This window comes from Trematomus bernacchii, unplaced genomic scaffold (assembly GCF_902827165.1).
Source record: "Trematomus bernacchii unplaced genomic scaffold, fTreBer1.1, whole genome shotgun sequence".
Classification (NCBI taxonomy): domain Eukaryota; kingdom Metazoa; phylum Chordata; class Actinopteri; order Perciformes; family Nototheniidae; genus Trematomus; species Trematomus bernacchii.
The window spans coordinates 5832907-5904995 of record NW_022987689.1 but is presented as its reverse complement, the minus strand read 5'-3'; the positions used below and the strand labels follow the sequence as shown (position 1 = coordinate 5904995).

General features: G+C 41.3%; 4 protein-coding genes across 18 annotated transcripts; 2 read left to right on the top strand and 2 right to left on the bottom strand.

Annotated features, from left to right (window-relative positions):
- Positions 1–15917: 15917 nt before the first annotated feature.
- On the top strand, positions 15918–17210 carry LOC117488915 (complement C1q-like protein 4). The gene is made up of 3 exons (XM_034138074.1): positions 15918–16194; positions 16310–16432; positions 16564–17210. Exons 1-3 carry the CDS (start codon positions 15942–15944, stop codon positions 16842–16844), a joined length of 657 nt encoding a protein of 218 aa, XP_033993965.1. The 5' UTR covers positions 15918–15941; the 3' UTR covers positions 16845–17210.
- A 1486-nt stretch (positions 17211–18696) lies between these two features.
- On the top strand, positions 18697–22012 carry LOC117488913 (complement C1q tumor necrosis factor-related protein 3-like). Its single transcript, XM_034138073.1, has 4 exons — positions 18697–18900; positions 20391–20483; positions 20594–20728; positions 21454–22012. The coding sequence occupies exons 1-4, from the start codon at positions 18750–18752 to the stop codon at positions 21732–21734; spliced, it is 660 nt and encodes a 219-aa protein (XP_033993964.1). The 5' UTR covers positions 18697–18749; the 3' UTR covers positions 21735–22012.
- A 4585-nt stretch (positions 22013–26597) lies between these two features.
- LOC117488842 (ras-related protein Rap-2b-like) lies at positions 26598–29314 on the bottom strand. Its single transcript, XM_034137982.1, has one exon. The coding sequence runs from the start codon at positions 28421–28423 to the stop codon at positions 27875–27877; it is 549 nt and encodes a 182-aa protein (XP_033993873.1). The 5' UTR covers positions 28424–29314; the 3' UTR covers positions 26598–27874.
- Positions 29315–30312: 998 nt separating this feature from the next.
- LOC117488482 (muscleblind-like protein 1) lies at positions 30313–68163 on the bottom strand. 15 transcript variants are annotated; one of them, XM_034137413.1, is made up of 12 exons: positions 67938–68163; positions 55359–56306; positions 41625–41840; positions 41213–41434; positions 39624–39863; positions 38620–38673; positions 37297–37450; positions 35909–35944; positions 35038–35117; positions 34580–34624; positions 33829–33900; positions 30313–33710 (listed from the first exon to the last, which is right to left on the bottom strand). In XM_034137413.1, the coding sequence occupies exons 2-11, from the start codon at positions 55530–55532 to the stop codon at positions 33844–33846; spliced, it is 1278 nt and encodes a 425-aa protein (XP_033993304.1). In that variant the 5' UTR covers positions 55533–56306; positions 67938–68163; the 3' UTR covers positions 30313–33710; positions 33829–33843. The 15 variants fall into 15 exon arrangements, with proteins under 15 accessions (XP_033993304.1, XP_033993305.1, XP_033993309.1 ...); XM_034137414.1 differs by lacking the exon at positions 67938–68163 and adding an exon at positions 63759–64024; XM_034137418.1 differs by lacking the exon at positions 67938–68163 and adding an exon at positions 62580–62796 and having other exon boundaries at positions 41670–41840.
- Positions 68164–72089: the final 3926 nt, after the last annotated feature.

The following is a 72089-nucleotide window of genomic DNA, read 5'->3' as shown; positions in this document are numbered from 1 at the left end:
CCCTGATGACAAGACTTCTAGACAAACAGGAACTGCCGCCAAAACTGAAAACTTGACGTGGATCTTAAATATATAAGCAATTAAACAACATCTTACATTTCTTTTCACACAATACGTCTCCTTGCAGTATCAACACTAATTCGGCTGACTTTTATATTTGATCCAATTGGTAGATAGGCTGTATTTACGCCATAATGGTGCACAGCTGATAGAAAGGGACACCTGCTGGTTAAAGCACGTTATTGCATTCTATAATTTTAGGATTGTGGGTAATGTAATGTCTTCGGCCATCCAAAACTCATAGAAAACTACTTGTTTCTCAGAATTGAAGGAGAAAACGTGACAAAAGCATTGTACACACACTAAAACCTATCAATGTTGTTTAATTAACAAGGATAATCTGGTGTTTTTGAGTTGATGAGTAGTGGAGATATCACTGTCAAATTAATCGACAGTAAGGGGAATACTTACTTCCGGGTGTACAATTCTCCGTTATCCAATGGGAATGGACGCTCACATTGCCTTTAACAGCCTCCGACACAAACGAAAGCCGTGCTTCCATGAGCGCCAAATCCCGCTGCAGATGGGAATACATTGCAATCAGTTGAAAGCTATTTGCGTCTGTTTATGAAGCTGAAGGAGCCTAGGAGCGTCCCAACTGCACGCCTCGGGACCCTGACCAAGCGTCGCTCCTGGACGTTTATGGAGTGAGAGTGTGTTGACTAGAACTGTTACATTGTGGCTGGAATCCCCAAAGGGCGATAACACTGTTACCCTGAGGCAAATCACTCTGATTAAATGTCTCTCTCCAGTAAGAACCTATAATAGAGTTCTGAAACTGTAATGCTTAGACACAACCCTCCATACGGCTCGTACGCATGTGTTGAAATTGCCACCATGATGCTGCACTGAATGCTTTTTCCAACCTAATCCTCGATTTCCCACAGTGTGGAGCCTCTGTCTGCTTGATAGCAATGTCTGTGTTGCTCCAACATGCTGCACATATCTATTTATATGCAGAGAACAGTGATGGCCACTATCAGCATTAGAATACATGTCACACTGTTACAGCTCTGTTAAACGATGTTTGTGTTGCACGTTTAACCCTTGTGTTTAAAAGGCTAGTTATCAGCACTAACCTCCCGTTGAGTGAATGAGAGATGATAAGGGGGGAAACCTTTCCAAGCTGTCTGTGACATCACTGCTGCAGCAGCACCTCTCGCTGCTAGATCACTTCTATGTATTTTCCTCTGCTATGCTTTTTCCTTCACATCTTTTGTCTGTCTGTTTACTTTGTTTTCTCTCATCCCTCTCTCCTATCTCTTCTCCCTAAATCACAATTTAACACACCACGCTCCCTCACTCCAAGTCCACAGTCTTTTCCCTATGCTGCAGATTAGACCGGCAGCCATGTGATTGTGATGCACAGCGCGTACAACACCACAGAGACAGAAATGGTGGTATAATCTGCCTTAATTGGGTTGTACTGAGTCTGTAGACACAACAGTCACAGCAACTATGCGCCACAAATGTTCACTCCGGGACCAGACAACATGCATGAAAGGCTGAAGGAGGATTTGATTCTAAAAAATGTTACTGAAGATGAAAGGTCATCATCATCATTACTATCATCATTCTTTAGCAACAACACCAAAAGCAGTGCCCCCGTAACACTGACTTTGGACCCCCCTGAAAATGAAAAGTTTATGATTAATCTGATTTCTTGGCTGACGGAATAGGTGGAACTAACGTTATTTGTCATTCTAGTCGGACCCATTAGAGCGTAAAAACTGTAACTATAAGTATCTGAAATAAATATGTGTACCAATAACTGTATTGCATTGTTTTCTTATGCGCAATTACTTGTCTTTGTCTTTTTCGTCCTGCATTTATTGTGCCGCTCTCAGAAAATAACTGGCCCCAGCCTGGCCCCCCCCCCCAGTCAAATTTGGTCTAGAACCGCCACTGTCAAGCACCAAGTGGCTTATACATTCAGTATTGATGAAATGTTAATACCTGCAGAATTCCAACCTTAGGATAAACGACTTACCAGCTCAATTTGAGTTTTAGCTTTTATGTTTCAGGTGTGTTGAAACTAAATATGCTTCGGGTATCAGCTCAATCGTAAATGCACTGGGGAGATGGTTGATTTTACAATGAAAGACAAAATACATGTGAAATCACAATTTAACATTGTCATGTGACATACATGCAAAGATATGTACAAATAAGTAATGTTATTGTGTTGTCATCAGTTAAGCATTAAGTATAGTGCCAACTAGATTTAGGGACTTTTCAAGAATTTGATCAACATTTTGGGAAATAGGCGTATTTATTCTCCTGCCTAGAGTAGAGTTGATGCCACTTCCGCATGTCGGTAGGCTAAATTTGAAGGTAGATTTAGCAGGTTTTAGCTAAGTAAAGTGAGAGGACTGGAATCAGGGAAACAGTTAGCTTGGCTCTAACAGCAGAATGGACAGGTACCATTATGCTGTACATGTAATTGTAAACTTTGGATAAATTGAAAACATCCTTTTTAGAAGGTGGTTTGAAAATGAGTCTTACATTGTGCATCATTGAGTTTTTCACTGTAGGCTATATGTTTTAAATAAAGTTACTAAAGCTCAGTGTTGTATTAAGGTACAGTCAGTGTTTTGCTAGCTGTTTTTAGCTAGCTAGTCAAAACAGCAAGTAAAGTCAAGCTAGTCCATGAACAGTTAGTGGTAGATTAGGGATCTGCCCATATGAAGAGGTTGGGAACCACTAATAGTGTGCAGTGGTTCTCTATCACATATTGATGATTTGCTTCATTAGCAAATACTTTTACACTTTCCCAATCACCCCAAATCATGCAGGCCAAAAATACAACTTTACAAAATTCCAAAAAGATTTTGTTGCAGTAGTACATCAAATTCCTGTTTCTATCAAAGTCTTGTGAAAATGTATACATTTATAATTATTCGTTTTTTGTAGTCAAAGCTATAGCTAAAGCTTTTGACCCCCCCGGGGTCTAGACACTGGTGGTGGTGAATGGATAGTTGGTTTCGGTCTGAAGGGGAGTGGCTTAGCTTGACCCTGGATTCAGAGGGACAGGAGGTGAAAAGGGGTGGAGGAGGGTTGCGTCGAGTCACCTGAAATGACAGCTGTCAGAGGGGGGAGAGCAGATTTAACAGCGTTAGCGGAGCGCTATGATAGGCTTGTGAGAATAGAGCGAAGTTTAATTATGTTATTTAGCTCTGTTTGCCTGCCTTATTTAAGTGTGAGGGAGAAGTAGAGGTCATTTGTAATGATCCCAAAATGTGGACTTCTCTTCTCGTCACTTGTATCTGTCTGCCCTCTTGTGAACAGAGAGGATACAGCAGCCTCTTAAAAAGTTGTACATTCTCACACAGTAAAAACCAGAATAATCCTAGTGGGTCACATTTGTACATTTTGTACTTTTCTTATTCAGAAAGAAACAAAAATCCTTGCAGAAGCAATTACGAATATGGAAGTGGATGCATGCCCAGACTCACACAACAAACACATCACAAGAGGAACACACTTCATTCATTCACAGGCCTGAATGTGCATGTATGCTACAAATGGAGATAAGATGGTGGTTGAGTGTGGAGGAGCTGAGAGCACCTCTGTGTGACTGCAGTGTCCTCCCACTGAGAGGAGCATAGTCTATCTCAGTCCCTACATATGTTCCCTGAGAGAAGGCAACAAGGCTAAAATGGTATTGTCATCACATACAAATGGCTTCTCTTTCCCTTAAATATTGACATTGTTACTGTTTGACCCTTGTTCTAGAGTAAAATCTGTTTTATTGTGCAGTCTTTTCTCCCTTGTGTTCTCCTATGTTGCTTGTTATTCTGCTTCTCTCAACCTTTCTTGAAACTATCTTTGGATTAGTAGAAAAACAGAAAATAAAGATCTTCAAAAGATTTCCTATCCATGTTGATTTGTTAGGGATGAGCAAGGAAAAATAATTTGTTGGCACAGACAAAAATGTAAGTTTAGGCCTTAAAGGCTTTTAAAGAATCCTACAATTATTTATTAAATGCTTCTCGAAATGGAAGCATATTGACAGGACTGTAAACACTTTATTTTCCTCAGTTGTACTTGCCTGCCCTCTTAAGGACAGAGAGGATACAGCATCCGTATCCAAGGAAACATCAGCATGAAAGGCCTGAGCAGCGCAAAGTCTTATTATTAACCCTTCTCTTGCGTTAGGTCATACCCCCCTTCCCATACTATTTTTGGTCAAAATTGACCGGTGTGTTTTGCACAGTGATATCTCTGGAACCCCTTATCCAATTTTGATGGTTGACATCTCATTTGAACAGTCAAAGCAAGTATAGTCAAGGGGTGACAGACATAATGACACCAGGGATACATTTCATGTTATAATTTTGCAGTAAGTTCAAAGATAGTGCTTACTGTACATTACTGTATATTATAAAAATGCTTGCCATGTAGGCTGTGTTTACTGGAGATGGAAATGCTGTAGTTGGTGTTGTAGCTGAGATTATTCCCGTTCCAATGATGTATGGGATGTATTGATTTGATACAAGCAAGTCAGTGTTTCATTGTGTACTTTCAACTACAGTATATGGTCCGGACCCACCGGTGGGCCCATCAGCATTCACTGCATTCACTGTGATGAATATAAAATAAGACACTGATACTGTTTTCCTCAATGAACATTTAGAGAAAAATAAATATTCAGGGCTCTTCTCCCTCAGGGCTCCTCTCCCTCAGGGGCCTCTCCCTCAGGGGCCTCTCCCTCAGGGGCCTTTTCCTGGTCTGTTGACTGTTGGTCAGGCTCATAGTCTGGATCGCTGTTGTCTTCCATTTCTGAGACATCGTCCTCTATGTCTGGTTCAATCTCCTCTTCATCTGGTTCAAAACATTTGTCCAGAGCCTCTCTGACAGAAAATCGCCTAATCGGTCGCCTACTCATTGTGTCAATGAGTCAAATGTGAGCAAGGCACAAACATAACTGCATGAGAGACAGTAATGGAGGGGCATTTAGCGTGAGAAAGTGAGAGGTTTTTCTTTCTCGAGGGGCACAGAGCTCGCACCTGTGAGAAGGTATGATACATTGTACCATACAGCTCGAGAAAGTGAGAGGGGGGACATAAGCACAAGAAGTGTGTGTGTGTGTGTGTGTGTGTGTGTGTGTGTGTGTGTGTGTGTGTGTGTGTGTGTGTGTGTGTGTGTGTGTGTGTGTGTGTGTGTGTGTGTGTGTGTGTGTGTGTGTGTGTGTGTGTGTGTGTGTGTGTGTGTGTGTGTGGAGATGTTTTCCATCTGCAGGATGAACATAATACACCCATTCATTTCCTATGGCGGTCAATTCTGACCGAAAACATCATGGGTGTTTCATTGTTGAATAAATCACTAAAGAAATCAATGCAAGTGGTGATCATCAATTGTATATGCTCAGAGGCCTAGTGTGGAGGATAACATAAGGTCTTGAGGCAATATTTATGATCAAAAACAAAGTCACTCGGTCACTTTTGACCCGAAACGCAAGAGAAAGGTTAAGCTAGATTTATACATTATCATTTACATTTTTCACACAGAAAATGTAGCCTATTGAAAAAGATGGAGGTGGATGCACACATTATGAATTCATCAGTGTATGCTGGACATGGAGATAATACAGTGAATAAATGTGGGGGGGCTGAGAGCACCTCTGTGTGTCTGCTGTGTCCTCCCACACAGAGTACAGTGTGAGAGGCAGAGCATTTAGTCTATTTCAGTCTCTGGATATGTGAGGACTTTTCTTCACTGTTTCCTCCAACACCATAGTGACTCATCTCCAGTCCTGCAGGCACTGAAGCAACGAAGATAGGAAAAGCCACCCCTCAAAGTGGAAGGCACTGTGCTCAATCACATGCAAAGGCTTTCACTTTCCCTCAAAGATAAGCATCTGTCACTATTATTATTAACTACTGTAGTTGTTATCTTTGATTTTTATTGATTTATTTCTTGTTTTTCTGTTCCGTCTTGTCAACTAAAGCGCCACCATTAAAGCTATAAAGATATGTGTTATAAGTGCCTAAGTTGAGAGAGCTATATTTCAGAAACATGCGGCATAATTAGAATGCATTTCTTCTGTTCCATTACAGCACAAGAAGACAGGCTTTAGCTTTCTGCAAAATGCAAGGGTACTGATAAAGATCGCTAGAAGTAATTTAAAAATAACTCAAGATAACCCTCAAGATAAACGGGTGGCATTTGGAGCAATGTTGTAAAAATCTTAAGACCGAGAACTTCTTAAATAAGGCACTTCCAAACCTGCAACATGTACTATATTCTGTATAATATGTATTCTTTGATGAAGGGGTTTGTAAAGTTTAGAGGACATTGAAAACGACGAATGGGGCTGTGACTGAGGAAGAATGAAAATACGAGGCATCCTCCACTCTGTGGATTTCTCTGTGACCTGATTGGTCAGATAGTTTAGGATGAATCACTGTCATGTTTACAATGAATGTGCATTTGTTTGCCTTTATAACATTTTATTAAAGCTCCAATCTAAGAAATCTTGTATTTATTTCCTTTCAGGTTGTTGATTGTGGCCTGTGGAATGTGTCATGACCTGGCTCTAGGCCATAACAAAAGCGTGGAAAGGACAAGATATATGAAAATATATTTATTAACCACAATCCAACGTTAAACAAAACTAACATAAAGGCAAGGCAAAATAAACAAAAAGGCTGCTCTCCCAAAACAGGTCCTCCGCGGAGAGAGTCATCGAGAGTCTGGCTCAGGCCTTTTAACCCTCCGGTACCAGCAGTCAGGTGTCCTCAATCAATGCTGACAGACAAAGAGAGAACATTAAAGGGCCACACACACACAACAGGAGATAGCAAAGCAGGGGTCGTCACAAATGTTGGTCCACTCCTCTTCAATGGCCGTGCGAAGTTGCTGGATATTGGCGGGACTGGAACACACTGTCATATATGCCGATCCAGAGCATCCCAAACATGCTCAATGGTTGACATGTCCGGTGAGTAAAGTATGCAGGCCATGCAAAAACTGGGATGTTTTCAGCTTCCAGGAATCGTGTACAGATTCTTGCAACATGGGGCCGTGCATTATCATGCTGCAACATAAGGGGATGGCGGTGGATGAATGGCACAACAATGGGCCACAGGATCTCGTCATGGTATTACATTACATGTTACTTGTTAGACGCTTTTATCCAAAGCGACTTACATACTCAATACTGTGGACAATCACCACAGGAGCAATTTGGGGTGAAGTGTCTTGCCCAGGGACACAATGACATGCTGACTGCAGTGGGGTTTGAACATGTGACCCCCTGATCCGAACACCAGCGCACAACCCACTGCGCCACACACCTCCTTTGGTATCTCAAATTCAAAATGCCATCAATAAAATGCACCTATGTTTGCTGTCAATAACATTCTCCTGCCCATTCCATTACCCCACCGCCACCATGGGCCACTTGATTCACAACGTTGACATCAGCGAGCTTCTCACCCACATGACGCAATACACGCTGCATGCCATCTTCCCTGTACAGTGAAAACCTGGATACAAACGCCATCGAAGGTGAGCATTTGCCCACTCAAGTCAGTTACCAAGACTAACTGCAGTAAGGTCAAGACCCCGGTGAAGATAACGAGCATGCCGATGAGCTCCCCTGAGACGGTTTCTGACAGTTTGGAAAGAAATTCTTTGGTTATGCAAACTGATTGTTGCATCAGCTGTCCGGATGGCTGGTCAAGGATCTTGCAGGCAAAGATGTGGAGGTCTTGGTCTTGGGTTGTGAGGCCTGTTGGATGTACTGCCAGATTCTCGGAAATGCCTTTGGAGACAGCTCATGGTTGAGAAATGAACATTGGTTTCACAGGTAACAGCTCTGGTGAACATTCTTGCAGTCAGCATGCCAATTGCACACTGCGACATTTATGGCATTGTGCTGTGTGATAAAAGTGCACATTTTAGAGTGGCCTTAGGCACACCTCTGCCATAATCATGCTGTCTAAACAGCATCTTGATATGCCACACCTGTGACCTGTGAGGTGGATGGATTATCTTGGCAAAGGAGAAATGCTCAGTAACACAGATTTAGACACATTTGTGGACATAATTTGAAAGAAATAGGCCTTTTGTGTAGATAGCTCATGACAAATAGGAGCATAAACAAAAGTGTTGCCTTTATATTTGTGTTCATTGAATTTGAATGAGGCAAGTTGCAAAGGCAATTAGTTGAGTATACAGTTTTAATGATTAATGCTGACAATAAAAAAATATAGAAATGTCTAGCCAGCCTTTCTTTTTCTCTAACGCAAAAAGAAGATGCTAAATACAAAACAATTATTCTTTTGACAAAGGTAAATAAGGTAATAACCAAAGACACCTTTGGCCAGGTACTCTCTATCATATTCTTGTTATCAGTTTATTTGTTATGATTCATCAGATGATAGGAAAAACGCTTTTTATTTTCTGGTAAATTAAAGTGGCATTTCCGTCTTTGTGTGTGTTACGACCGGCTCGCAGGCCACAACAGAAGAGAGGGAGACGCATGGCACGCGGATTTCCGTTAAGCAACGGCACATTTATTTATGCAACTCAAAAGGCGACACCGCCGTGGGGTTCTGCCAACAATGTTTATAGTGCGGAAGGACCCAGGCTGGGCGAGGGGAAGGGGACCTTGGCGAGAGGCTCCAACGTCCGTCCTGGAGAGTCATCAGGCGCTGTGACTCCGGGGCAGCTGGGCTTACGTAGCCTCCTGGGGCGCTGGCCAGGTGACCCCGGTTAGGCTGATTGGCCTCCTCAGCTCCACCCCCATCACACACCGACCAACCGGCAACAGGTAACATGCTCTCGGGCCGTCACAGTGTGGTATATAAATACCAGTGGGGAGAGCTAGCCAAGACAAGCAGAAGACAAGCAGAAGACAAGCAGAAGACAGTGAAAGATGGAGACCTTCGTGGCTGTGTTTATTTTATCCCTGTTCTACCTTAGTGCAGCTGAGGTGCAGCAACTGGATGACCGAGAAGGAGGGAGCAATGCTTCAGGGACCCCCAACATTGAGTCAGCTGGTCACTGTGCAGGTGAAATGATAGGGAGTCAGAACAATTACTGCACATTTTTGGGCATCTTAAGACAACTGGAGGCCAAACTGAACAACACTGAGAAGCAATTGGAGGATCTGAGGGGAGAAGTCCGAGGTAAGAATACTAAGTAACAAAGCTACATGTATCTTCCTTCTTTAAATAGCTTTCATTGTTTTCGGGGGGCGCGGGGGCTCCTGCCACGTCTTGCAAGAAACAGTGTCTGAGGGTTTCTTAACATTTAACAAACTATGAATGTGTCATACCCACTTAACGGGAAGAAATTCAGCTACCTGACGATATGAACCATTTTTACCGAAACAAAACGCAAGTCTAACGCCAAGCCTCTGAAATAGCACTAAGCGAAAGAGTGCTAACGCACTTAGCACATAACTCACGGTAGAAATATGTTATACTTCATCGGATCTGCACAAAACTTGCGGCAGCGAAAGCCAGCAAAGACAACACACAACTTCACTTCACGGGGCCAAAACGGCAAATACTTATCTTTTGCTGTTTTCTGATCAAAAGTTGTGTTCAATGGCATTAAAACGCATATAACGCTGCTGAAGGTTAATCCAATGTCTCTGTGTCACTTTGAAATGATTACTGATAATCCATCATAACATTTATGTCAAGAGTAGTTTTCATAGCTGCATGCTGGCTGCGCATTACATTCATTCACCAATGGTAATGTTTAGATGGATTTAGGAACTCCCTCTCGATTATATTGGCTCTAACGGTCCAAAAGTGGTGTCAATCATCAAAATCGACTTATGGGTTCCAGAGATATGGCAAATACACCCAAATGACCCCAGAGGTGGGTTTTTATTTTTCTAAACCTCTCTATAAAAGTAAAATTTCACTTGTTTTGCATCAATCTTGATACAGGGTACTTATATGTTATAGTTTGGATTCCTAAAGCTTTTAGTCTACTATCCCATCAATCAAGCGTGGTTTTCACTATAAGTAATGGTTTTGTTTGGACAGACACTACAATTTCATTTTTTTTACTATGTTCAATCTGAATTTACTTAAAAAAGAAAAAAATCTATATTTATTCTGACTTTTCTACATCCAACTCACAGGTGTATCATTGCTTTGAGAAAAACGATTATTAATTTAGAAGTGAAGATCTAGTCATTTGTTCTGGGCATGTCATTTTCGAGCCTGAAACCTGAAAAACAGGCTCAGGGCTTAACTGGTTAAAGGCTGCTTGAATGGAAGCATATTGATAGGACTCTTTTATTTTCCTCAGTTGTACTTGCCTGCCTTCTGGAGGACAGAGAGGATACAGCATCAGTATCCAAGGAAACATTTCAGTTTGATATCAGCATTAAGGCCTGATCAGCGTAAAGTCTTATTAAGTTAGATCTGTAGATTATCATTTTTTTCACCTAGAATATAAATACCCAGCCTTATAGAAATAATCACAAAGTGGATGCACACATATTGAATTCATTGGCCTAAGCGTATCTAGTGAAATGGAGATAATACAGTGGATGCATGTGGGGGGACTGAGAGCACCTCTGTGTGTCTGCTGTGTCATCCCACACAGTGTACAGTGTGAGAGGCAGAGCATTTAGTCTATTTCAGTGCCTGAATATGTGAGCTCTTTTCTTCACTCTTCCCTAGAGAGCCAGAAAAACTGCCAGAAGGATGACATCGTAAGAGACCTGGAGGCCAAACTGAAATACACTGAGAAACAAGAGGATCTGAGGGCAGATCAAGGTAAGAATATAAAGTAAATGGACACTATGTTTTCATTTCTTTTAGGTATGGCTTGCATTGTTTTCAACTTGATGACACTTTTTAAACAAAAATGTTTTTATGTAGCCTTTCATGGTCAGCATGTGGCATTTGGAGCATCTTTAGGCCCCGTTTGGAGATGTTGGACCTTTCAACGCTGCCATCACACTGACCTACAAGAAGGTCTTCACAAACACTGGCGCATACAACCCTGGAACAGGTAAACTGAGCAACATGATGTGTGTTAAAGGTCCCCTATTATACTCTTTTCCAATAACATATTATAGGTCTCAGATATATATACAAAACATGTCTCTGAAGTGTTTGGCTCCAAATACCAAACAGATCATTGTAGCATCCCATAATCCCCTCTGTTTCAGCCCTGTTTAAGAAGTGATGATTCTGGGTCTGTTACTTTAGATGAAAATATGGAGCCACTCCCCACGCCCCTCTGAGAGATATTTGGTTTAATAAAACACAATGGTGCTCTAGGAGGACATTCAGCTATGGCGCAGTGGGCTAGTGCGTTGATTCTCAGATCAGGGGAGTTGGGAACACCATTTTGAATCCAAACTTGACTGCGTCTGCAGTCAACAATAAGCCTTTGTGTCCTTGGTATTCATTGTTACATGTAAATTATTATTAATTATAATTTAAGCGGGTGTTACCTTGGTTGGTTATTGGCTAATGGTTGCACAACCCAAAAAACATTGTGACATCACCAGGTGGCCGACATCTGATCAGCTCATTTCCAGACAGGTTTTTATATAAATGGATCAGGACAATAAGAGTGTTTTTACCTGAAACTTTCCCAATCTCTTTACACAGAGGGGACACATGTTTATGTATAAAAGACATGAAACAGTGGATTTTGCATAATAGGTGACCTTTAAAGGCCCTGACACACCAGGCCGAAATCGGCCGTTTTCGTTAGTCGGACGACGAAGCGTGCCCTGTCGCCCAAACTCAATTTGGTGTGTCCCGCACCGTCGGCCGTGACACGCCTTTCATGGCCGACGCACGGCCGATTCAACATGTTGAATTGGCCGTGCGTCGACCACAGGCAGTCGGACAAAGCAATATCTCTGATTGGCTGTTCAGCTAGCGAAACAGTGCATGAGAAGCGAAACGGTTGCTTGAGAATGTTTTCACAAGCAACACTCCAATGGCTGATAGCTCCAGTACCGCACAAAACATGTTTTCGATGGACGAGAGTGAAAATGGAACGCACACGCTATTTGTTGTTTGTTTAGATCACGCAGTCTGTTCTTCTTCTCTGTCTTCCGGTTGTTGCCTCTTTTGAATGACGAATATACACTACCGCCGCCTGCTGGTAAGGAGAGTTATTGCCACTCACGCATGCGCAGTTCGTACGTGCTCGGCGGAAGTCTTTGCGGTGTGTGTGTGTGTGTGTTCCAGTGCGACACATGGCCAAGACGCAGGAGAACACGGCGATGCAACAGTCGGCGTCGGCGAGTTCTCTGGTGACTGCTTGGTGTGTCAGGGCCTTAAGGCTCAATGCACAACAGATTAACAGTAACTTTCTCTCTTTTTCATCCCCAGGTATTTTCACTGCTCCTGTCAAAGGAGTCTATTACTTCAGCTTCTCTGGTCATAATTTTTCATCTAAACCAATGGGGCTGCGCCTGATGAAGAATGGAGAGCAGATGGTTATTGTGTACAACCATGCAGCTGGAAACCGCCATGAGACGGCAACCAACGGCATGATTCTGCAGCTTGAAGTGGGAGACCAGGTGTACATGAAACTCTGGAAGAACACCTGGGTTTATGATAATGGGAATACCCACTGCACCTTCATTGGTTTTCTGTTATTCTCTCTCTCTATTCATTGAGTAAATGTTTGCTATATAAACTGTTTCTATTAATAAAGCTACACATTTAAAGCATTAAACCGCCATTTTGTTTAATTTGTAATGAGACATGGAGATAATACAGTGGATAAATGTGGGGGTGCTGTGAGCACCTCTGTGTCTGCTGTGTCCTCCCACACAGAGTACAGTGTAAGAGGCAGAGCATTTAGTCTATTTCAGTCTCTGGATATGTGAGGACTTTTCTTCACTGTTTCCGCCAACACCATAGTGACTCATCTTCAGTCCTGCAGGCAGTGAAGCAACGAAGATAGGAAAAGCCACCCCTCAAAGTGTAAGGCACTGTGCTCAACCACAAGCAAAGGCCTTCACTTTCCCTCAAAGATAAGCATCTGTCACTATTATTAACTAGTATTGTTATCTTTGATTTATTTCTTGTTTTTCTGTTCCGTCTTGTCTACTAAAGCGCCACCATTAAAGCTATAAAGATATGCGTTTATAAGTGCCTAAGTTCAGAGAGCTATATTTCAGAAACATGCGGCATAATTAGAATGCGTTTCTTCTGTTCCATTACAGCACAAGAAGACAGGCTTTAGCTTTCTGCAAAATGCAAGGGTGCTGATAAAGATCGCTCGAAGTAATTTAAAAATAACTCAAGATAACCCTCAAGATAAACGGGTGGCATTTGGAGCAATGTTGTAAAAATCTTAAGACCGAGAACTTCTTAAATAAGGCACTTCCAAACCTGCAACATGTACTATATTCTGTATAATATGTATTCTTTGATGAAGGGGTTTGTAAAGTTTAGAGGACATTGAAAACGACGAATGGGGCTGTGACTGAGGAAGAATGAAAATACGAGGCATCCTCCACTCTGTGGGTTTCTCTGTGACCTGATTGGTCAGATAGTTTAGGATGAATCACTGTCATGTTTACAATGAATATGCATTTGTTTGCCTTTATAACATTTTATTAATAAAGCTCCAATCTGAGAAATCTTATATTTATTTCCCTTCAGGTTGTTGATTGTGGCCTGTGGAATGTTGGTCCACTCCTCTTCAATGGCCGTGCGAAGTTGCTGGATATTGGCGGGACTGGAACACGCTGTCATATATGCCGATCCAGAGCATCCCAAACATGCTCAAGGGTGACATGTCCAGGGAGTAAATTATGCAGGCCGTGCAAAAACTGGGATATTTTCAGCTTCCAGGAATCGTGTACAGATTCTTGCAACATGGGGCCGTGCATTATCATGCTGCAACATAAGGGGATGGCGGTGGATGAATGGCACAACAATGGGCCACAGGATCTCGTCATGGTATTACATTACATGTTACTTGTTAGACGCTTTTATCCAAAGCGACTTACATACTCAATACTGTGGACAATCACCACAGGAGCAATTTGGGGTGAAGTGTCTTGCCCAGGGACACAACGACATGCTGACTGCAGTGGGGTTTGAACATGTGACACCCTGATCCGAACACCAGCGCACAACCCACTGCGCCACACACCTCCGTTGGTATCTCAAATTCAAAATGCCATCAATAAAATGCACCTATGTTTGCTGTCAATAACATTCTCCTGCCCATACCATTACCCCACCGCCACCATGGGCCACTTGATTCACAACGTTGACATCAGCGAGCTTCTCACCCACATGACGCAATACACGCTGCATGCCATCTTCCCTGTACAGTGAAAACCTGGATACAGACGCCATCAAAGGTGAGCATTTGCCCACTCAAGTCAGTTACCAAGACTAACTGCAGTAAGGTCAAGACCCCGGTGAAGACAACGAGCATGCCGATGAGCTCCCCTGAGACGGTTTCTGACAGTTTGGAAAGAAATTCTTTGGTTATGCAAACTGATTGTTGCATCAGCTGTCCAGATGGCTGGTCAAGGATCTTGCAGGCAAAGATGTGGAGGTCCTGGTCTTGGGTTGTGAGGCCTGTTGGATGTACTGCCAGATTCTCGGAAATGCCTTTGGAGACAGCTCATGGTTGAGAAATGAACATTGGTTTCACAGGTAACAGCTCTGGTGAACATTCCTGCAGTCAGCATGCCAATTGCACACTGTGACAGTTATGGCATTGTGCTGTGTGATAAAAGTGCACATTTTAGAGTGGCCTTAGGCACACCTCTGCCATAATCATGCTGTCTAATCAGCATCTTGATATGCCACACCTGTGACCTGTGAGGTGGATGGATTATCTTGGCAAAGGAGAAATGCTCAGTAACACAGATTTAGACACATTTGTGGACATCATTTGAAAGAAATAGGCCTTTTGTGTTGATAGCTCATGACAAATAGGAGCATAAACAAAAGTGTTGCCTTTATATTTGTGTTCAGTGAATTTGAATGAGGCAAGTTGCAAAGGCAATTAGTTGAGGATACAGTTTTAATGATTAATGCTGACAATACAAAAATATAGAAATGTCTAGCCAGCCTTTCCTTATCTCTAATGCAAAAAGAAGATGCTAAATACAAAACAATGATTATTTTGACAAAGGTAAATAAGGTAATAAACAAAGACAACTTTGGCCAGGTACTCTCTATCATATTCTTGATATCAGTTTATTTGTTATGATTCATCAGATGATGGGAAAAAGGTATTTTATTTTCTGGTAAATTCAAGGGGCATTTCCTTCTTTGTCTGGTATATAAATAGAGCTAGCCAAGCAGAAGACAAGCAGAAGACAAGCAGAAGACAAGCAGAAGACAAGCAGAAGACAAGCAGAAGACAGTATCAGTATCAGTTTATTTGTTATGATTCATCAGATGATAGGAAAAACGCTTTTTATTTTCTGGTAAATTAAAGTGGCATTTCCGTCTTTGTGTGTGTTACGACCGGCTCGCAGGCCACAACAGAAGAGAGGGAGACGCATGGCACGCGGATTTCCGTTAAGCAACGGCACATTTATTTATGCAACTCAAAAGGCGACACCGCCGTGGGATTCTGCCAACAATGTTTATAGTGCGGAAGGACCCAGGCTGGGCGAGGGGAAGGGGACCTTGGCGAGAGGCTCCAACGTCCGTCCTGGAGAGTCATCAGGCGCTGTGACTCCGGGGCAGCTGGGCTTACGTAGCCTCCTGGGGCGCTGGCCAGGTGACCCCGGTTAGGCTGATTGGCCTCCTGAGCTCCACCCCCATCACACACCGACCAACCGGCAACAGGTAACATGCTCTCGGGCCGTCACAGTGTGGTATATAAATACCAGTGGGGAGAGCTAGCCAAGACAAGCAGAAGACAAGCAGAAGACAAGCAGAAGACAGTGAAAGATGGAGACCTTCGTGGCTGTGTTTATTTTATCCCTGTTCTACCTTAGTGCAGCTGAGGTGCAGCAGCTGGATGACCGAGAAGGAGGGAGCAATGCTTCAGGGACCCCCAACATTGAGTCAGCTCGTCACTGTGCAGGTGACATTATATGGAGTCAGAACAATTGCTGCCAATTTTTTGTCATCTTAAGACAACTGGAGGCCAAACTGAAAAACACTGAGAAGCAATTGGAGGATCTGAGGGGAGAAGTCCGAGGTAAGAATATAAAGTAACAAAGCTATACATTTGTGTTTCGTCTTTGAATAGCTTACAAATTGTCTTCAGGTTTTGTAAGTTAAGTTAAACCAAATGTTTCATGACACCTTTCAAGGTCAGCGTGTGGCATTTGGAGCATCTTTAGACCACATTGGAAATGTTGGACCTTTCAACGCTGACATCACACTGACCTACAAGAAGGTCTACACAAACACCGGCGCATACAACCCTGGAACAGGTACACTTAGCAAGCAGATGTGTGTTAATTCAAACATAGTTTCATTTAGTAAATAGTGTAAATTCCTCTCTTTTGCTATGGATTAAATCCAAAGCACAACAGATGTAACTTTCTCTCTTTTTCATCCCCAGGTATTTTCACTGCTCCAGTCAAAGGAATCTATTACTTCAGCTTCTCTGGTCATAATATATCATCTAAACCAATGGGGCTGCGCCTGATGAAGAATGGAGAGCAGATGGTTACTGTGTACAACCATGCAGCTGGAAGCCGCTATGAGACGGCAACCAACGGCATGACTCTACAGCTTGAAGTGGGAGACCAGGTGTACATGAGACTCCGAGCGAACACCTGGATTTTTGATAATAGTAATAGCCACAGCACCTTCATTGGCCATTTGCTATTCCCTCTGTAGTGGTCGTTATATAATCTGATGAAGATAAGTCCAAGTTTTATTTTAACTCTGGTCTAGTCTTCAACAATTACAGAGAAAACATCTGGGTCTGTAGCAGCTAGATGCTATTGTTTGTGTTCCCTTGCTGTTGGTTTCTCTGTCAGCTGATTGGTCAGAGAGCGTAGAGCGGGTTTATCTTTATTGTTGTAAATGCTGATGATAGCAGCTCAGGAAATTTGACTCAATGTAAACATTTCATCCATGATTCAGGTTGGGGGAATCCAATGTCATGTGTACATAGAAAAATGTATATTAATTAAAAATGTATATTTGCCTTTAAAAAGTGTTTTGTTAATAAAGATGCTCTGATTCCAGCCAGAAAAGTTGCAAAACTGTTTCTCATTTTCTGTTTTTTTAATATGAGGTTCAATCTTGATATAATTGTTATATGACATGCCAAATCCAAAATTGTATTTCACTTAATAACTCTTGAATATTTAGGTTGACATTTTGAGAAACACACTAATTGTTATCAGTCGTGTGACAAGATTGGGTAAGAATGGATCTGTCCAATGTCAAAAAAGCTGAAATGCAAGTACAAGATGTAGTTTTGTCACTTTCTCTTTGACACAAGTCATTATAAAACACTTAAGTTAAGTCGTGCAGAATAAGGCATTAATAAGTGTTTTATAATGACTAATAAAGAGCCAATATACTGCTAATATGCATGTTAATTAACAACTATTGATGATGAATTTGTGTACCTTAATATAAAGTGTTACCCAAAAAGCTGAGATAGTGCAAGTACAAGATGTAGTTTTGTCACTTTCTCAAAGACACAAGTCATTTTATAACTTAAACTTAAAATGTGTACATTTAAGTACAACTTAAGCAAAGATACAATTTGTTAATCATTGAGCTTTATAGATGTAAAAAGGCTTGTCATTGGGATAGACTCAAAATGAACAGTTATTCATCATTGTTAGAAAAAGACCTGGTGCAACATGTGGCTCACTGGTGGAGATGTATTTTGTCGAGGAATGTATTAAATCAGGCCATGGCTGCAGAGGCAAAGTATTAAGTAGGAACAATTCAGTGAAGTGTCTTCATGGGAACAGCTGACAATTGCATTTTTAGCTATTCTTTTATTTTTGATGCAATACAAGATTGTGAATACAAATGTATTGTTCCTTTGAGCAAGGGTAAGATAACCAAAGACACCTTTGGCCGAAGACAGGACTTGGAATAAGTTATTAACTTTAATTTAATCAAAGTTATCACTCCAGCCACACATCAATCCCACTTCCAGAAATCATAAAAATAATGTTATGATTTATCTGAAAACCACAGCTGAACATTTCCATTATTTCCTGTTTGCTGCAACAATCAACTCAAACATTCATAAAGGCCTCATTACATGTTCAAACCTTCAGTTTTTCGACAGTACTGAAACTTTCAGCCACTGAATACATGGCAGCATGTCTGATGGGGGCCTCATGTGCGTTCATCAAGTCTAATTGACAAATGATTGCCGGGTCTCACGGTGTTAGTCCATATCAGGAGGTGATGAAAGCATTAGGAATTAAACAGGACAGAGAACCAGCTGAAACATAAAACATAAAAACAGCTTTTGTTTCTGTTCCTGGTGGCTCCAGCCAGAGAAACCTGCTTGTTTGTGAGGCAAGCCAAACAAAGCAAGAGGGGTATTTATGTCAGCATGTGATTGTCCGAAGCATTTTTACTTTTTTGTTTCCTTATTGAAAAATGTAAATGATGACTAAAAAAGGGAATGCAGCCAGGTTATGTGAACACGATAGACTTACTGGAACATCGGAGAAGTAAACTTGTGCAAGAGCAAGAACATTTCCTCTTCGGGATGGTATATAAAGCATTGTTGATTAAGTACAGGTCCACCAAGACTCAAATATGAAGACAATGGTTGCTGCATTGGCTCTTTGCCTCCTCTACCTGCCTGTCTACCAGGCATCCAGCATTGACATTGACAACAAAATTGAAGAGATGGAGGCCAGACTGACAAAGACTGAAAAAGAGTTGATGGATCACACACAGATGAACGGTAAGAAAAGACAAACCTATTTTTTAGACGATTCATGATCACGTTTATCTTTCAACACAGTAGTTGGTATTTCGTATAATACATTACCCTAATGCTGCAGAACATCTTGTAATGTTGAAGTATACGCAAGCAGGTGGTTTTGTTGACAATGATGTCTCTTTTTCAAGAAACACATGAGAACAAAAAACTATCTTCTCACTTCTGCACTAAAATGTTACAAGACAAAATCTAAAACTACAGTGTAGAAGTGCGTTGTTACAAGTAAAAGTCCTGCATTCAAATTCAAATAAGTAAAAGTGTAAATTAATTAGCATCAAAATATACTTATAGAATTCATTTTGGAGGATAACCTATTTCATAATATTGTATCTATATATTTATATAAAACTTTATATATGGCTTGTTAACTTGTGAATTTACCCCTCGGAAAATGTGTTGTGACTGAAGTAAAATTATAAAATCAGCTTTATAAAAAATTAAATAACAAAAAGTAATAGGAATACATTTGGCAGAATAGCCAGTTTCAGAGAAATCTATATTATGTTGTTGGATTATAATTATTGAGGCATTCAAGTGTTCATCACTTTAATGTTGTAGCTGTTTAAGGTAGAGTAATTTTGATTAGTCCAAATACTGCTGGGAAGCTTAATGTATTATAAAACATCATCATTGATTAGTTGATTGATATTTTGTATCAATCATCTTAATCTGCAAAGTAACTAAAAGTGTCAAATAACCAGGTAAAGGAAAAAAGTAAAATATTTAACTCAGAAATTAAGCATAAAGTTGCATAAAATAGGAAGTACCTCAACATTGTACTAAGTAAATGTGATCTTCTACCAGTGTAAATAACATCAGGGACAATCAATATATAATCGACGCACCAATGTTTACAATCCGAAATCCAAAACATATATTGATTTCACACTAGGAACTATTCATGTTTTATTGTTTTATGTCTCAATTATAAAAACACTTGTTCACAGGATTTAACAGGAGGTTGGTTTATTGTAGATGTAAGCACAGATCTGCAGTTTAAAGAATCCTGAAATGCTTTATTAAAGGCTCCATGAATGGAAGCATATTGATAGGACTGTACAGCTTTTATTTTCCTCAGTTGTACTTGCCTGCCTTCTGGAGGACAGAGAGGAGACAGCATCAGTATCCAAGGAAACATTTCAGTTTGACATCAGCATTAAGGCCTGATCAACGTAAAGTCTTATTAAGTTAGTCATTTCTTTCACCTAGAATATAAATACCCAGCCTTATAGAAATAATCACAAAGTGGATGCACACATATTGAATTCATTGGCCTAAGCGCATCTAGCTAAATGGAGATAATACAGTGGATGAATGTGGGGGGACTGAGAGCACCTCTGGGTGTCTGCTGTGTCCTCCCACACAGTGTACAGTGTGAGAGGCAGAGCATTTAGTCTATTTCAGTGCCTGAATATGTGAGATCTTTTCTTCACTCTTCCCTCACACCATAGAGAGCCAGAAGAATGATGACATCTTAAGAGACCTGGAGGCCAAACTGAAAGACACTGAGAAACAAGTAGAGGATCTGAGGGCAGACGTCCAAGGTAAGAATATAAAGTAAATAGACACTATGTTTTCATTTATTTTAGGTAGGCCTATGGCTTGCATTGTTTCAACTTGATGACACTTTTTAAACAAAAATGTTTTTATGTAGCCTTTCATGGTCAGGATGTGGCATTTGGAGCATCTTCAGGCCTAGCTACACATTTTGGACCTTTCCCCGCTGCAATCACACTGACCTACAAGAACGTCTTCACAAACATCGGCGGCGCATACCAGCCTGGAACAGGTAAACTGAGCAACATGATGTGTGTTAACGGTCCCCTATTATACTCTTTTCCAATAATATATTATAGGTCTCAGATATATACAAAACATGTCTCTGAAGTGTTTGGCTTGAAATACCGAACAGATCATGCATTGCATCCCATAATCCCCTCTGTTTCAGCCCTGTTTCAAAAGTGCTGATTCTGTGTCTTTTACTTTAGATGAAAATAAGGTGCCACTCCCCACGCCCCTCTGAGAGATATTTGGTTTAATAAAACACAATAGTGCTCTAGGAGGAGATTCAACTATGGCGCAGTGTGCTAGTGCGTTGATCCTCAGATCAGGGGAGTTGGGGAACACCATTTTGAAAACTTGACCGCGTCTGCAGTCAACAATAAGCCTTTGTGTCCTTGGTATTCATTGTTACATGTCAATTATTATTAATTATAATGTGGGCGGGCTTTTACCTTGGTTGGTTATTGGCTAATGGTTGCACAACCCAAAAGAAACATTGTGACATCACCAGGTGGCCGACATCTGATCAGCTCATTTCCAGACAGGTTTTTATATAAATGGATCAGGACAACAAGAGAATGTTTTTACCTGAAACTTTCCCAATCTCTTTACACAGAGGGGACACATGTTTATGTATAAAAGACATGAAAAAGTGGATTTTGCATAATAGGTGACCTTTAAGGCTCAATGCACAACAGATTAACAGTAACTTTCTCTCTTTTTCATCCCCAGGTATTTTCACTGCTCCAGTCAAAGGAGTCTATTACTTCAGCTTCTCTGCTAATCATGTATCATCTAAACCAAGTGGGCTGCGCCTGATGAAGAATGGAGAGAAGATGGTTAGTGTGTACAACTCAGCAGCTGGAAACCTCCATCAGACAGCAGCCAACGGCATGACTCTGCAGCTTGAAGTGGGAGACCAGGTGTACATGAGACTCCAGACGAACACCTGGATTTTTGATAATGTTAATACCTACAGCACCTTCAATGGTTTTCTGTTATTCTCTCTGTAGTGGTCTGCTTTATAACCTGAAGGTAGCAAGGCTGGAATGATCTTCAAAAATTCTCGATAACATATTTGGATCTTTAGCAGCCACTCTGTTAGTTTTCTCTCTTAGCTGATTTGGTGGTGGGACAACTTTAATCAAACACTAAATATAGGTTAAAAGAAATCCCTATTATAAGTGTGCACATTGAAACATTAAAAACGTAGAAAAATGTATATTCATTGAGTAAATGTTTGCTATATAAACTGTTTCTATTAATAAAGCTACACATTTAAAGCATTAAACCGCAATTTTGTTTAATTTGTATTTGACTTAATTGTAATTAAAATGCTAAACTTAACTTACTTCAAATGTAACTTGTTCCTCTGTCAAGTTCATATTATCTACCAATTTGACACTGTAGTGTAATTTGGAATAAACTGAAAGATGTTTATTAATTGAGGTTATCATAACATTTTTGACAATTTCATTTTTCATTTCCATCTTTATTTTGAACAGATTAAAAAAAGTGAAAAACAGAATACCGTATTGTTAGAATACAGTATTTATCAATATTCATAATAATATTTATATATTCAACATAAAATAGTCATAAATCATAATTATGTGTCTGAAAGGGAGCAGGAGGAAGCAAATGCTTATTAATTCCCACCCCTTACTTACTGCTGATCAATGATTATCCTTTAAATCATTTCTGCAAGTTATTCCTACGTACTTGCATATTTACATTTATACATACATTTACAATAATTTCTCATCTTCAATCACCTTTCTTCATTCTCATAGTTTTCCAAGAAAGTGTTTTCTGTAGGCTACATCCTTTTAAACTGAATTATATTTGAGCTAGGTTTACTGCTGCCTTTGGTAGGATCAAAGACCAAATCAAAGATACATATTTTCCTTCTATCTGTAGTGCCATTATTTTGGAGTGAGTTGACAAATGTTAGAGACAGAAGAAAAATATGAACATTTGATTTTGAACTGTGCCTGTAAAAACCCGAAAAAGGGGTACAACAGTTAGCCTAAATCTTTGTCCCAAACTTTGAAAACCTGAAATAAATACAATAAATTACTACAGCTCCTAACTTCCAAGGTACAAATTAACCTAAGGAGTTAAATCCGACTAATAGTTGAGCTTTAGGAAAGCAGTTTTTATTTATCTTTTCACAGATCTAGGCGATAGCTTTTTCCCTCTGTCACATTCTTTATGCTAAGCTAGCCTGCTGCTCACTAATGCTTTATATGTGTCGAAACATGCATAGGTGGTATCGATCTTGTTATCTATCACTCTCAGCAAGTAAGAGAATAAGTACACTTTTGAGCTTTAAAGTACACACTTTGGCAGAGGTGGAAGAAGTACTTAGATCTTGTACTTGAGTAAAAGTACCAGAGTGTAGGAATAATACACAAGTAAAAGTCCTGCATTCAAAATGTTACTCAAGTTAAAGTACAAAAGTATTAGCATAACAAATATTAAAGTACTTATTATGCAGATTGGTCCATTTCAGAATGATATATATTATATGTTTTGATTATACTTATTGATGCATTAATGTGTTTATCAAAGCTGGCAAAGCAGGGTAGCTTGTGAATTTACTCCAGGTGAAACTAAAGTCTTTTTAAGTGTGTTTATATTTCACATTATTAATCCAAATCTTTAAAGCAATTAAAGGACATAATACAAGTAGTGGAGGAAAAGTACACTATTTACCTCTGAATTGCAGTGGAGTAGAAGTACAAAGTAGCATAACATTGAAATAGTCAAGTAAAGTACAAGTACCTCAAAATTGTACTTACGTACAGTACTTAAGTTAATCTACTTAGTTACATTACCCCACTGGCGATTGGTATATTTTTTAATATAAATTCTAAAAGAAAGTGAGCAAGTCCATTTCATTGAAGTTGACAGACAGGTGGGGTAAAATGTGTTAACCAGCGAAAGCATATTGAGTGAAAACTATAAGAAGTGGTAATGGTGTCATTGTAAGCTTATCATGATAGCAGCATGCCATCTAAAGAGTTATTTCTTGTGAAGAAGCAAGCTTTTTTCCTTTACGGCTTCGTCAGCAGTTACAGACTATTTAACTAAAACCTCAGTCAAGCTCTATGTACAGCACACAATGAAAGACTTACTTCCACATTTCTTCACATTCTTGCTGCTGGGGTCAGACTGAGTGTGTGCATTGTCAGCTGTCACATATAGGTCTGAGTTCATGTGGTTAACAAGTAAGACACAAAAGCTCTTCAATAGTCTACATGAGAGAAGGTGTTTATGAGGGAGAAGTTCCAGCAGTGACATACTGTATGGCATTATTTTGAGGGGAATTTGTCTGAATGTGACAATTTCTGTCTCTGGATTTGCGTCCAAACAGCTCATAGAAGAACAGCCAGTGTCATATGATCCTGCTGGCTTCTTTGCTCAAATCAAATCACATGGAGCCATTGGATGCACCCCAGCCTCACATGTGAAATCGATTCTTCCGTTCCCCAACGTGTCCCTCCTTCATTTTTTTATCAAAGAGTTTAGATCCAAGGACATACTTCTCAGGGCATTTCTGGTCTGGGGTCACGTCTTGTGTTATGGGCACCGGCAGAAGGACTGTGACAATGCAGAACATTTATTTCTACATTTTAAAGAGGAACTGCGTATCTGTTGCAACATTTCATAGATCTGAGGTGAAGTTACCACAACACAGGAAGCACTATATCGTCCACCCTTCCTTTCCTCCACACACTAAAGATGCCCAATGTGTCAGTAAGCTGTGTTGCATGCATGCATCAACATGCTAATGTCAATAGAGGCCTACTGTAAGTAAACAGGTTGTATGTTACATAAAATAAGCTGACGTAAAAATGTATTATATTTGACATCTATTGCACATGTTTTACTATGCCAGGATGATTGTGAAATTCAGGATGAACAGTAGCGTTTGTGTAATTTTGCAGTAAGATGGTGTCAGATTTTAGGCAGCTCTGAAGGCGTAGAAGCAGTTTGAAAATGGGTAACACTATGCATAATTATTTATATCATTTTTATACAGTTACAGAAGAAAGGCCCGGTCATATTTACTATACAGGTTTCAACAACTTTGAGTTAAACAGCACTTTACTATCGCATAGTTTGCACGAGTATAACATTTAAGGTAAATTGACTACAACCCTGTTTTCTTTTCAAATGTTGTCCTGCTAAAAGACAACAACACTCCACCAGAATATCTTTTTTGTATCTGACTTTGAACATGTGACATCAATACTGATCAATGTTGCATTTACTGTTTAACAGATTCCAGTGAACTTATAACCATACATTAAAACCACTAAAGTGCTTTGTAAATAAATGTGACTTTCATTTGCAGCTGTCCAATGAATGTAGTAAAAAATAAAGTATTTTGAATGTAGTGGAGTAGAAATATAGAGTAGCATAAAAATAAATACTTATTAGAAATACATCTACCTCAATGTGTACATAATGTACTTTTTCTACTGATAGGCAGTGACAATATTTTCTATTCATTGAGGAGTATTTTACACCTGTGCATCAAAGTGGACACATTTAGCTGCTTGCAAGAATACAGAATCTGTAGCTTAGCAACCAGCTTAATTAGTTTGACACCTCTATCATACACCTTATTTTGTGCTTTTCTTAAGAAATGATTCCCTTAAATATTACAGGATCGCTTCTGTTTTTCTGCTTTTCTTTTTAAATGAAAGGCGAATGTCTCATAATAATAATAAACATTATGAGCTTTTTGTGACTCATGTTGCCGTGCAGTCAGCGTTGCTGTACTGTATGTTCATCTCCTGCTGTTTTGTGCATGAAAAACTCCATTAATGTTCTAAGAAATACATTTTTCAAGATAAAGAAATGAAGGCCACCTGTTCCTTCACCAATGATCATTAAGATGGAATATATTGTATATAAATGTGCAGTCCATGACAGTAGATTCCAGCTGAGCTCTGATTTAGTGCAACGTGATTTTGCTTTAGAGTTGTAGCTTGGATAACCAGGCAGTGACAGTTGCAGTGACTGGAGACGATCATTGTGAAAACAAAGTAAGCATTGCTAGAGTCATTGAAGGGACCCTTTCTTCAGGTCGGACCTGAATAGTGTGAGCATGTGCTTTGGTAATCTGACCTTGAATCTCCGCGGTTAGAGGGACACATGAGGCAGCAGCCCATTGGCCGGTGTGAGGAACGGCTTAACAAATAGTGGTCTACAGTATGCATGGCTGATTAAACTTAGACACAGAAAGTCCTCTCTGTCCACAGCTCCAGAGCCAAGAAAACAGGCGGCAGGGAAGGGGGGAGACAGCTCTCCATAGCAAAACACACTTACTAGAAACCCTACCCACTACCCAAACAACTTGACTGAGAAGTTTCTTATTCGCGCCACGATAACGTATAACACTAACAAGGTTTTGTAGGCAATTCATCCTCATAGTAGTAAACATTTGAAGCCAGGACTTTTGTAAACAAGCGTCAAATATGGCATTCAGAGCTCCATTTAGTATCTAAAAGCCAATGGAAAAGGCTGCCTGCAACTAATAATGTTCATTGTCAATGCATCCGTTTATGATAATTAACTAATTTATTTCCTTCCAAGATGCCCAAAAGTTTAGGAATTGTAGTATTACGAGTCCCAAGAGCCCAAGCTGTCTATATATGACATATTTGATGTAAAACCAAATTTGTAGCATAGAAAAACTGCAGCGACTCCTCACATTGCTGAAGCTTGAATTACATTGTGATTCAAGCTTTCTCTTCATATATTACTTGAACTACTAATACATTGTCAATTAATTGTCTTTCTGTCAACATATTATTTCTTTCGGCACTAATATCGTTTACAGGGACAATCACATTCAAAGGTAGCCCAAAATGTAGAAACTTTATGTTATCAGCAGAGACAAACACAGCACACAGCGTTACGTAAAATGCTTTTGTATTAAGTCTTTCAAACTGACAGGTGGATGGCAGAAGATTTTGTCCAAAAAGAGAATTACAATTACGGTACATTTAAAAATGTCATATTGTTTTTAGAAAAGAAAAAGAAATCTAGATAATACAGACATGGCTTGCCATTCACTGAACCATAATCCTAGTAGGTTAAAGTTACTTTGTTGTTCTTGTTGGACTAGTACCTCGAGAAACGGCCTGAATCTGACCCTGAAACAGCAGGTCTGATACAAGCTTAGCTTCCTGATAGTAAAATAGGAGTAGGCTATTCTCACTTTGACACCAAATGAAACTAGATTGTTCACTGAAAACTGTTAAAAGTTCTGATTGCCATCAAGACGCACTGCAGAGGAAGTAGGGCTCATCAGTTGGCACAGTCACAGGAGTTTTCTTAGGAAGGCACTTGACATGGGGTTCCCCATGCAGCGACAGCAATGCACTAAGGTCCTTCTTTGTGCACACTGAGGTGGGACAACGTCAGCAAAGTGCAGGTTCCATGATAAATCCACTTTCGCCAGCCCGGAGAGGGGGGATAAAAACAAAAGCTCCTAACACAACTCCATCACAGTCCACAGCTTCAGATAACATATGTTAGTGGGAGGAATCTGCGTCTCTTGGATCCCACTTGACCTTTAGGGGAAATAAATTGTAGAGATCTGATTTGAGTAACCTGGGAAAGGCTTGAATGGTGATTGTTACGTTTATTGGCGATTTTAAGTGCTTTCAGGCCTCCTGCTGTGTCATTTCCCACAAAAAGACATTAAAAGTAGCCAATCCCAGCTCTGTCTGGATTTAGCATGACCCCACCACCACCCAAGAAATATGGACCCAGCCCAGAAGATGTAATGTAACAGTACAACTCAACAAATAAAACCACCAAAAAATAACCAGAAAAGAGCTGTCTCTTAGGTTTCACAATAAGACATTCCCATTGAGGCACATTTCCAGAGGAGTGTCATATACAAAGCTATTTAAAAAATCCAAAAACATTCAAGTACTTTGTCATGTAAACACTTTTTCTAGACTATAATACATAATCGATTGTTGTCTTCGTTGATTTGTGTTTGTGTGCAACAATAAGACAACAGTGTGAAGAGAGAATGAATAGGCTTGGGGGGGGGGAAAGCCCGCAGGACAAGTAAGAAGCTAAATTTCAGCCCGGATGTTTTTCTGGATGTTTTTCATGTTTTTTAGAGCAGGACACATGAACAACACTGGTTGCCACCACTGGGAACAGTTGAATAGTTCATCTGTCTGACTATTTCTGCAAATAGTTCGTCGACCGAGCCTTTATTTTTGGCTGAAGTTTCAATAAAAGGGCAGCTCCATTCCTGGGCCAGCGCCTTTCCTTCCCCGGAAGACACCTCTCTTTCCCCTTCCAGGTCCACCTTGTTTCCCACCAGGATCATAGGCACCCTCTCGTATCTCTTCACCCGGATGATCTGGTCTCTCATCGGCTTGATGTCCTGGAAGCTCTGCTGGTTCACCAGGCTGTAAACCAAAATAAAGCCCTGGCCGTTCTTGATGTACAGGTCTCGCATGGAGGCGAACTGCTCGGTCCCCGCCGTGTCCAGGATCTCCAGCACGGACGGGGACGAGTCCACCTCGATCTCCTTCCGGTAGAAATCCTCTATCGTCGGGTCGTACTTCTCGATGAAGGAGCCCGTCACGAACTGGACAGTCAGCGCGGATTTCCCGACTCCACCCGAGCCCAAAACAACCACTTTGTACTCCCTCATGGCTGGGGGGTGAAAAAAAATAGGCAGACACCTCCTTTTTTCCGCGACGAAGCCTGCTCTGTCTCTCCCACCCGCTGACCAGCCCCGATGTTTTCAAAGCGAGCAGGCTGGGAAGGCTGCCCTCTCGCTCGGATAGGAGTCAAATCCCACGCCGGCAAATCCTCCGAGCCTGCTGGGTGACGGACTGCAGATCCGAGGAGAATCACCGCTCCTGGACATTAGCGTGGAAAATTAAAGCACATTATTTTTGATCGCCCTGTATTGTGCAACGGCGTTGGGAAGCGTGATCGCTTCTCTCCTCTTGCATGGCGTTTCCTGCCCACATCCTCAGCGCGTCAAAAGCCTAGGCACAGTTCCGTTTTCTTAAAGGAGCCGTCACCCGAAATCTCAGTCAGAGATTGGTCAGATGACCAGACAGATCCTGCAGGCGCGTGCATGTCTGTGGCCTCTCTGCATGACCTCTGCCCTCATACATGTCGACCAGAGGCTCTTCAGATGCCCACTGTCACTTTAATCATGTTAAGCATGCATGCTAATGAGGTCATTTATTTACATATGTCAGCTTACTTATCAACATTGTATTTATAATGCAGAAAAAAGAGGACCCTGCATGTTGCTGTCGACATTGATGTTCAGATTAAGCACATTTTTATTTATTTTATTATTATTATTATTATTATACGTTTACCTATGACAATGCATCAATTTCAGGCCTTACAATTAAATTCACATTATATATTGTTACCACATTTTCTTTGTATTGAGGAGATTGTATGATGTTGTTTAGTGATGCTATGTCACTGTTGTGTATATGTAACATATCCTGCTTTATATTGTTGTTGGTATTTCAACTATATATTTGTTATACTTTTTTTTAATGCTGTTTTATTTCTATTTTGAAATGTTTACATTTTAGAATTGTTTATTTCTACTCTTTTAATTTATCTTATGTGCAAAGCCTTGTCTTTTATGCTGCTGCAACGCAAACATTTCCCAAATTGGGATCAATAAAGTACATCTTATCCTATCTTTGTGTCCCCATCAAATGATATAAGGAAGTTTACATGATCACAGAATATTATTATTTTGTTTTCTGAATAGCATCTAAATGAAGTTTTACACAACAGGAACCATGAGGTTTCTATTATTTATTGATCTTGATCTGTTTTTATAATCCCATCAGATCATCTATAGACATCCAAAAAGTCACCATGGTGTCGCAGCATAATGATAACAAATACAGCCTGGAAGTACCCTGTTTCTGAAGAGAACATATGATGTCTTTGTGTTTTAACTTTATCTCAAACAATTTGCGAATGGAAGCAGGTTGTGTTTTGCGGGAAGAGAATATCTTCGTTCATATCTGGATTCCAGACTGGCTAACATAACACCCATGCCTTCTAAATGGAAAACACTCTCCAAACGATGGTAGGATGAATTCAGGATCCAGATGTTATGTGAAATATTCATACACAGTGCAATGGAAGGCATGTTGCGAGTTCATCTGTGCTTGATCTATCTTTTTTTTATTATCACTTTTGACCCAGATGAAGCACATAATGCCCTTAGCCGATCAATTAAATTAATAATTATATCATTCTCTGTGGAGCTGCTCCAGTCTTGCTGACTTTGAATCCTCAAGGTTTAAGTTCAGAAAGAATATAGAACAACCTATCCTAGATTGTGCCCTTCATATATGAATTAAGCAAAATTCAATGGGAAATCAATACTTGAAGGTTGACCTGCAAGACAGATAATCTGTACATTATAGCAACATGGTATTCTTTAACATGTTTATTAATAAAAGGTTGACTGAGAATATCTGCATTTACTAAAATACCCACTACCCCACACATCCAGCACACACAGAGGCAGTGACCACACACCTGTTGCATGAGCAAATCAAATATTGTTTTATTCAGATTTCAAATTCAGAGTCAATTATGGCAACAATAAAATGTGCATAAACAAATCTGAAGGCAGAATAGTACATTATTGTGAGGAAACTGTTAGCAAATACATAATCGGTGGTTGCATTTACAAGTAAAAAGCAGTCAAAGCGTACATGTGCCCCCAGCAGGGAAGATAAACCATGGCTCCAGCCAGGAGACTGAACATCTGGTTTGGAGAAAATGGTGCTTTGGTTCTGTAGCAACTAAACACAGCAGCCTCGGGTCAGAAACATGTTGACCAGGTGACTGTTACATTCATTTCAAAGACTAATTTGCCAAATACGCGTTTGGTATAGTGAGCCTTCGCCTGCTGAGTGCACAGCTATGATGGCACGAACAACTTCCTGTGAGTCAGTGTGGACTGTAATTATATGGCTATAAGAAAGTACCCGGGTGGATGAGTGCTAATATTTGATAATTCTTTAAATAACGTGTTTGCTCGGAAAATATTTTTAACACACAAGAGTAAGATGACTTGTTTTTTAAGTTTTATTTCTCCCTGCTGTTATCTACTGTTTGTATATTTGATTAAAATACATATTACTGTGTATTCTGTAATCTGAATGTGTTATCTTGCTTTACATAACTATGCATTTTATTTTGTTTACATGTTTGTACTTTTACATGCAGTCAAATCAAACGAAAATACAAACACATTTGAGTTGTATGTTTTAACTGTACCATGGGAGCAGCAATACTGCGCGACCAAGTCTAACAAATGATATGGATATTATTGGATATGTCATCCCACAAGAAGGGTGGAGTAAGCATGACATGGGGATTTATTCCCCTTCGACATTCCCTTGCAATACTATTGATAAAATAAGACAAAAAGCGCATAGCTTTCTCTGAATGCATTGGCCAAGAAACTAGTGCCGTTCTTTGCAAGCAAGTTTTTTTTAGCTGGTCTTCTAATTTAAGAATTTAAATTAATCTAACAAAATTCCTTATAATTATAGATCTTTTTTATTCAAAATAATATCTCAATATGATACACATTTTTTTCTCTGTTCATTTGACTATATACAGAAGTGCAAAAAGTCAACCTTCGTCCCTTAGGTTAGAACTCATCATCTGCAGCATTTCGGACCTCTCCAGTCTGGAGAAGTCTTCTCTCTCCTAATCTCACTATCCACAACATCCAAAGACCCGTCAATCTCACTGCTCGTTTTGGCCTGACATTCAGGGCAAACTTAAGAAATATTCAAACAAAAGTACATATCTTTTTGAAATGGATACAGTAGAAAATAATTTTTACTCTAAAACATGGACAATCTATATTTCAATACAATATATTTTCAAACGTGATCTTGACATGTGACAAGGAAAATCTAAGTTGGTTAAAACATTAGTTTTTTTTTCTCTGCCAGTGGCAGCAAATTAAATGATCTCATTCCTTGTATCAAAAGTCTTTCATCAACAAAATTAACTGATAATGTAACATCATCTGTAAAAGACATCCAGCTATATGAATGAAGTGAATATTTAAAACACATTATCATTTATATGGTTTGAAAAAGTTATGAATGTCATACTACCTCAAAATCTACAACGGCTATATCAATGTTGTCAAGTAATATATAGTAAGGCAAAAAAAGAAAAATCTACAACTACATACCTCAAATAGATTCAAATCCTTAAGTAGTACATAACACAGAAGTTCAATGAAATTTAAGAGAGTAATTGTTACTTTTACATAGAGAGAAAGAACCAAAAGAAAGAAGGAGATCATAAGCGGCACGTGAGACATCTATAAAACATCATTGGTGTTCTTTACCTGCATGGTGATTGAAAGTACATTTGATTGGGCTCGGACCCATTAATTGTAATCTAAGGCTTTGTTAGGTAAATTACAATCGGTAAAGACACACTAAACACCTCTCTGAAAACAAAAAGGGATGTGATCATACAATTGACAGATGATAAACATGTTTTCTTAAGCCTCGTGAGAGATGCTTCTGTAAGTCTCGATGAGTATGATTGAGAGAAAAACTGTGCTTTGGTTTCTGTAGTCAGATCTACAAGTGAGTAAGAACTTCCATTTTTTACTTGGAAACGTTTCCTCAAAAGCGAAACTTCACTTCGGATGAGTTGTGAAATCAAAACAGGGTGACCAGACAAACAATCATTCAAGTGCACATGTGGTTTAAATGACCTAATAGACCTTTGGGTCTGATGTTGTAATTTCTCATCAATACATGGCTCAACGGTGCTTCTTTGAGGCACAGTTTTAGAGTCGCTCCTCTTTCAAAGAGGCAGAACAAGGTAACACAATGTCAATTAAAGCTACACCCTCTTCTGAACCAGGCTTTAGAGTCAATGGACTTACACAACTTAATCCCAACAAATAAAAACCATCACTAGTCTATGAAAAGAGGCATGACAAAAAACCCTCCATTTTTGATTTTAAAAGATAGAAACGTCAAAAAAAGAAACACAAATTTGGCGAGAACCCCACTTCTAAATGAATTAATCATTGACATTGAACGTAAAAAAAACTCGCAACGGAGATTCTGAAACCAAACAATACAAAAAGAACCATACAAAAAAAAGTTTACCATCGGTAAACAAATAACACTGCTGAGATAACACTCTGGTTTTTAGCTGTATGGCCTTGATGGCACATGTCAAGGTGAGAAAAAGCCTGGCTGTGCTTTCAAGGTACACAGGTATGTTGGTTTACCCAGAACATTCATACGTCCAAGACCCTCATTTCATCATCTAGTTTCACTAGTAGCCGTAAAAACACAATACTGTACATGCGTCATTCTTTTGGAGAATACAATTCCTCTTCAAATAATTGTGCCTTTCAGATTTTAATTCATATTCAAGCTGCATGTTTGCGTTACACTTGTAAACTATGAAATATGGCTATCAATTTAAAAAATATATATAAAGCAGAACAAATAAAAAATAATCTTGGTCTACTAACGTACCAGCACTGGATGTTGCTTTTATACAACCCCGCTCTTGACCTTCTGCGTGTGTGTTAATGATACCAATTAGAACAGATTGAGTGCTATGATTTAGTCAGACACAGAGGTGTAATGTGAACGCTTCCCACAGAGGGACACACACTGACCCGGCACCAAGAAATCCCCTTCTTTTGGCTGGACGTTGAATTTGATATCAAATTCTTCTTGAGATTGATATGTGGGAAGATGGCACAGATCATGTGTTGCACCTTTGATGTTTACAAGTGTGATGAGACCATCGTCGTGGACCGGCTAAGAGATGGCAGACCCTCCTCGTCCCATTGCTTGACATTCTGAAGGTTATGTACATATAGGCTGAACTCTTTTGGCTTGGACGGTGCCAGCACACATTCATTTGATCTGTAAGACATGACAGATTATGCTTCAAAAAAGGTCTTTACGTTTTAGGACTGAATTAGACAGAAAGCTATACATGTGCATGAGCAGAAAGAATATGAGGATTGAAATAGGAACTCACTGTTCTTGAGAGGAACTACATTTGAGTCAAGTACTTGTGACTATTCAGATGATCTGCAGATATTATTGGAATCTGGGGGTAGAGAACAGACAGCAATCTTATAAATACATTCCAAACCAAAAACACTCAAAGCAGACGCTGACCGACAACACAAACAATACATTTTAACCACATCCTCTCGCATTAAGACGAGTTCCTTACTGAAAAGGGACGCAGATGAGAACAATAGAAAAAGCTATTTGGCTACAGGTTAGGTCGTGACATGTAAAGAGAATCAACACACACTACTGGAGAGCAGGAGGGAAGGGAGAGATGGGGGGGTGCAGAGGGAAACTGGCAGTGAGGTGGCTACCCCATGCAGATATAAGTCCTCCATGTTGTTGACCTGCACGCCTCAGTAAAATGCAGAAATAGGATCCTTGTTCAAACTGGTTACATGATGATTCATCCTACAAAGTGTTTTTCTGCCATTTTGAAGTTGTGCAATACCTAACTGCTTACAAAATGCCTTCAACAGAACTGAAAGCAGATTCTTCTTACAGTTACTGTTTTTAGAACTTTTCTGACTTTAATAATGGATATGCCCAGCTTTTAAAAACAGGGAAAATGGTAAAGCTTTACTTTACAAGCTGGAAGCAGCGGGGGGGGGAGAGAAGAGAAAAAAGCCAAGCACCAAAGGGCACAGAAAGCGACTTATGCACAAGCTGTGGGAATGGCTCTAACATTTTTGAAAAAACGACCTCATACATACCAATTGCATGTATTCGTTGGTAGTCAACTTTGATAAGGAAGTGTCCTCAAAATGGGAAAGGACAAAAATCGAGGTTACATGGGAACAAACATTATATACAATACAGTATGTTTTACCAGAAAGACAGATAGATCTAAGAAACTTAAAAAAACATATTGATTATTGTGGTTAGAGTTCAAACTTGTCACAGTATGATATGTGTTCACATGTTGGACTCTAGTGTAGGCCAACAAGAGGGAGTACTGCCCGTTACCCAACCCACCCCTCACTATTAGACACAAGCATCCCCAGATCATCCATGTACAATAAAGGAAAGAGATGAGTGTGTGTGAGAGAGAGAGAGAGAGAGAGAGAGAGAGAGAGAGAGAGAGAGAGAGAGAGAGAGAGAGAGAGAGAGAGAGAGAGAGAGAGAGAGAGAGAGAGAGAGAGAGAGAGAGAGAGACTGTAGAGGTGCAAACCTGATTGGAGGCAGTTTGGAAGGGGCTTGTGGCAGATGCGGTGGCTGCAGAGCCTGGAGAACCACCATGCATCATGGGAACTTTTTTGGAGGGAAAATCAGGTAAGCATAAATACACAGAGGAGCAGTGTAGCCACATACACACCACACAAATAAGGGAAGGAGGAGGGGGAGTCAGAGAGAGATTTGATATAACTGGTTCCCTTTCTTCCCTCTGCCAACACTGATACAGTAAGAGGTCTTGTGATTTGACGTGACACAGAGTAGCTGCAGCAAACACAGTGACAAACTTCCACTTGTGTGTGTGTATTATTAAACAACCAATACTGTACTTTGGTGGTAAACACCAGAAGAGTGCGCTTTAAAAAGTTCTACAAAAACGTAAACAAGAGTTATGTTACCAATAAAGGCAGAGGGGATAAGGGGAAGGTTACAACAGAACCCCCTCTTTTTTTGTTTGTTTTAAAATAATATATTTTTCAATCATGTTTCATTAGATGTCAGGTTAGACCAGCCAAAAGCCAAGTTTAGAGTGAGAATGAAAACAAGAGTGGTAATGCAATGTGTAGTAGGTGTGCACACAAAGAAATGAATAAAAAGGTGATTTAAATTGATTTGAAAAAAGAATAGCTGCCACACAAATAATCAGAAACATTTAAAAAACGATATGCCTATGCTTATTTGGACTCTTAATTATCCTTCAAATCACAAAAATGCAACCAAAACAGTCACTCACAGGTCACCAAATCTCATATAAAAATCACTCATCTATAATCACATGATAGAACATTTTCAGGGTGGTTAATTTTTGATGACGTGCGAGTCACAGACATGAGGTTACAGACAACTGAAGAAGGAAAGCTGGAACCTACCAACGCTGGCTGTAGGTGCCATGCAGAATATTGAGCCTGCCCATCATGCAGTGCAACAGGAAGTGGATTGGATAGGGGAAGAGAAATCAAAACAGCCCATCACAAGGTTCGTTAGAGTGAGGGGGAGAGAAAAGGTGGGAACAAAGGTTAATATCTCCTGGACACAGTCATCAGTGATTGGAAAAGGCAAATTTGCGAACTCATCATATCTGTTAATCAAATAAGGGTGAGGATCTACACTTTTGTCTGAAGTGCATTGCATATTAATGTGTAATGCAACAAGATTGATAGTGCGGTTATCATAGTAACCATTACGTATTAAACATTATATACACACTCGAGACAGAAGTGAGGAGAACAGCAGACGTGTACAGAAGCCAGTCCCTGCTAGTTGCCATTAACCAACCCGTCCTAAACCCGCTCTTCCCAGCTGCAGCCAAAGCAACGTTTCTCATCAAAATACACACTTTCATCTAACACACAAGTAACTCAGTTCTATCATTTCTTGTTCAAACATCCATGCTTTCCTCTCTTATCCTGCATGTACTAGGAGGAGCAGGTAGCTAAGTGAAGTTTGATTAAAGTAATTAGTAGACATTTTCTAACACATTCTTAACATCTAGTGGCCATGCACTGCCATACAAAGCATAATGCACAGATATCTTAAAGCACTGACCCTCTCTGGCCTATAATGAAATCTAGAGCAGGGGTCTTCAACGTTTTTTAGGTCTCAGCCTCAAGAGAGAAACAATTAGGACCCCCCCCTACATATCTAAATCCAGTTGCTTATTAAACTGGGCCTGCAATAATGTGTGGTGGCTTTAAGTAGCATGTCTAATGTTATGGTATTTCTTACATGGTATTTAATAATAGTTTGTACCCTTAGCTAACTGGTTAACTGCACAGGTTAGCCAGCCCAAGTGGGGTTCATGGGTAGCAACCAGACTATCATCAATGTTGTGTGAATGACATTTTTTTTTTTTTTTTTTTTTTTTAAATTGGCCTATTTATATTTGCTCATAATATGTCGGATTCATGAAACTAACATGTATTTTTAGACATCTTAAGTAACTAATAGTACAATTAACCAACAAAACATCAAATGATCCCTCCTGCAGTAACATTGACGACACACTAAGGATCACAAACCACCTGTTTGATTTAGAGCCCGTGATTTAGAGCTTTTATGTTATGTAATATGTTTGACTATCTTTGTAACTTCCCTCTATCAGAAGACAACAAAAGTTGATAAATAATCCACAACCAAACTGCTCTGCCCTGCATTCTACAACTTTGCCCAACTCCAGACAAGCAGGAGCCGGTTAGACGGATCCAGGCGTCTCCTGGGTGCTCGGAGCACTAGGTGGAGGTGTCTTTGGGAGCCGTACCTGATGGGAGGAAAGCAGCCTGCTGCTGATACTGCATGCTGGCCAGGGCCTGTTGGTACTGGAGCATGCTGGTGTTAAACATGGCAGAGGCCCCGTTGGCCTTCTCCAGGGCTGCCCGCTTGGGCATGGGAGCCATGATACTAGGAGCGATGCCCTGCCCAGCCAGAGGGAGGGAGGACAGTCAGAAAATAAAATAAAATAAAAAAAAAAGAGATAGAAAGAGAGAGAGTTGCGTGGAAAAGAGAGAAAGGATGTGTTGGAAAGAGGCAAAAACGGGAAAGAAAACAAAAAAGGTACATACGTTAGACGACATCGTGAAAACAGCATGACAACATCCTTTTGTGTACAACAACGATACAACAACAACAACAACAACAATATCGTCATATCATCAGTAGCAAGCAAGCAGCAGTCTGACACGATTACTACACAAGCAGGAGCATGGTGCCTACTGGAGCTACTGGCTAACAAGCATTCATATATTCATTACATTTCATCAGGAAGCTTCATTTTGATTGTTAACTTTGTTTTCCTAGATTTGACTAAATGCAACATGAGCAAGCATTAACTATTAAAACAATAAGGAGGTGGAACAGGTAGGAAGCACAGAGAGAGGGAGGCTGCACTGCTAGCTCCATGATAAACTGTGTAAGCCATGTTTAAGTGATGGTTCACTCTCAGACCAATGTCAAAAATGGTCTCAAGCCAAGGGACATAAGTCAGATGAAAAAGAAGTTTTTTGTGATTGTGAAAGTTTTCAACATAAAACGCTCTGAAGGTGGATTTGGTCTCGGCATGAGGCCATCTTTGAGGTCTGAATATCTGTGACAAGATTTGATGATGGAGTGAACTATCATTTGAACTGTCATCATTTGTTATGGTGGTTTGTAAAGACTGTTTCTCTTAGCCCCACCCTTATCCATCTGACATGCACTAGCAACACAGACATGCACACATTTGATTGAGCTGCTCCACAACACTGACTCTGGACGTAAGACTGAAGCCATGCAACCGTTATAGAAGCTCTACTTCCCTAGCCCTCGCTGACTTTGGTTAAATAGGCTACATGTGATGAACTGATTGTGGCTCCTAATTATACATTTAATTTGTATTTCAAGTCATTTCTACAAGAAGCTAGTTGTTTGGGGTCGGATCCACAAAAGCCACAATCATTTTATCACAGGCAATAATGACAGATCAGCAGGAGGAAAAAACAGACATTGCACGGAGACAACGACGACAAAAATAGCTAGGTATCTTTGGTTAAAACACTGCTCTACAACAAAGCCACATGCCAAGCTAAAAGGTGAAAGGTCATAGTACCAGGTCAAAGGTTGCGTCGAGGGGTCGCTTCAGTGATTTGACAGCCGACTGAGTCTTAATTAGCAGGCAGCGAGCACATGATGGCAATGGCCAATGGGGTTCAAGCGCATTAACATAAACCAGCAAGCAGAGGTGCATCATGGGGGCAGCAGTGCAGTTTGGGTATAGGTGAGAAAAAACAAAAACAAATAAAAAAACAAATCATTGGAATGCAATATACAAGGGGATAACAGGACTAAGGCATGCACAGTTTGGAAACTAGCCCTACTGCTCTATAGTTAAATCATCGTCAATAATCAATGATAACTACCAAACTACATTAGTTACTGTCACACAAAGATGGATGAATATAGCGATGAGAATCTTATTCTCATATTTCTTTTCGTGGCTTGTATTGATCAGACTATAAAGTAAAATCCACATGGTTTCTGTTTAACTGGACCCATCGTAGTCAATTTCACATGACAACCATTAGCTCAATGCTCTCTGCCTCACACTATATTAATAAGAGCATGAGTAAATCACTGATCGACAGAAGTGAGCCAGGTGCTGTTACTGTGAGAAAGCACAATGAACCCTTTTCAAAAAAATGGAGGAAGAGAAGTGATACTGTAGGAAGTACAGAAACAATGGAGTCACATATACGACCATCAGAGAGAGAGGAACTGACCGGCTCGTGTTCCAGGATGAGATGAAGAAGGACCCTTTTTTTTTTTTCTGGTTAGGAAAATAAATAACTAATTGAGAATAACGTACCATTGTTCCATCCTTCTTCATATCATGCTGTCCAAAGCAGATTTTACCCACACCAAGTTAAGGACATTTTTGACCTGGCAAAAGCAGAACTAAATAATACCAACATGGAAGTATGAGCCACAGAAAAGTATTTCCTCCAGGGAGTTTGAACTTTTAATAAATAGCCCTAATATAAAAAGCAATAACTTTAAAGCTCCTTTCAGCCTGCTGTGTGAATGTGTGTGTCCACGCTTGTACAGACTGCTCACCATTGCCGCGGCGGCTGTGGCCTGGTTCACCTGGTGCTGGGCAGCCTTTATCTTGGCCTGCAGATGAGCCGGTGGGTGAAAGTACTTGCACTTTTCCCGAGAGCACCGACCCTTGATGTAGTCCATGCACACGGTGACGGTGTTGTCGTTGGTGTCGATCATGGTGCTGTCTGCGGGGTGGGAAAAGCGACAGTCAGTCTCCCCGCGAGAGCAGTTGCCCCTCTGATATTCACGACACACCTGGAAACAAGGAGTAAAAATTCAGCGAAGCATGTGGCTATAACAAAAAACAAAAAACGGTGCCATGTAGAATATATCCTGCCTGGTGCCTTTATGTAGAATATATGAATTATGATTCATCAAGCCTTCACTTTGTGATGTAAGACTGTGTAGCTAAACACATCCATTACTTTTAAAAATGCATGAGAGCTGCAGTCTAATAAGTGGATTAAAATGCTTTGCATGGTCAGATTCTTCTTGCTGTGTAAAGCATTTTCTAGGCCTTCCTCTCTGCAGTATCCTTTTACACCAAACTAACGATCTGTACAGAGATATGCAGTGCACTTCCTGTTTGACTGAAACGGTTCGGTATAGATTTCCTGTGCTTTGACGTGAATATACATCCCATTGAGGCAAGTGCTGAAACTTTAACACAATAATCCTTGATTGTTATATATTTTCTTTTTATCAGGAATAGTTATGTGTTTGTTGGAGTTTGAGAATCTGCCTTTTCTTTTTTTTTTTTGTAAGTGAGACACCAGAGGGCAGCACCTTCTTTTAAATGACATGTCGCACGAACACATGGGTTTTACTCTCCTGATATCTACCCTGCTATGAGTGTGTGGTTGAACTCTGACAAATGTTTCAGTAAAGACAATGAAAAACTCTTGGATTTGCACTTTGCTCTTTAACGTTACTGACTTAAACATATCCTACAACATGAACTAGTTGACTCAACAATCACACTAGCAGCTACGGTACAGGAAGGACTTTTACTTAACAGCTGCTATACTATTACTGTAGCTGAGGAAATCATTAAGGCCTTTTCCACTCAAATCATGATAAAACAAGTTCAGGCTCATCTCCCGTGCATCTCTAATGGTATTTTGTGAAGCGTACAGTGTGAAAGCACAAACTGTACTGGAAATAGATGAGGCAGAGTAAATGAGAATGAGTTGAGACAAAAATGTAACAACTCTTAATGACAACCACTTCTTAGAATGCACTTGGCTTCATAATCTGATGAAATACTGCAGTTTATGGGCTTTATGGTTTTATTTTAATTTCATTTTAATCACCTTCTTCTTTGCATAATGGTACTGGCTATTAATATTACCATATCGCCTCAGACACAGTAATCCAAGTGTAATAAAGAGTGCCGTTATTCTTATGCTTGTTAAACCACTTGTTAACAACACTTGTCTTGTTTACAGGCTCATTATCATCCTGTGCCACTCCACTCCCAACGAAAAACACACCATGAAGTAGATTTGATTAGTTTTCCTGAAACTCTTAGGAAGGAGTGGGTTGATTATATACTCCATAAAATGCTGAAAAAAACAGGTTACATTCATCAGTGTGTGTGTTACCTCAAGTCTATCTGTTCTCAGCAGCTTCTGGGCTGCAGCGGCGGCAGCGTTGGGGACTTGGCTCATGTTGGGGCTGGAGGCCATGAGGACCTGGGTGCTGGGCATGATATCCTGGGGCATCAGGCCTGGTGACATGGGGCTCAGGTAGGGATTAAAGGCTGCGGCGGCAGCTGCTGCTGCACTGGCATTGGTGGCCATGCCTGGCGACATCGAGAACATTGGCTGGAAGAGAGCAAAAGTAAAAGCAGGGGAATGAAATAACATGACATAATGTACACACAAGCCACAAACTGTGAGCTTTTTGTATGGGAAAAGAGAGGGACTGACTGAAGACAAATCAGAAGACGAAAAGAGCCACACAGACAGTGAAGGAGCTGTACATGGGCGAGCTTTTACACGTATATGTTCTCACCGTGGGCAGTAGCTGTGGTGTGTTCATACGTGTGTATCCTCTCACCATAGGTGATAGCTGCGTGCCAGGCATCATGGCGTTGGCGAGATGCATCTGTTGGGCAAGCATAGCCATGTTCTTCTGCTGGATCAAGTTGTTTCTGCCATTGATCTCCAGCTGGGTCTTTAGGTGGGCAGGAGGGTGCAGGTACTTGCAGTTCTCCCTGGAACAACGGCCCTGAAGGACGAAAGCAGAGGGGGAAACTGAGTCAGAATGACACATAAACTCAGGATGCTTATTCACTGCAATCACAAGGAAAATAAATATTCTTACAATTTATGAACAAGGATATGTTAAAACTACCAGAGTAAACTTTTTGTAGGAATATCTTGGAAAAAATCATATTGTGAGGTTTACTTGCACTCTGTCAAAATTGTAGCTTTAAGGCTAAAGAATTAAAGAATAGCAATGTCAATGTTTGGTTTGTCCATTCTGAGCTACTGTAAAAATAACATGACCATAATTCACTGGCCTTTTAAAAAATTACAATGTGATTATGGCAGATAGGAAGCAGGTTCATTTTGGCTTATGTGTAACATCATAACATGGAGAATTGCTCAATTTAATACCACATTCACATTAGTTCTAAGATGAGCCTAGCACTGATTGCTAACGGCTAGCTTTTTCCAGTCCCAGCAGAGATATATGTATGTGTGCTAGCCACAGGAGGTCATGACACACACTAGTGCTGCTCTACAAACTCCCATCTTGGTTATATGTCTAACGCTATAAATAATGCCCACATATAATGTATCAGCAGTCATCCTGAGGTCACACTTGAGAGTCTTCAAATCATTATCAAAGTCAGGGATCCCTTTTTGCTGTGTCCAATTATACCTTCAGTCTGGAGAGGAGTCACACACGCACATTCTCACGCAAGCAAGAATGCATACACATCGGGGTCATGTTCGGATAACAGGTGGCGGAAACACGTCACACAAACATAAGACAAACACACACACGCTCAGGTCACCAGTTTAAGCAAGAAGATTTACTTTCAGTCCTGAGGCACAGCTGAGCTGACCGAGGCAGCCTGGGCTCAACACTTGCTGACAGAGCTGGCCCCCACTGGGATTCATCTCTGTATCCTGTCATGATTCCATTCCCCTCAAATCTCCTTCACTTTCACTGACACTGGAGCACCGGACAGGTGCGAGGGAAAGGGGTGGGGGATAAGGAGCAGAGAGGGGGACACTTTAATGACAGTGGGGGCCTCTTTCAGATGTGTAGTCGACTTGAATTCCAGATGAAAAATAGCCTTCTTGCTAACTGGCGCATTTACAGAAATGTCGTATTTTGTTTCGCTGTCCCTGATAAATAAACGGATAAATATCAAATATAAATACACAAGGTATTACGCTTAGGGATATCTTCATTTCCCAATTAGTAATTTTAGTAGAAGCCTGTAATATAGTTAAGAGTCTTAACTTAAGATGTAGTGTACTGTAGACAATGTGAAAGCATGATATGTTTTCCTTTAGACGTAACACAAAACCCACAGACACTTGCAGATAAAAGGTAGAGCCATAAAAGACATGTCTGGATTTCATTAAAGCTGTTTATACACTACATAACTAAAACATGACACAAATACTGTTGGTGAGTTTAACCCCATTTCACACACAATTCATGTCCTGGGTTTAGTTGCAGGCAGATAAGGAGTATGTTGCAGTTTCTGAATAATTTGGAACACAAGTGTATAGACAAACAGAAGCACACTTTCCTATGCTGGGGTTAAGGTCTCCTGTTAGGACTGAGCAGGTTGTTCACCACCCATGTGTATTTAAGCTGAGCTGACATTCAGAAGAGTTCTGTGTGTGTGTGTGTGTGTGTGTGTGTGTGTGTGTGTGTGTGTGTGTGTGTGTGTGTGTGTGTGTGTGTGTGTGTGTGTGTGTGTGTGTTGAAAGAGTGGGCGAGTGTGTGAGACGAGAGGAGCTGAAAGCAGGTTCTAATAGCACTCAACCAGAGAGTGACAATGGCATGCAGCTAGGGGAGAGTGAGAGTGTGTGTGATTTTGCTACGTAGGTTTGAGTGTGTGTGCGGAGGGGGTTGCAAAGGCATGGAGGATCATATTGCATTTACCCCATATGACCCTGGAGCAGCAGTTTGTGTGTGGGTTTACATGGAAGGGTAATGTTTGAGAAAGACACATATGGTTTTTACTTTTAGACAACTACGTTCGCCAATCATGCCGACAACAATGTCTGATAATATAGCCTGATAATAACAATTCCACAAAGAAAAAAATGCCACCAACCAAAACATGCAGCCATTTTGAATAATGAAACTAGTAGCAGAAGAGGAAACGTCAGGCAGCATAAGTGGAAGAGAGAGAGTCTAAAGCGAGAGCCGGGCTGCGTCAGGGAAATTCTAGAAGTTGCTGCAGAAGAAGAAGTCATACGTTTGGATCATCATGAGCCGGGAGAGAGGGAGAGTATTGGCTGCTCTCAGATCATGTTTGTGGCTGTTATTGTGACATCAGCGGCCTTGAGGAGCAGCTAGAGACGGTGTCCACGGCAACAGCGCAGCCAGACACTCCTGCTCTAACAACACAGTGTTTCCTGGCATATTCCTGATCACTGGCAAGAGCTCAGCAAAGAAAACTACTAAAGATACAACCCACCCTGAAGCCCCAACAGATATCATCTGTACCGTTCTTATCACAGAGCAATGCTTTTGTCTCCATTTGGGGATTCTACACTGGCGCAAATAATGACATGATCTCATTATAAGACACAATTTAAAGTTCATTGTGTGAATGAAAAACTGGATGAGCAATGACGATCCATAAAAGGATTTAAATCACATGTATCACAGTGAGAAGATACCTGGTGAGAATGTGATGAATGAATTAACTGATTTTCTCTTATGCCTGAAATTATGAAAACAATGAGGCGAGCAGCTTCAGAGAAATTCACCCACATCGCTCTTTGATTCCCTTTTGTCAGTGCAGGTGGATGAGCAAAGAGCACTCACATATTTGTCTTCGTCATCGAAATTGTGTTTTTAGGAATGTTTTCTTTCCAATTCAGAGAAGCAGTTACAGAGCATAGGGGTTTATCTAGGCCGGGCCACAACTCCAAATGACAGGATTTAAAGATACTCTAATTACAATAATGTATTTATTTCTTTGAATAATTAGAAATTGTTCGTCTATATTTAAAACTGAGGAACCTTTTTAAAGTTAGCAAAATGACTTAAGATATTGGAGTTATTGATAACTGGTTTAAACAACAGTACCAAACCAATTACAGATTGCACAGAAGAAATATAAAAGTTAAATATAAAGTTATTACAAAAAATGTAAAATGTTACATAAAATATCTGCTTGTCATCACTACCTCTGAAAACAGACATTTGGATGATAGATAGAAATAATATAAACCTAATAATAACTGAACTTTCCCTGCAACCTTTAAGAATGTGTTTTGAATAAATAGTTGGGGTTGAGTTGTGTTTCCCCGGCTGGGATCAGATATGCCAAACAGGGACCAATAATCCCAGTGGCTACTGTGCCGTCTGATTGATGATAAGTTTGAATAACATGTCCCACCCTGACCGCGCTCTCTCCTAACTCCGTGGCTCCCCTGCAGACACACACCCTGCTTCTGTGACTGAGCGGGATTTAAACAAACAATGAAGTAATGTGTAAAGAATGCTGGGTGGGGCTGCTTCCTGTCCTTTTGAGGAGAGGAGAGGAACACGTAAGATGTACTAGTGCGCATGTGTGTGAGAGAGGAAGAGTGAGACAGTGGAAAGGTGAACAGAAACTGGCTTCTTCTTCAGGGTTAAAGTAAATATAGCCAATGGTGCTGTGCTCACAACCTCTTTAGCTTCTTATTATATGTTTCTGTTTGGTATAGGGGCAAAATACATTTCTTATCCGCTCCTTCCTTATAAAAACATGCAGACCTCTCAGGTCGTCTTTTACATAGAGAAGATATCTCAAATTGTTTTACTTGAATAATGTATAGGCCTGAAGAGGTAAAACTGCCTAGAAATTGAAAAACAATTGAAAAAGAAGAAAAGGAAATGTGTAAAGCAGAAAACCTTTGCTTTTCTATCCTGTTAAAAGCTTAAAAGCTCCTCCAAGAAAAATCCTATGACTCTTTTGGAAACCATACAAAAATGTCATATCAGCTTCTTAATCTCAGGAATGAAAAATGGTATTACTCTTATTAAAAGATGGTATGTGTCTGTTTTATATCACTTGTTTGAACCCTGTCATATGCACACACAGTATTTATTCTGCATGTCATAATGAATGTTGATCTTCAAAGTGCAGTTCATTACATTAACAGTTACAATGTATCCTAATCTAATGTGCCTTTCATGTTTGATGCCAGTGTTGTGGTCTGATGTTATGTTGTGAGAGCTGTGTAGTTGGCTTCTGGTGTGAAGCTACACTGTTCTCTGCACTGCGTTCCAGCGACTTCTGTGCAAACAAACCCAGAGATGAAAGCACTTTCTCCTCACACACACTGTGAATGAAGCTTTGTTTTCCTGGAGAACAGCAGAGACTCTGGGCCAGGCCCCGTGGTTGGTCTCTTTGTCCACTGTGTGATCAAATATGGCTTGAAATATATAAAACATAAATTAATAAGTCAATAATCTGACCAAGTGCAGATAGTCTCACAAGTGGATTTTCCTGATAGTGAAGTAGAATTTTCAGACATGGGTTGTCTTGAGTATTGAGCCACCTAAAGCAGCGAGCTATTCACAATCAATAATACCCTTTTACAGTTAAGTACAATTGATTTTGTTTTTGTTTTTAGCCTCTAAATTCTGCATTGAATTAGCAGTACAGTTCTTGGAGAGGGCAAAGAAAGACATCACATATCCAAGCGGTCTTAGGGGTTGCTTCTCACTCGGGCCTGCCTTTCTATATCAGACCATGAGCACACACTTGAACCCTTGTGATTGTGTCTATATCTCCTTGCGGGGACTCAGTGCACATGTGATCCATGCTGCACAGTTTAGTGGTCAGGGAGTAGATGTGACTGGTGGAGCTTATTGAGATATGGAGAAGGCAGGGAGTGTTAATCTACGATAATAGTTACAGTATGCCCCCGGTGACGCATTATCAACCTTACCAAACAACAACTGAGATGAAAAGGGATTATAGGCTACAACTCAGACCACACAGACAGAGAGAAGGTTAGCCAGATAAAACATGTTTGAGTGGGCAGTACATTTTAAAGTGTAAGCAAATCTTTTAGAGAAATACAGTAGATGGCAGTGTCCCAGGTGATGTTCAAACAGTCCCTGTATGTATTAGACACAGTGGCAGCCACAGAAACCTCACTATTAATACACAAACAGGCACACACACACACACACACACACACACACACACACACACACACACACACACACACACACACACACACACACACACACACACACACACACACACACACACACAGCAATAAGTTATTCACACTTCAGAGGGTGTTGGTTCTCAGAAATGCCCCAGGTTAGATGTCACATACACAGGAGTCCTGGATCCAAACTTAGACCTCTCTGTTTGTCTCCTGACATGACATGCGCCCCCCCCCCCTCCTCCCTCTCGATATCTCTCTCTATCTCCTTTCACACAAACACTTTCATGTGACTTTATTTGCACCGTTTTTCCCTACGCTCTCTGTTCAATGCAGTGCTGTTCCTTCTGCTGTGAGGGCTAACAAGGTTAGTTCCGTACTTTTCATTATCAGTGATAACAGAGCAATCTCGCAGGTATCGATTAGAGCAGCAGCACTTTATGAAAACCATCCAGTACTCGCTCTGTGAGTACGTGAGGAGGCAAGGGAACGTTCATTTAATCACCTCCGAAATTTGTTTCCCAGTAGGGGAGGGAATGAAGAGTCACTGCGCAGAAATCACAAGGTCTCGGAAGCAACGAGGCGTCGATAACAACGCCATTGTTTCTGAAATGACTGAGGTGGCATCTTTGCTCAGTGTCTGTCGGCCTCACAGGCTGAGGATCAAAGTCTGCCGTATATCTTTATCAGCCATTTCAAAAGATGGAAGATGAGTAATCTGGTGATATGCAATACTAATGATTAGACTTTGCTTCTTGTGCCATAGCAGAGCATCAAAAGCAAATGCACTTTTATGATTACACAAGATATACGTTTATTGAAGGTTCATTCATAAGAATAATCACAGATATTGATATGCTTTAACGTGAGGATTAGACTTTCATAGCAGTAAGAATCACATTAAAATGTAGTATTGAAAAACTAAAACACAGCCTGGAGTTATGGCCAACAATGTGTTCTGTTACCATGACCCTTTTCCTCTGAAAATCGAAAGATTTTATCCTTAAATCCAAGTGTACGTTTGTGCCAAATATGAAAAAGTTCCCTCTCGGGGTTCTCGAGATATATATCGCATTCATGAGAACGGGACAAATCAAAAACATAATTCTTCCTGCCTTTGCTCCCCCACAGTAGAGACATTAAAACATCCTTTGACCAAGATAAGAAAGTGTACTGCATTCCTTTCACATCTCTATTATGCAGACTACATCCTTGTTTCTACCTCTTCAGAGTGGAAGCTTCAAATGTATGTAAAGAAAGTTTGGAGGCATGTCACTGCTCCTTTATATGCTGTTCTTTGATCCCTCTCCAACACACCACTAGCATTGTTTTCTGCACACGGTTTTTCACATTTACTTCTCAGTTTTGTGACACCTAGATTGTAGACAAGGAATGGAAAAGTATATTCCATCAATGGCCAAGTAATAACCAGCAGGCAGATGATTAATTGAGTTTGCAGCACTGACAGATTTAATCTGGCACGTATTGCGTTAATCTGATCTCACGGACTGTAATCCTATCCACAACTCTAATCCCACTGTCAACTAGCCTAATCCTGTTTCTGTGTGAGATTATCTCCTTCAAACTTGGCACTGGCACAAGCTCAATGCTTTCGCCCTCTTTCTCTTATTGCATTTTAAACAGGGATTTCAACTCTTCAAATTGTTTCTCTGGTAAAACGTAAGAAAAGGAACACGCCAGAGAAGTGGGAATATTTCATTTGTTTCTGAAGCTACTTCACTTGTTTCACAAATTCTGTAGAGGTGTTGATGATGAGCATAAAGCGGAATTATTTTGGTTCATTATTTTCTGCATAATAAGGGCTTTTGCAAGTGACAATGGCATCTAACCAACAAATCGTCCCAATGTCCAGTCGAGAAGTCCAGATGTATTAACTGGCAGTGTTTAAATGCAATTTAATTTGCATTCTAATACAAATGCTACTAGTACTCTTGATATATAAAGCAAACCAACATGTACCTGCTGTTACTATGAGAAATAGACAATGTAGAAGATGCAGTGTCGCATAGGAAGCAATATAAATGGAGACGCCAGCAGTCTGTGCGTGTCACACAAAAACTAATCAGCGCGAACACTAACCGAACCTCAGGTGGTGTTACTGTTTCAGGTCAAAAGCAAAGGACACATGATGGATGGTGACTAGCAACATTGGAGGATTTTAATGATGTGTTCACTGCTGTCTTTTTAGGGGAGATTTGCAATCAGAAGGTTAGGGTTGGAAACTGTGAAGTTAATAAGACTAATGCCACGGGTTCGACAGGCATATACTGAGATTTTGAGAAGGAATTCAACAAGATACAAAGAAGCAATGGCGTCTGTGAAAAACAAATATCAGCTACACTTTTTTCCTTTAAAGCCTCACATTCTCATGCCTTTCACCACCAGCGGGTATCTCACCTTTAAGATTCTCCTTTTACGTGTTGGCATCAACATAGAGGAAAGGGGCGGGGTGAAGTTGACTGATGGACCTAACAGCTGGCGAGAGGGAGGAGCAGCGTGAAAAGGTGGTGACAGAGCTGAGTCTAAGTGAGTAGTTGTGCCCTGAAGCTCCTCTGCTCCTCTCTCACCTGTCTAATGGCAGGGTAATGGCTGAGCTGACTGACTCGCTGTGGGACTGTTTGCATGCAAGAGGTAATGAAAAAACGACACAAACAGAGAGAAACTGAATGATGAAGGGGTGATGGATAGAGGACATTTGGAAAGTCACACGGCTGACGGTACTTTGATATTAAAACTATTTCACCCCTTATCATCTAGTTTTCCCCTTTTATTTCCACTTTAAAATTCACTTAAATTCCATTTTAATCAAACCCCAAGTTGTGTCCCAACTTTTTCTTTCTATTGCAATTAAATTAATCCATTTTAAATGACAAAATCATCCACTCTAGTACATTTTATTAGAAGTGATTGGGTTTCCAATTATTGTACCGGATTGGGATTGCCTAGTAACAATTAAAGTTTGATGAGGGTTGATTTCTTTCTTGAGTATGATTGAATATTAGAAGCTTTACTTTGGAAATGTATAGTTTGAATTCGGTTTGCTCTGATGTAGTTTACCGTCTTCAGTAGTTTAGGAACTTACATTCGACTCAATACATAAAATATGTCACTGCATGCTGTAATCTTTTAAGAGTTTTAGATTACGCAACACTGCAATCTTGGTTGATTGGTGAAGCAAACAAACCCTCAGGCTAAGGTTTTATGGCATGTCTGCGTGTTTGAGAGTGAGCCAGAGAGAAAATAGGGCTATAGAAGTAATCATTGTATCAGTGGTGTTATAAAGGGGCCCAGTGTGATGGAGGGACAGGGACGGCTGACACTGAGAAGAAAAGACGGGCTGTTGTCGTTGATCTCCCGTCACATAAGCTCACAGAGAAGATTCACAGCTAAACTGATCCGACAAGGATGCACACAAGGATGCACACACCATGGAATAAGCAGACCAAAGAATGTCTCTGTGTTTGTGTCTGTAAGTGTGTGTGTGTGTGTGTGTGTGTGTGTAGGCCTGGATTACACTGGTCAAAACACACATCTCTAAAGCATGAAAGGCATGAGCATAAACCCCTCAATGCCACGACGGAGAGGCGTTAAAGGTCCCTAATTACTCAAATGAAAGCCCCTGCAATGTGACTCAGCTCTAATGTTTGTATGAAATCTCCTGATTTTATTTAGGGAAGACTGAGAGCAGCCAAACAGTGTGACATGATGAATAGCACTCAAGTAAAAGCTCAGTGTAATGGATGACTGAATCCTTGTTAATTTAAAAGCAGAGACATTTTCATTGTGGATGCACCCACAGTTATCCCATTAAAAATCCAATTAAGAGGAAGATCCTATATGTGCTGCAGAGGAGAGAACCCCATATGGATCCAGGGGACACTCTGTCTGAGCTACAGCTTCACTGCAGTGCATGACTTAAGAGCAGCACAGTGCTACTGAAAGCAAACCTTGCTGATCAGGTGGGATTAAACATTTATGCGGAAATCATATTGGTGTTGGTCAGATTTGGGCATTGTTACTGTGTACACACGTGTCTTCATTATTATTTTCTTTAGGGTCGTAATTTGCAGCAACAAATTCGTTAAGAAAGCAATATGAGGATCTCAGGAATACTGTTTAATTTTTAAGTATTTTCTTGTTATCATGTTCGATAATTCCTTCTCAGGTTTATTTATTTTATTCTTTTTTAATGTGTTGCAGCATCCAGACAAAAAATTGTATTTTAACATTATAATAAATCTTGCTGTTATTTCTATTTCTCATTAGTTCATCACTGGCCAGAGAAATACCATCGGTTGACTATATGTGGCCATGTGCAGTGTGTCTTTGAATGCAGTGTGACAGCAGTGTCAAACACATATTAGCCTTCTGAACTCATAACCACATGCTTACACAAAGCAAGTGTATATTGGTTGTATAATAAGTTTGAAATTATAAAAAACACTGTCCACTAGCAACGCAGCTAATATTTACCCCACATGTCTATCCCCCCCAACCACTTTTCAGTGCATGCGAGTGTACCTTGTTCCCACCTACCACTGAACATAAACATGATGTCAAATAGGGTCAGCAAAATGAGAGGAAAGACAGATAGAGAGACACAGCCTTTGAAAGAGAGAGACAGAGAGAGATAAATAAGAAGTATTTACCCGCCCTCTGCTCTGCAGGAATGTAATCTTGGCTCGCAACAGAGTGGTAACACAAAGAAACCCGCTGCAACAGCACTACTAAAACAGATACAATAGACATACACACACACACACACACACACACACATATGCATGGGCATGCACTTGGCCTCTATTTCTCAGGCCACAGCCATGATGACAGTGGGTGTGTCAGTTGGCAGGTAGACAAGTTTAAAGTCTAAGCCGTGTACATGTGTGTGTGTGTGTGTGTGTGTGTGTGTGTGTGTGTGTGTGTGTGTGTGTGTGTGTGTGTGTGTGTGTGTGTGTGTGTGTGTGTGTTAGAGAAGTTGAACTGTCGTCTATGGGGGACTGTGTTACCAATCCTTTTTTATGACATGGACAGCAGTGTGTAAACAGGGACCTGCTTCTGGGTTCAAACAAGGTCGCTCCTTGACTACACTCCAGCCCCTAAACGCACACCACATTCGTTAATGTGCATTACTTAATGTGTGTGTCTGTGTGTACCAGGGTGTATTGTCAACCACCCTGTCCTGGGATGGGTGTGGCCTGAAGTAAATGAGGCAAAAACCAGACTGAGCGGGAAATCAAGTAGAAGGAGCAACCAAGATGGGAGGAGAATGAAAACAGGCAGCGGTGGACTAGAATAGGCTTGCATCAAATTAAAGTGGGATGGTACACTACTTATAAGCTGGCAGTCTATCCATGTGTGGGTGGAGTAGAGCTGCAGTGTTACAGTTAAATTACTGTAGAGAGTAACCTATATTATTTCAGACACATTCTAGTAGAAAATAATGAGGCAGGAAATTAGCTTGCTTGCTTCTGGAACCTGAGCTGACTATTATACTCAAATCTGATTAAGAATGCTTTAGAGAACTCAAGTGATTAGCGAAAGTTACTTCCTCAACATAACGTTTAATGCTTCTTCTTGCAGTTTAGTCAGATACACTGCACCGCACTTTTCCACCTGTCTCATCAGTTTTTCTGTCAGCCTTTACAATATGAGAGCAGATATTTAGCTGCAAATAGGAATTGTTGGTGCAGATTCAGAATCAGTGTCTGTTTAGAAGTGAATCATTAATGATTACAACGGTACATTTAAATCAGGGAGTTATGGCAGCCTCTATCCTTCTCCAAATATTTACCCCGTGTAGACATAGCTGAGCCATCTCTGCTGCACCAACCAGAAACACAGGCAACGGAAAGGGCTCTGAGGTTAGAGCCTCGGTCTGAGGCCACTGAACACCCACGTCCCACGCATGCATGTTCATTCTAAGCGCACAGAGACATGCACACACACACCAGCACTTAGTTTCAATTCTATGGCCTAGATGAAAACTTGGTTCTGATTAATTGCCCTGCTTGGGGGTCTTTGATCCACATCTGATTAGTGCCATGAAAATCTTCCCATGAAAAATGGTGATTTAACTATTTTTGCTATTTCTGGTACTCGTTTATTCCCTGCTCTAATTTGCTCAGCATGGATGGAACAAGCGTGGTTTAGTGCAGGACAATTTTGTGTGTGTGATCTCTGCATGTGCATTTAGTGTGAGTTTTCCGTGTGTGTGTGTGTGTGCACCATATAAAAAGGAGGCCAGAGAGAGAGAGAGAGAGAGAGAGAGAGAAGAGAGAGAAGAGAGAGAGAGAGAGAGAGAGAGAGAGAGAGAGAGAGAGAGAGAGAGAGAGAGAGAGAGAGAGAGAGAGAGAGAGAGAGAGAGAGATTGTTGGGGAAATGACTGGGTTTGGGTGTGACCTGCTCAGCTATGCACTGGTGATCATGTGAGACCTGTTCTAATTATACACTTCTCAAGAAGAAGGCCGATCCTCTCTCATGGGCAGAAAGTGTGTGCACATGTGTCCAAGAGGGTGCAGTGTGTGTGTGTGTGTGTGTGTGTGTGTGTGTGTGTGTGTGTGGCGGGGGGGGGGGGTCGACTAGTAAAAGGAGCGATTGGGATTTGTGTGACACAAATAAATTAAGAATTTGCTCTATTTTAACCACCTATCTGGTGCGAAAGTAGAGTAGGCCATGTGATTTTTCTGTGTGGGTTTGTGGGTCTAAGCAAGAGGAAAACCTTAACAATGTGGTGAATGTGTCCATGTTTGTATTTAAGTCCTTATCTTCTGGTGTTTATGTGCAAATAACAACCGTTGCTTCTGTTTTCTCTTTCTCTCTCATACTTCTGCTGTTTCCACTGCGGGTTTCAGAGACCTGCACTGTTTTTCATTTACCAGTGGAAAAAATGGGCCGTACAGTTTAAAAAACTATCCCCCATCTCCATTAATACACAAGTCCTAGTGGAAAATGAACGTAAACTACCTAAAATAGGTCCCTTGGTTCCCTCAAACCAGCCTACATATATATGCCAGCTCTAATGTTCCAGTGGCTGACCTTTACCTCAGCATGAATAACAATTTAAAAACATGTCCTGTTCCTTGTGCCTTTAGATAAAAAGCTCTCCCTAATAATCGGCTAAACTCAGGGTTTGTTTAAAACCTGTTTGATCTGTGACTTTACGATATTGTAACTTTGAAGATCTCAGGAGTTTAGTAGAATAATAGTGGCAATCTCACCCAATAATAATAATGGCCAAACTATGAAAATGGGGCTCAAGATTAGCATTAGCACATTGTGAGGAAACTTGGGGCGAGTTCAGCCTGGGCTTGACAATGTTCCTCTGTCCACATCTGGCTGTAAACACTGTTCTCTGAGTCGACTCACACACGCTGTCCTCATCCTAACCCTGCTCTGTTCACACACTGCCAGTGACCACGAGTCACCAATACAGCGGCGGAATACAAACACACACACACAGCCGAACCTGAGTGGTTGTGTGTCAATGCTGGAAACTTTGGGCTGAGGTCCGCCCATCTTTAGAGATCTCGTGCTCCGATAAAAAGACAGATTGTGAAAGAGAGCGAGAGAATGAAAAAGAGCTGTTTGCTTTACTGCCTTCCTGCTGCTGCCTAAAAATGGAAAATGACTGCATGCGGTGCCCCAAATCTGCCCCTAACTTCACTCTAAAACACACACGCATGTAGAGAGACACAAACATACACCCCCTTTAACTGCCCCTAGGCCTCTACACAGGAAGTGGTTTGACTGAGTGAGATCTACACGGTGACACCATCGCCTCGTTCCTCTCGAGCTGTTGAAACGCGTTGTGCTCAGGGCATCCATATGAGTTTGTACATGTGACAGCCTATTCATCTGAGTTTTGCTGTTCAAACATTGGCACAGAGCGGTGTTTTTCACTTCCAAAGAGTGTGCTGGTTTAGTCTTTAGCGTTTATGTACAGTGTAATCAGTCGGAAATGTGACTGACTCCTAAATGACTGCTAAAATAAGAAGTAGTAAACACCCGCCAAAACACTTCAGCCTGTCCTAGAGAATACCACAGTGCAGTGTTACAACGCCTGACTTCTGCTTCCTGGATCCAAAAAAGCAGAAACTCCACCCCCTTCTCCCCCTCTGTACGCTTGGTCACATGTTCCAGTCACCTGACCAGAAATAGGTGGGAACAAGGAGAGCACATGCTGTGGCCAGATGGCAGCATGATGTAAAAACTGTAGACAACTGCTATTTTCAGTTTGTAACTCCATATATTCACTCAAACGGCCTGTCAGACAGAACATGCTTTCTCTTATCTGTGGCCAATCTGTCTGAGAGCAGACCTCCAGACTCCCTGTTCACCACTTCTCCTTTCTTACCTTGAGTGAGTCGAAGCAAGCGATGACCCGTCCATTGTCCACCTGACAGCTCTTGGCCGGATGAGCGAACTTGCACTCCTGGTCCGAGCGTGAGCATGTGCCCCTCTGGAACTCCCTACATACCTCCAGGGTCAGCCACTTTGTGTCACGGATGTGTGCCATGCTCATAGCCATGGCGACACGCGGCTAAAGGTTATGCCGAGTTGAAATCTGTTCGAGCGTAAATAAAGTACTTCTTGTGTTTTAATCCACAACTTATAGGTCTTTTTTTTAGTTTATTTGTTGACAAGTCTGTGATAGGTGTTTGTGACGTTGAATGAAAACCTTGAAATACACTTCCTGTTGATTGAGCGAGGTTGTTTCCAGAGTGAAATGTTGCAGGACGAATGGTATTAGTTAAGTTTTCCTGATCAATCAATCACAGAAGAAGTGTTTGTATCCAGGTGATGACTTTGCCTAACAATGAAGATGCCACTCTTGGCCCGACCTTGCTTGCTCAGCGATCCCAACTAAAACATTCACAAGCCGAGGAGGCAAGCACAAGAAGCCGAGAGCCCTCTGGTTGTGTGCAGTGGAGCAGGCAACGGAGGTGATAGTCTGGGTGTAGCCTGCTACAGGGTTGTGTGGAGGCTTAGAGGGTTGAAGGCGAAGGTTAAAAGGCAAGGTGGGTGAGATGCTGCGCTGGCCTGGTGGTGATGGGCTGCTGTAGTAAGGCTGGTCAGCGGGCCGCCAGGTGAGGAGAGCTGAGGCTGGAGCCCGGCTGCGAGGAGTTGGTGGTGATGGTGGTGGGTGAACGAGCAGGTCGGAGCGTATGCTGAGAGGTGGGTGTGGCCGCTGTCCTTACACTCGTTTTATTGTGGCAGCAAGCGTGCGAGGCGGGGGGGAGGGTCTGGCTTCAGCTGTAGAAGCAGGTCGAAGCTGCAGCAGACATCAGGGAAGGCACTTCCTCTGGGGAGAGATAGAAATGAGGGAAAGAAAGATTAGATTGATGATCAGATCTAAAGAAAACGTTCAGGTTTATCTCTCTTCCATTTATCTTTCATATGAGGTTCTGACCTGCAGCATATTTTATCTGCTGCTAAGTTATGCAGCTCTGGGCATAAATAATATGTAAAAATGTCAGAAATGCAGGGGTGTCAGCTTAAACAAATAAAACTTTCACCCGCCCTGCACTCTAAACACACATGGTGCGCACACGCTCATCACGCCACGCCAAACACACACTCACACAGAAATGCACAAAGCAGCTATTCACAACTTTAAACATCTCCTGGTTAATGCAGGAAAATCTGATCAAATCCTCTGTCACTTACAGTCGAGTACAGCAAAGCCGGCCATTGCAAATGTGTTTAGAGGTGAGAGAAAGCAAGAGACTGAAAGCAGAGGGGAAGTTGAGGCAGGGCAGAAGGGAGAAGAGGTTAGTCATTTCCCTTCTTGCGAAGCGGTGTGAGAGTGGGGACCAATGAGAGTTTGCAGAGTTGCAGCAACATTCTGGGCTGAGCGCCAGGTGAGAGCAGGGGGAGGAGCAACGAGGAGGCTGACCTGCATGCTGCTGGAGGAAGAGAAAGAGAGACAGGCTGAACTAATCACTCTATTTCTAAGACTACCTGATTTATCTGCAAAGATTATATGTTTCTTCAAACCAGCCTGATGATATTGTTCTCCATTAACACGAGAATTTCTGAATAAAAAACACCACCATGAACACTGCGGTGATCATCTCAGACAGAAATGAACTGCCTGCTGGGATAATAGCATGTGTAGTTCAAATGATCAAATAAAAAAATCCATTGGTTTTCTTTCAGGGAATTTGAATGATGTGGTTCCCCGTGGGCCCGGGCAGCTCTTATCGCACTGGCAGGGTAACTCACCACACCCTGTGTGGAGAAATCGCTTTTCCCAGAACAGCATTTGCACCTTCAGCAATGCTATGAAACCACGTCTTACTTTACAGCACTGCAACACTGCAACACACTATATCAGAGCCCTGCAGCAGTACAGCCCAGGGCATAATGAGCCAGCAACATGGATATATGTTACAGAGGGAAGGAGGGGAAACTGCTCAGTTTCACCTTGAATGACCCCAAAGCTAGCAAAAGTAGCATAACTGCTAGAAACGACCTTTGGAGTGCAAGCACAATCAAAACACATACGCTACGACAGCCCTACCCCCATAACACACATGCACAGGCACACACACAGCCAATGAGCTTCCATATCATGCACTTAATAGCGGAGACTAAAATAAATACACTTTTCATTGAGAAAATACTTGCTATATGTGAGCAATCATTTTTTTGTCAGTTTTAAAAGACTTTCACGCCAAAAACATTTTTGACTTTGGGCTTGATTGAATGTTTTGGAATAAGATTTCATTTTTTTTATTTTAATTGCTGTAAAAATGTGGAGTCAGCCTACACTAATCTTACTGTGTAACCCTGTATGCCCCAAGGACCTGTCAATTACTGCTGATGTTACATGTGTTTATTGCTACAACTCAGACTGATAGGGCTGATGGCAACACACTTTTATTACACAAACATACATTCAAATAAGTTCAGGTGTACTCTGAACAGACTAAACTCAAGCCAAAGCTGGACTTGAACTCATTTGGTGGAATATAAATATGTATTATAACATGTTTAAAAGGTACCATGGGTCTGTATTCAATTAAATGAGAAAATGTGATGAGTTCATGCATGAAAACACCCTTCTTTGTCTGTCTGGCTTCCTAATCGGTTTCTATGGTTTCTATTAGATGAGCACATATTTGTGAGAGTGAGAGACAATCTAGAACGGAGTAAGACAGTGCCAGAGTGATAATGAGCGCTCATTATGATCCATCATGTCTGGACATGGGTGTCCCACTCATATTGATTTCTGCAGCGCCATGGTCTTTCTTGTCAGTATGCCACTCCCTCTATTTAATTCCACTTTGCTTGTCTGTGTTCCCTGTCTCCAAGGCATCCGTTTCAAATAGATTGATGTTGAAAACAAACTTCTTCTCCTCTATAACCAAAGAACAGTTTTTTTAACCAGCGGATCCTACTCTACTTTGTTCTCCCTGATTTGTCCAGCCCTCCCCCCCCCAACTCCATCCATGCCCTCAATGTGACTGTCTGGCCGACGTTCTCTTCCAGCATTCCCAACAGCACTCCCTGAGACTCCAAGGTCTTGCAAGCTGGTGCAAGGTCAACCACACTGGAGAAAGGGAAGATGATGAGAGAGAGGGGAGAAAAGAGAGAGAGAGAAAGAGAGAGCAACCGTATGCTTCCTATCACCCTTCAGGACACGTGGCAGAAACATTAAATGGCTGCAAGAAGAGGAAGTGTGTGTTTCCAATATGAGCCCATCACCATCAGCTTACGGCCATGTGACACTAGCATATGCCTCAACAGCACAAACGGTTTCCGGCATGAAAAGTAAACCTGTCCGACTTTCTCTTGGTTATGAGTCACAAAACAAATCTGTTCACGACGCGTCAGAGACGCTGTTGAAGTACACTCCTCACCTCAACGGAAAGCGCCAACTGCGCAATACTGTCAATGATTTGCACGGTGGGCTGTGATGGATGGCACTCAGACATTATGAGGTAGTTCTTTTTTTAAAACAGAGTGATGTTTTTTTTGTTAAGGCATGTCTCAATTGACTAAAAGAGTTAGAGCAATCAAAGAGACACGCTTGTTTTGAAGTTGTCATGTGAATAACAAAAAGGTGTTGTTCACAGTCATGTCAACACTTATTGTTTAAAATTGGACATGTGGCACATTATACATGTAGCATATCTTGATATCAAAGGGCATTAGTTATCGGAGAATCTGCTGTTCGCATAATCGCATAGGAATCTAGAAAGGTACTAGTATCTATCAGGTTAGTAATGTTTCCCATAAACCTGCTGACAAACAAACTGAACCGAAGACGTAAACCCATTGCTTGAGGTAATAACTCATAGTGGTTTACTGATGCAGTAAGCACATGCTTGTTATATTGCAAGGTCTTCTAAGGCTACCCTTAGAAAACATAACTTGTATCCGAACCTCCTATAGAAGGAAGCGTCCTTCTATAATGGTTTGCTGCTGTTCAGTAAAAGGAGTGGTTTCAGCATATTGACAGAGGTGGATTCAGGGTGACAGTGTGCTGAGGCAGGTCATCTCAGTGGAGGACGTTGGAGGAAATGCAACACCCCAGGCCTCGCTCCTGCTGCTACATGTGCTCAGAATATAGCATGTCAATATTGCCCTCACTGACCTTAGCACATACATACACACCAGTGCGTACTGTATATGGACACGTGAGGAGGGTGTACTCCTCGCTGCTTCTTCATGCTTTAACGTTCTGACACACACATGCTTTCTCGTTTGTGAAGAGATTGCACCAAGTATGGGTCTGCATAAAATGAGGGCTAGAGCAACAACACATTGAATTATAAAATATGATGCGTACACTCTATCTATCTATCATTTATTTATTTATTTCAGAGTGTGAGTAGAAGCTAAGGATAAAAAGAGTTCACATGGAGAGCAATGCTCCAAAGGGTGTTGGGAAAATAAAAACTCTGTTCATTCTTGCTAATTTGAGTACCATTATTGTTATTGACCTCCTTTTAGCCATTAGCATCAAGTCGTCATATTCTCTCAGCAATGAGTTAAATTCACTAATTTATCTACAGATTAAATAGCGTGGTTTCTGAAAGGGTGTTTTAGGCTAGGAACGCACAACAAACAATGCCTATTGATTCTTCCGAGAGAAAACCATTGGAGACAATTAGATCTCTTGTTTAGAATACATGGACAGAGCTTTTGACGAACACACACACGTACACCCCACAAACACCCAAATGCAAACACATACAAACACACAAACATCTTGTTGTCCTGAGAGAGGGTATTCTTAAGCTGTGGTGAATATCCGACTGTGTGTGCAACACTGCATCTTTGTGTGTGGGTATGTGTGAGAGTGTGTGAGAGTGTGTGTCTGCGTGTGTGTATGTGCGCGCACGTAAGGATGTGGTTAAGTCAAGGGACGATGAGGATAATGTCTGGCATTATGGTTTAATGAGTGGCTCATTAGCTCACATGTATGCTATCTATGTCCATGTGCTGGGAGATAGTCAGGCTGCTTTCCACATGGGCAGAAAGGTTGAGAAAAATCGAAATAAATTATAGGACAAAAAGCAAATACAGAAGATGAAAGATTTTACGAGTACTATAATAATGTGTGTCATATGTCATGACCTTAGCAATTGCCAATTAAACACCTGTAGGGAAATTTGTATCAAGTTCATTATATAGGAGAAAATGTCTTGGAGGAATGGTGTAAGACGTGTAAAATCCATGGCATGTTTAATTGAAGCAGTTCTGGCAGATCATGTTGGCCTTTTGCAGTTTATTTAGTTTTTTCCCCTTTTTATTTTCTATCCATTTGTATAGAAGTCTCGCTTAACCTAGTTGCTCTCCCATAATACAAACCTATATATTTATATTACACTATGAAATAAATATTATACATTTAAATGAGCTCAGACCTTAATGACATTGATGGACCTATCAATCTATCGTATTATTTACATACACAGAATTCCTTGGTGTCGAAAGATGTCATAAATAAAGTGCGCCTAGTGGTTTTGGCATACTTTATTAGACATGGCGGTTTAGCTTCTTTATTGGTGTATTACATGCAAACATACTTTCCCATTGAGCCATTTTATCGTCTGCAATAGTAATCTATATTTAAATAGTCACTCATTTTCATAAAGAACAGGTCTCATCAACTGGCTTGTGTTATAGTGGGTCTAATACATCGAGGCAAACCGACCCAGTGCCGTCACACGTATAGGAACAGAGGCAAGGCAGGGGGGTAGCTAGAAAGAGACTGAGCGAAAGAGTGTGACTATTGAGGCAGGGGTGTGTTATTAAATGTAACTGCCATCTATCTCTGCTTCAGAGACGGAGAGGTTTAAGATGTCAAGGCAGGAGCTGATGCAACTGCGGTGAAGAAAAACAAGGACAGGCATGTGTTGACACGTGTATCTCTGGACACAACAACGTACTGCTCGCCCTGCTTATTATCACTGTTGTGTGCTTCATACTGCTGAACACTCTGTGTGTTTCCTTTATACTGCAATATCTGATAAACAATCATTACTGAAGGCCTGAATAGAATAAAAATAGGTCAACACCATGGCAAGTTAACAGCTAAAATGTGTCTGACAGGGGTCGCGTCAGTTAATTTTAATTTAGCTTGGATTAAGTTAAGTGAAGGGTTTCCTACGCAGACAGAGCTGTGTCAAACTCTTACTCAGAGGGGCTGAAATGTGGTCATAACACAGTAGGAGCATACAGAGAAGCCCTCGTGTAATAAAGGCTTAACCTGTCAGCGCAGATTCAGCCATGCACATAATCCTGTCTGTGGGGCATTCCCTAGATCAGGGGCTACACACATAAATGCAGGGTAGTTTGCACCTAAAGTCAGACACACACATATACAATAATACCCAGAGAGCCATGTCATCTTTGACATTATTAGCCATGGTATTTTCATTGACAACAACAGCACGTTCCTCAGGCTCCTGTTAGACAGAAATGGATAGTCTACCAGCAGCAGAGGGATGAAGTCTCAACAATGCAATCTGCCACACATCTGTCTGTGTTGCGCATGCTTGCATGTGTGTACATACTGTGTGTGTGTGTGTGTGTGTGTGTGTGTGTGTGTGTGTGTGTGTGTGTGTGTGTGTGTGTGTGTGTGTGTGTGTGTGTGTGCGCGCTACTGTCTGAGCCACCCTGAGTCCCTCTTAGTCACAACAACAACATTCCTCCTCATTGCCCCAACCACGGACACACCACCAAGAGGAAACCCAGAGAGGGCGAGGGGGAGGAGGGCAGAGGTGGCAGCGAGAGGGACAAAGGAGAGGGGATAAAGTTTAGAGCTCTGACAAGCCTCTGAAATAAACACCATATGTATTTTACCTGAATTGTGTCCTGCTGTTTTCAGAGTTTTTGGAATGTTCCAAAAGAAGTAATGCCTGCCAACACTTGAGATGTTTCTGACAAATAGCCAGACAGAATCGCACGTAAGAAAGCCCTTTCAGTCTGTTCACCTTAGAATGATCCAGACAAGCTTAACATAACTCCTTACAGAGTTAAACATTACAGGGTAAGAAAAACATAACAGGGCAATCTCAATTTAACTCCCAAAGCCTTAATAAAGTACAAAACGACTTACTTTCATTCCAGTACAAACATCGACAAGTAAAATCCCTCCATTTACCGGGTCTCCTTCTCCCTGTCTCTCTCGTTCTTGCCCCTCTTTCCTTCTGTCTTCAACTTTCTTCCTCTCTCTCAAGTACTCCCCCTCTGTCAGACGCATGAAAACACTCACTTAGTCACATACACACACACACACACACACACACACACACACACACACACACACACACACACACACACACACACACACACACACACACACACACACACACACACACACACACACACACAACACACACACACACACACACACACACACACACACACACACACACACACACACACACACACACACACACACACACACACACACACACACACACACACACACACACACACACACACCACACACACAGAGACAGACAGAGTCACCCTCTCACACACTCTCTCCTCCCGCGACCCGGAATGCTTGGCAAGATTCGACTGTACTGAAATACTGTGCTCACCATATAAGGTAGCAGCAGCTTCACATGTCACACGTAATTTACATGCAGCGGGGCGGGAGTTTTGCCTTACATACGTAGAAACACACATGCAAAACCATGCTTCCCCCTTGAGGCTGACGCAGCAAGGGAGGGAAGAGGGACAAGAGAATCACATTTTACCATTCCTCGTGTTAACTAAGCCCTGCAGGATAACTCCCAACATGTCCAACGTTGAGTCAGATGGAGGGAATGAAAGCTGAGTGGGCGATCTATTGATCCTCTCCACTGCTTCCTGGAACAACCATGGCACTCCAAACACACACACACACACACATACCAGCAAATTTCCTTGCTAACTAGCGCTCCCCTCAGGAAGTAGCTATTGTGTGACTGTCTGCTTGGAGCCAAGAATGTGTCTTATTGTGTGTCTGTGTGTGTACGTGCATGTGTGAGACTGACTTTATCTATAAAACAAGCTGTAACAAACCAATGTTAACCCTATGGCCCACATACTCAACCCGCACACACACACACACACACAGACACAGACACACACACAGCAGACACTAAAGCAAACAATCCCCTATATGTCTACCTATGTTCCAATGCACAGAATGACACTTTGGAAAGTAAAAGCTGCAGCACACACAGGAGGAAAGATCTAGATAAACCAATGAGACAAGGAGGAGGGTTATGAACCAAGCTCTTACCTCTCACATTGCTCTCAAGCTTGTGTGTGTTTGCTTCCGTGTGTTGATAGGCTCTGTGTTTATGCGTGTGTTCAGACAGGCCGCGACAGCAGACCCCCAGGCACCGGCTGGACCATTCTCAGGCAGGCAGGCAGAGAGCAGCAAGGCAGAGCGACTGGCAGAAGACAGGCAAGCGAGTGAGCGAGTGAATCAGCAGCGAATGAGTAGAGGAGCTGTGCGGAGCCGAGCGCCAGAGTGAGAGAGAGAGGAGTGTTTGTCTGTGTGTGTGTGTGTGTGTGTGTGTGTGTGTGTGTGTGTGTGTGTGTGTGTACGTTGCAGAGTTGGCTGTGTGCGCTAGTGTCTCCCCTCCCCTGCCTCTTGAAGTGGATGTGCTGGGCTGTGTCTCTACTGACTTCCAGCCTCTGGATAAATATCCGTCTGCTGCCCGAGGAAAGTGCTGCTCGCTGGGTGGCAGTAGCAACAGCTGTGGAGGAGGAGGAGGAGGGAGAAGAAGAAGAGGAGGAGGAGGGAGCCTACAGATCCTGCAGACTGGGCATACAGATCCTGCAGTCCCCTCTCCCACCCTCTCTTCCTCACTAAAGGCTGGCCACGCCCCCCTTAAAACAACACCAGGAAGTACTGGTTCACTTGCAGCAACACTGCCCTTGCCTATCCAATGAGGCTGAGGAAGGAGAGAGGGAAGTGGAAGGAGAAGAGGAAACATTGGGAAAGCACAGGAAAAAAGACTAAGAAACTGAAAAAAAGGGAAGTTAGTAACAGGATGAAGATAGAATCGAGGAAAGGCCATGCAAGGTGAGGAAGGGCATCAGAAAGGAGAGCTGGGTTTAGTTGTTAAATATTAACAGAGAAGAAAGACAGATACGGAGAAAAACAGCAGTTGGAAAGAATGAACAGATGAAGGGATGTGGAGGAAATAATTAAGGAAAGAAGGGAGTTTACAACTAATTTAGTCTAACTTCTATCAGGTGTCCCCCTTTTGCTGTGGCATGCAGCCCTCAGACCCCTCAGCACAGCCTCACATTAACAGCTCTTGCCCGCACCATCAAAGCAGGACAGATCGAACTGCACTAAATCTAAATGAGCTACGCTAGTAAGTGGCTATACATCCAGAATAACACCGAGCGTGTAAATACTCTGGAAATGGCTATTAAAAAGATGCAGACCAGTGCAGTTTGGTTGCAGGTCAGCAACATATTTAAAAAAAAAAACAGAAGGCTAACCCAGACAACTGCTGCTGCCATATTTCCTGTATTGTTGTTGACTCAAGGCTTCTGCCGCCCCAACCCTGTGCATCCAGGGGAAAGCCAGGGAGGCTAAAGGAGCCTCCAAGAATGTGATTTGGACCTGATGCTGCAATATCCGGTAGCCATGGAGATAGTGGCCTTGGCATCTGCAGGATTCTTTACAGGTTTTGAGCAGTGTGCTGAGGCCAAGTTTTCTGTCTGGTATAATGTCCATGACTCACTTCATTTGATTGTGATCAAGGAGAAAGTGCATTCATTATGCCGCCTAAACAAAAAATAGCTATTCAATTTGTACTTTTACAAAGAATGCAAATTCCAATCATTGCAAGTGAATTACGTTTCTACTGAGATTGCACCTGCGTCCATATTCTCATTTAAGAAACATTTCTTTCTTTCTGGTGTATTTGCCAAAAGATGGACAACCCTGAAAGAATCCATCAATGCTTCCCCTGTGTAAAACTGTGACACCTGCCTATGCCTTTCTTCTATCATTTTCTATCGCTGCAACTCTCTGTTCAATAAAAAGCCATCTCTAATTCACACAGCAGGCCCTTAAACCCCGGGTGACAATCTGTGGTAGAGCCCAGTCGCAGTGCTAACCCTTTACCTTGCCAATGTTCTGGGGCAGTGTACCTCTGAACTCAGACAGACTAAATAACGTGTTAAATACCCCCAGACAAAAGGAAGACGTCATAGGAGGCCGTAGCACTAGTGTGCTGAGGTGATCAAATGTTGATAGACAGTGCTATAATTGGCTACAACAGCAAAGTGCATGCCTCGATCTATTTCCAACCGTCGTTCATTAGTGATGGAAGGAGATCTATTTCCGACTATGGAGACAGCCCTGCTACACAAACAGTATGACTTTTACATTAGCAGAGCAATCCGTTTGACTGCCAATCAATGGAAGCAGCAGGTCGCTCTAACCGACGAATGGAGTTTTCGTTGAGCCATAATGAAGAAACATGGTGATTGATGGTGATCGGCTCAATAGGAGACACATTAGCAACGCCTCCAAAGTTTTGGGCTTTCTGTGAAACTCAGACTCTGACGTGGAATTTCCCCTCTTCTTCTGCAGCTGAGTGTGAGCCAGTGCTTCTGCTCTTTTCTTTCGCTGCATCTGTTTCCTCTGCCATGCTGGTCCATATTTCTCATTCTCTATGAGCCTGTTTTCACCCAAGCAACTTGCCTTTTTGTCCGAACTCGAAAAGTTCTTATCCCACTACACTACTCAGAGGTTTGATTACAGAGCCAAGCTTTGAAGATACCAGATGGTTTTCTCATTCAGTTCTATGACTTTTATTATGCATTTAGGCTGATCAAGTGTACAGCAGGAGACTGTTTCTCCTTTTTCTATTTTTTCTATTTGTATCTTTAGCAGTCATACACTTTAACTTCCTGCTCCATACGTCTTGTGTCTTGCAGATAAGAGGATGGTGTGACCGTTGTTCTCTATAGAAGATCAATGAGGCCATAGAGCTGTTTAGGTATGAGCAAAGCGCACCAGAAATCAACTTCCTTGGTGTTGAGCAAACTGTTCACATGCATAACCAACTGAAAACAGGAAGAGGTGTGTGTGTACGTGGCCTAGTTAAAGGGGAATTCCAACCATTTTACACATCAAGGTTAGTGAGCTAGTCATGGGTGAAAAAATAAAGTAGTACATTTCTGAAAAGTAGCAAGTAAAAGAGTCGTTTGACACAGAAACTCGGAATATTCTAGAAACTCTCTCACACACTTCATCCGTCACAAATAACCGTAAACCAACACAGTCTGGCATGGCTGACCCCATCTGCCTCTGTAAAGCCATCAGATCCTAACCCCTCATCTTCGTCCACCCTGATATTCGCTCCCTCCTCCCTGATGAATGCAACTTTCCACCTTAAGCTTCCCTATCATCTCAGCGCTCTGCTATTTCCCAGCCGTCTGTAAATGACACTGGCTGGCTGATGTGAACTCTCACTCCACCGAGGAAATGTTCCAGAGCCTGTGTGTGCCAAACTCTGACGGCTCATCTATCACCAAGGCCGCAAATACACATTACACCCCCATTACAGACCATCACAGCAACAACTGCAACAGTACACAGTCTTGCAGAAAAGGTCCCGCAGCTTGGAGATGCATTCAACGTCTGCCGTTTCACAATCGTTTATTTTGGAGGGTGCCGAATGAGAAAGCAAAGTAGTGCTTTGAAGACACGAAAAACAATATGTTTTGCGTTTTACTTTAGAATACACTGGGAGCATCCCTCGTAAACCAAAAGTGCAGAAAAATGCGATATATTACCGAAAAATGTACAAGTGGGAGAAATTGTAACTGTGTATGTGGTTAAAGCTAGTCATTTATAGTGTGCATATTTGCAGACATTTCCCTGCTGCATACTTGTGGTCTTCGCTCAACTTCTATCCACTTTGACGCAGTAAAGGGAAGCAGGTGCAATTCAAGCTGTCACGTTTGAAATACAGAGAGGAAATAGCACACTGTCTTGTCCCCATCTGACACCATTGTGTGTGTGTGTGTGTGTGTGTGTGTGTGTGTGTGTGTTCGTGTCTTCAAGCTTGAAGCTTATCTTGAAGATAAAATGCAAACGAATGGAAACACCCTTTGCAAAGAGGCACTCCAGCTTTCAGTCCTTTTTCTGTGTAAATGCAACCCGCAGACACACTGCTGCACATGTCAAAGAAACCTTACATCCCAAACCTCTTACAAACTCTAACTCTATGCCAAGTTGTATAATGGGGAACATTATAGCAAACATTGGCTTTCCTAGAGTTGATCAAACGTACGTCTTTGCAAAGTAGCGTAAAAAATGAGTTTGTTCGTCACAAATAACCCAACTCTAAAACCGTAATAAATAAATCCAAAGAAAACACTGTATAATACCAAAAGTCATTGAACCTTAGTTATCCAGAAAGTGATTTTAGAACCAGCTTACCTGTGTGTCTGTCTATCGCTGAGGCACCACTGGGACAGAGGAAGTCACTTCAACACAGGTCACACTGACGCAATGCACTATGGGTTGAACCTCTTCATTTGTCTCTTTCTCTACCCATCTCACTCGTCTCTCTCACTCTCATAATAGCACCTTCTGCTTGGCAACGGCCATACCACAAATGTGGTCAGGTTTGCAGCGAACCATCACTGCGCAACATCAAGTCTCCATGACAACCACTCCTTATCTAATTTGCATCTTCTGCTTGCATTATCTACTGGAGCCAAATATGGTCGCCTTGTTTTTCCCCCCGCCTCTCTCTGCATCCCCTTTTTATAACTTCCTCTTTCGCTTCATTTTCACATCTCTCTGTACTTAGCGGCTAATGTATATGCACACATATGCAGCCTGTGAGTATGAAAAGAGGAAGTGCCTCTGACATTAGACAGTTTGCAGCATAAAAGATAAGCACTGAAACAGCTTTTCAAATCAGGAAGTGGAGTGTTGTAGAGGCTGCTGTTGAGGTACTTTAAAAGGAAGGAGAACTGCAGCATGTTATCACAATCCTCCCATGGCAGGTACATCGTCACAACATTTCACTTACCCCCTGAGTTCTTTTCCTGTGGACTCGATTTGGGCATTTGGCCTCCTCCTCTTTCTCCCCAAAGGACTGCGTCTATCAAACTATCAGTGGTATGTTGAACCAGGCCCCAGGAGCCCACACGTACAGCAACACTCAGCAGCACTCAGCACCTGTCTCCGACTGCAAGCCGGAGAAAGAGACGCGGTCAATCACACTGGACAGTGCAGCAAAGAGAAAAGAGCAGTGGAGAGTGGGAGGCAGACCAGCTTTTTATCAGCAGAAAAATACATACAGAGCCGATGCTATGCTACACGTCACACGATGGCTTAAGCACTCACTTTGTTGAATATAAACATTATTAAGTCAAATGTGGAAATGTGTATTTACCATAAACAAGTTGCAGCCTCTGTCTCATGCCCATGTTGTTCAAATATGTGACCACATGGTAATGCAAATCGGCAAGTCTCTTCCTTTTTCAAACATAATGTTGCATTTTGCACATGTGAAGCTGCTTGTAGCAATAGACTGGATACAAGGAGGTTTTCAAAGCACACAAAAATGAAATCATCTTTTAAGAATATTTTGACAATGTTAGAGACGATATTTCTGGCATTTGGCTGCATAAAGATAAAGCAATAATACAAACGTAAACATTTTACAAAAACATTCTTCCCATCCTTATATACATCAAGGTTGTTAAAGGATTCAGTTTTATATTATATAATATCGTATTGTATTATATTTATATTATTTACATAATAGCTAAAGCGTAGTTGTTGCCAACGAAAATCTTAAGTCCCAGGCTGGTGCAACATACAATACACGTAAGATATAAAAAAACATATGAGGAAGCAAAATAGTCCAATACAATTCTTAAATGTACCGCCTATTGTATGCCTTCACCATTTAGTTATGGTGAAGGCATTACTATTATAACCTAAACATTTTGGTGAATAATTTCCATTGAGAAACATCCGTCTTTACCTTAAGAACACAGGACTGATAGAGAGCTCGTCACATGGTGCAACAACAACCTGAAGCTCAGCAAAACATCTTGTGGTGGACTACCAGAGGAACAAGAAGCCCCCTGTACCATGTCATCCAGGGAGAGGAAGTGAGCAGAGTCGACTCACACAAGTACCCAAATCAACAGTAAAACTGTTTAAAAATGTTTGATTTGACTTGCCTTTGTTAAGCTTTGTTGTTCTTGTTCTGCTGTTTGTCTACTAGTGTGAGAAACAAATAACTAAGTCAAATTATGACTACCCTAAATACCCTTTTCGTTTCATAACCAAATTCTTCTCGGTTCATCCATGATTTCATGTAGAAGTTTGCGCAATATTTTTTAAGTTACCTTGAGGGCAGTTACTGAGATATATTATGGGACAGGTGGACATTTCTCATAATAACTGTGCGCAGTAACTCTGTCACACACTATTGTGTTTAGCTTTCACCACTTTTCATTTCCTTATTGTGTTTTTTTCTTGTGCAAAAATGTATACTTTTACCCCTTTAGGCCTCCCAAAATCGTAAGAGGAAACTGTCTGAGAAAAAAAGTCCACACTGAGACTACTGCTTCATCTTAAGGAGTCACAAGTTAAAAAGACCCCCTTATATACAGCAATATAGCAGCTTTATCTTTGCTAAAACTAATAGAGTATATGTTTCTGTTTGTTGACAGTTATTGTACTACTGCTTAATGTTATCTTTATGGTAAAAAGGCTAAACATCCAAGAACCTTTAAGGTGATTCATGTCTTTACCACATATTCAGAATATTATCTGGAGATGCAACCTCTCATTGCAAGCTTTCTAGACATATGATTCCTCCACGTGGCCTTAACCTACCCCGGCAGTATCTGGAGAAGCTCTGAGGAAGCATCAGAGGCCCTGAGCGCCAGGCGGCATCTCCTCCTCTGGGCTGCAGGGCTGCTGAGGCTCTGGGGATTGGAAGTCAATGAAACCAGGCCTAATTTAGCCTCTGCTGCTCCACAAGCCAGCTGGAATCAGAGTGGGACTCCTTCCCTTTTTAGGGCTCCCTGGATACTGTCGTCTGCAAGTGGCACTTCAGCATTCCTCGCCACACTAAGGACCGACAGAGAGAGAGACAGAGAGAAAGATTACAGCCAAAATGTGTTTTATAGACGCTGCATTATAATTGTTATCAAGGTCTAAAAGTAATAAACTTGCACTGTGGGATCTATGTAAAAGTTTTCCGTGCAGTTTTTTTATTTCTTTGCAAAGTCTTTATATTACTCTATTTTAAATGCCATTTTGACACTTTCAGTCATTAAATCTTTACATATAGTAGGCAGCTTGGCCCTGTAAGTGACTGACACACACTTCCCACTGTCACAGCAACTACCCCTAACATCACACCAGTAATTAGGCATGAGAGGAGGACGATTCGGAGAGTCTGTACTTACACAATCCACTCAGCGTGGCCATGACACCATGTCATGTTATCTTTAATATCCTTCATCTGCACTGAAACAAGATGCTGTCGGCCAGGAAGTGTATCTTTCCTCCATCGTGATCAGCTGATTTTCATGTGACAGACAGAGAGGAAGAGAGAGGGAGAGAAAGAAAAAGGGAGAGAGAGACGGGTTATCACTCGTCTTCCACTTACACACATACAGTAGTATTCTATTTTAATGTCTACGTTTAAACATTGATCAATTTCCTCTGATTTAAACTGATTCAATTGCATGCAACCAATTGCTCAAATCATTTGACAACAGGAAAATGAAATGTAATGTGTTGGTGTTTTTTAGATTAAAAAACGAAATGGTTCCGGGCTGGGCAGCGGTTCTCATGAGAATGATAGACATGACGCTGTTTATTAACCGTGGCAGCCCAAGTATTTAAAATAAATGGATTAGATGAGGATTACTCATTGAGCCTCCACTCCCTTCCCATCCTTGTGTTTTCTACGTATGATATGACTACACTTGTATTATATAACACAGTAATCACAAAAGCCATGATATGGAATACACAATAGGATTATCTATGGTGGAGAGACTCGTCTTCACCTCCCACTTCCTATGGGGAACAAACAAATACATGGCTGCCGCACAAAGACAGATGGCTGCCACTTGTATTCCAAGTGTGTGGAATAACCCGGGGAAAAATGATTCAAACTGTCACAATCCCATTAGTCTCGTCAAGGTCCCTAACTGACCAACCTGCGTAATGAGGAGATAACGGCTAGAGCAATATCCATTATTAACTGTTTTAATAACGATAATTAGTCATGTCCCTTGTGTCATGGACGACTACTAATTCAATTAACCCCCCCTTGCAAGATTTGGATTTGAGAATTTTTAAAGGAATATAGTGTCTTATTTATACTTAAGCTCTGAATCAACTTCTAAGATGGTTGTTGAGATCTGTTTATCCTGACTCTTGGATATAAGACTCCAGCCTTCTCACCTCCATATAAAGTGCAGGTATATCTTTGTAGCTCCTTGGAAATCCTTCTGACATCATTTATGGGAATGATGAGCTCAGTAACTGTTTTTACTTCAGCATGTAATCAGATTAAAACTCAAGGCTATAAAGTGACATCTA

Coding starts and splice junctions, on each gene's coding strand:
- LOC117488915 (XM_034138074.1), top strand. CDS start 15,942: ATGGAGACCTTCGTGGCTGTGTTTATTTTATCCCTGTTCTACCTTAGT. Junction 16,195..16,309: donor TCTGAGGGGAGAAGTCCGAG/GTAAGAATATAA, acceptor ACACCTTTCAAG/GTCAGCGTGTGGCATTTGGA. Junction 16,433..16,563: donor CGCATACAACCCTGGAACAG/GTACACTTAGCA, acceptor TTTCATCCCCAG/GTATTTTCACTGCTCCAGTC.
- LOC117488913 (XM_034138073.1), top strand. CDS start 18,750: ATGAAGACAATGGTTGCTGCATTGGCTCTTTGCCTCCTCTACCTGCCT. Junction 20,484..20,593: donor TCTGAGGGCAGACGTCCAAG/GTAAGAATATAA, acceptor GTTTTTATGTAG/CCTTTCATGGTCAGGATGTG. Junction 20,729..21,453: donor CGCATACCAGCCTGGAACAG/GTAAACTGAGCA, acceptor TTTCATCCCCAG/GTATTTTCACTGCTCCAGTC.
- LOC117488842 (XM_034137982.1), bottom strand. CDS start 28,423: ATGAGGGAGTACAAAGTGGTTGTTTTGGGCTCGGGTGGAGTCGGGAAA.
- LOC117488482 (XM_034137413.1), bottom strand. CDS start 55,532: ATGGCTATGAGCATGGCACACATCCGTGACACAAAGTGGCTGACCCTG. Junction 37,451..38,619: donor TCGACGCAACCTTTGACCTG/GTACTATGACCT, acceptor CTGGCTGGGCAG/GGCATCGCTCCTAGTATCAT. Junction 35,945..37,296: donor GGCTGCTTTCCTCCCATCAG/GTACGGCTCCCA, acceptor CATGATGGGCAG/GCTCAATATTCTGCATGGCA.